The 72,089-nt window shown below is 43.5% G+C and overlaps 1 long non-coding RNA gene across 1 annotated transcript; it reads right to left on the bottom strand.

Annotated features, from left to right (window-relative positions):
* Positions 1–29,160: 29,160 nt before the first annotated feature.
* On the bottom strand, positions 29,161–36,573 carry LOC148314971 (uncharacterized). The gene is made up of 5 exons (XR_015841368.1): positions 36,550–36,573; positions 36,007–36,176; positions 35,069–35,206; positions 34,863–34,953; positions 29,161–29,263 (listed from the first exon to the last, which is right to left on the bottom strand). It is a non-coding gene; the product is annotated as an uncharacterized LOC148314971 (long non-coding RNA).
* Between the last annotated feature and the right edge of the window lie 35,516 nt (positions 36,574–72,089).

Below are 72,089 nucleotides of genomic sequence, written 5' to 3'. Positions count from 1 at the left end.
AATTATTCAATGCTTAACTGGAGCTCGTCAATTATGTCGATGTAGGAGCACATGTTTGCTAGGCCAGTGTTGTAGGCCCACATCCATGGTGCTACTTTGTATAGTGTTTTCCACACAACTATCTCTAACTATGAACAAATGCACTCGACGCATGTTTTGAAAAAAACCCAACGAAAAACACTTACCTCTCCGTTTCAACAGCAGTTCGAACTTCGAAGTGGTGATATTCTCCAGCGTTAAGCACCTGCTCGAACTGCGAATAGGTCAAATTCAACAGCGTCTTTTTTCTGTCTTAATAAGGACGCGATGAGAGGAGGAGCGCTTGCCTTTTCGTCAGCACGCCCCGCGCGGGTGGTGCTGATTTATCACTCTCTATCTGTGCCCGCCCGCCGGCACGTCGATAGAAAAATAATATTCCTTCAAACATTACTTTCATCTTCTTAACGTTTTGTAGTGAATTTAACAGGTTCACCACTTTTTTCAAATACACCAATGGAAAACAGGTCTTAATTGAGGAAACATACAAAGAGCGTCTCACAAACACCTTATGATGAGCAATGTAATTTGATCACGTTTTTTGTCACTGCCTGGACGTTGGGTTCACTGGCCTGGTGGCAGTGGCTTGTAGACACTGTCACTGAGTGGGAACGGATCTCAAGGTGGGTCAAACTAACCCAAGCAGTGGATCGGTCCGTTTTTTAAATTTATTAATTTTTTTATTTTATGTATTTATTTATTATTTAATACAAGGGCTTCGGCTCACTACCAGTGGGCGGGACCAAAGAATTTGGGTTTCCTTTGAGCTAGGAGGCAGTCAAAGGCAGTCCAATCCCCGGCAACATAAAGCGCCTAGCTCTGGGGACATGGAATGTCATTTCTCTGGTAGGGAATGAACCCGAGCTGGTGTGTGACTAGACCAGTGGTTCTCAATTATTTCCTGTCATGCCCCCCCTACCAAGAAGAAAACAATTCGCACCCCCCCACCACAATTTTCTTTTACATTTCGTACTAATGTACATGTTCTTTGCATATTAATGTTAGATTGTCAATAAAATATCTTACCTTAACAAAGCTAAATTGATAAAAATAAAATATCATTTTGAGAACGACTATTGTGAGGATCTCGAAACTCAGTACTCTGTGGTGCTAATATTGATGAGATGATAAATATGTTGAAGCCACAGAACAAAAAGATTAGATATTGTTTGGAAATTAATGACGTACATAAAGGAATATCAGCCTTGATTGGAGTACATTACTGCATTTAAATTTTTAATAAAAATGAAACAATTATTGATGTTATGACCACTATGAAGAATTTAAAAAACAATATATAGGGATAATTATAGTTTTCATTTTGTTATGTGTAGTCTGTTCATGTTGCATTATTTTTATGACAAAGACGATGGTTAATCGTAGGTTTGTTGCCCAAATGTACCATTACAACCTGATTAATGTTGAGAATGACGAACTCAAACTGGACACTGAAACGTAAAAACACATGGACTTCTTGCCCCTGTCCTCACACGTGCACACACACACACACCATACACGAAGATCCGGGAGGTAAGGACGGCTGTCCTACAGGATGCGGATGGAAGAACAACTGCAGCGGAACAATGCCAGGGATGTCTGGAGGGGCCTGAAGACCATCTCAGGCCACGGACAAGCAGGTAAGACCCAGAAGGGGGGGGGGGGGCTTCAGTGGGCAAATGAGTTGAACCTATTTTTCAATAGGTTTGATCAAATGTCTGACCCCGCTCAGGCTTCCCTGATGCAGCCCCCACCCACCCCTCCTGCCACTGCGAACAAGACCCTCTCTCCCCCTCTCTCGCCCCTCTCTCTCTCCACAGGCTCCAGTTCCCAGCCTCATCAGACAACCACCACTTCCTCCTGCTCAGCCTTGTTCCTCACAACATCTCAGGTGAAGAACCAGCTGAGGAAGATGAAGGCGAGGAAGGCGGCAGGCCCAGATGGGACCAGCTCCCAGCTCCTCAAATCCTGCGCAGACCAGCTGTGTGGAATCGTCCAGCACATGTTCAACCTGAGCTTGAAGCTGGGCAGAGTCCCCCAGCTGTGGAAAACATCCTGCCTGGTTCCGGTTCCAAAGACACCCCATCCGAAGGAGCTCAACAACTTCAGACCAGTGGCGCTGACGTCTCATCTGATGAAGACCCTGGAGAGACTGGTCCTCGTCCATCTGCGCCCCCTGGTCAGCTCCTCAATGGACCCACTCCAATTTGCATACCAGCCTGGCATCAATGTGGATGATGCCATCATCTACCTGCTCCACACTTCACTCTTCCACCTGGAGAAGGCGGGGGGCACGGTGAGGATCATGTTCTTTGATTTCTCAAGTGCTTTCAACACCATCCAGCCCGCCTTATTGGGAGACAAGCTGGAGCAGGCGGGAGTGGCCCACCACCTCATCACATGGATTCACAACTACCTCACAAACCGGCCACAGTACGTGAGAACACAGGACTGTGTGTCTGACGTGCTCCTCTGCAGCACGGGAGCGCCGCAGGGAACTGTGCTGGCTCCCTTCCTGTTCACCCTCTACACCTCGGACTACAAATACAATTCCACAACCTGTCACCTGCAGAAGTTCTCTGATGACTCTGCGATTGTCGGCCTCATCACTGACGATGACGATCGGGAGTACAGAGGGGTTACGCAGGGGTTCGTGGACTGGTGTCAGCAGAACCGCCTCCAAATCAACGCTGGGAAATCCAAAGAGCTGGTGGTGGATTTCCGCAAGCGTCGGCACTCTCCACCTGCACCAGTGAATATCCAGGGAACAGACGTTGAGAGGGTCTCAACTTACAAGTACCTGGGTGTTCATCTGAACAATAAACTGGACTGGAGCGACAACACAGACGCTCTCTATAGGAAGGGTCAGAGCAGACTCTTCCTACTCAGGCGGCTGAGGTCCTTTGGCGTTCGGGGAACACTCCTCAGGAACTTCTATGACTCGGTGGTTTCATCAGTCATCTTCTATGGAGTGGTCTCCTGGGCAGGAGGCATCTCGGGCCGAGACAAAAAGAGACTGGACAAACTGGTGAGGAGGGCCAGCTCTGTCCTGGGCTGCTCCCTGGACTCTGTGGACTCAGTGGGGGGCAGAAGGATGACGGCAAAACTGTCATCAATGCTGGACAAACCAGCCCACCCATTCAATGACACTCTGAGAACACTTTACAGCTCCTTCAGTGACAGACTTTTACACCCTCGCTGTACCAAAGAGAGATTTCGCCGCTCCTTCCTGCCAACTGCTGTCAGACTTTTTAACAAGAACATTGGGTCAGGCCTACAAACGGGAGGGCATTAGTGCAATTGTGCAGTCCTAGGATGCAATATTAACTACTACTGTACTTTCAGCCAAGGGTGTACTTAAATATTGACCAATGATGTATTTTGTTTACCATTACAGTATTCTTATTACAATACTTCTATCACTGTAGTATTTCTACCACTGCAGGATGTTCACTATTACAGTACTTTTATCATTGCAGTACTTTTATCATTGCAGTATTTTTCTATCATTGCGGTACTTTTACTATTACAGTACTTTTACCATTGCAGTACTTTTACCATTGCAGTACTTTCATCATTGCAGTATTTTTCTATCGTTGCAGTACTTTTACTATTACAGTACTTTTACCATTGCAGTATTTTCTATCATGCAGTACTTTTCTATCATTTCAGTACTCTTACCATTACAGTACTTTTATCATTGGAATATTTTTATGATTGCAGTATTTTCAATCATTCAGTAGTTTTTATCATTACAGCGTTTCCCCCTCCGTATAATGGACAAACATTAGGAGTGTTTCCTTACACTTAGATACGTTTATACTGTGTATATTTGCATGCTTTTTCTGAATGTCTGCTGCTAATGTTATACATTAACGGCTACATTACGCCGCCGACTCTGTGTGATCTATATCTTTGCTGCTGTAACACCTCAAATTTCCCCATTGTGGGACTAATAAAGGACATCTTATCTTATCTTATCTTATCTTATCTCTCCTACAACGAGGCAAGGGCCTCCACCAAGTCACCCCAGGGACAAGTTTTATTCCCTGATGGTCATCAAATTATGAGGATCTCATTCTACGCCGGAAGGGAGGAGGGGAATTTTTCCCTAATGTGAGGTTTTCGCTCCTCCACTGATGATCACACTGTTGTATGATTTCATTATGATGATCTGTCTTAAAGCCGTAAGGACATGATTTTTAAATCCACAACAGGGGGGAAATGTAAGATGGGCTGAGGATAGGTAATCAGTTTGTGTATTCATAATCATGTTTTTATACACTCATTAATGTTGAACACACACAGAGACACTTACTTGTTATTTTAACACACACACACACAGACACCGTATCCTGAAGATGTGTTTAGTTAAACTGACCTTGGGTTATGATTTTCTGCCTGCTGGAGTCCCTGGTGATTAGTTATTGATGCTTTAGTTAAACTGACCTTTATACCGTGAGTTATTGATGTTTTCTGTCTCTTGGTGATTAGTTGTTGATGCTTTTCTGTCTTCTGGTGATTAGTTATTGATGAGTTAGTTTCAATAAAAAGGCAGAACGGAGGGTGAGAGTCAGAGGGTGTGCGGGATTGAACTGGCAAGACGGCTGTTTCACCTCCTGGCTCCCTCTCCCATTCTGAATGGCACAAAACGAAAACTTTAGTAAGTTATTTCAGTCTAAAAAAGGCGTCAGGGCATTTTTAAACCGGACAGTAAGTCGCCACTGTCTTGGTTCCTTTTTGTGCCTTGACCCATACCGGAATTATTGAAAGGATGCAGTCCTATTTACAGGCCCCAGTGACACCCCAGGTTTCTGTTGTTTGTACGAGGGCGCTTAATAGGTACTGCTATTCACAATCGTCTTAGGCTGTTTCTTTGCAGAAGTTTATGGACAATGTGTAGTGCTGTAGGATGCAGTCTAGAGCATTCTTGACATTGAAGCTTTTGTTTCCAGCAACTGCTAATGCGACCGTGCATCAAACATGCAAAACACAGACCCTTGCTCCTCAAGAAGTCAATCTTATCCTTGTGATGCTTTCTCCTAAATTCCTTACCAATTGTGAGACTGTGTTGCTCTCCATTACAATTAGCACATGGTTTGGCAATAGCATCCACTGAAACAGGTTCTGCCTTTGGCGTGGTGGTTTTGTTGTTTTCCATCTTGGCGGGCACAATGACTGTTGTGAAGACTTTCTTTGATTTTGTTGTTTCTGTGTGTTGTGATTTTGTTTTCTGTTTTATAGAAATCTTTCGTGCTTGTCAACAAAATCCTTAAACTTCACTCTTCTATTTGTTCTTTCTTGGAGATTGCAGGCAAATTTTCTCCAAGATTCTATAAGTCTGTATGGAAGTTTGTTTGCCAATGCCTTTATATTAGCCATGTTGTCCAAGTCCTCCATGTAATTAACATCTGCCATTATGTTCGAACAGCCCATAAGGAATAATGTGAAAGACTGAAGTGCAACACCATCTTCAGACTTGATTGTTGGCCAATCCATGGCTTCCTTTAAATATGCTTCTGCTATCATGAAGTCATCACCATAAAACTCCTTCAAGATTTGTTTTGCTTTGGTATATCCTGTCAGAGGTTCCATATGGATGCAGCTCTTCACCAACTCATGTGGTTGTTCACTAGTATACTGCAGCTAAAATTGAAGATGATCACGGTTATCACTTGTACGGCCTTCAATCCCATGTTCAATGGCACCTATACAGGTTTTATAATGCAGAGGGTCGCCTGTAAAACGTAGGAATGGAAAGTTCGGGAAGAAGCGATGCTTTTTGACTCTTTGCTAAGTATTCTGCGACACTGGCTTGCTGTGAGATTGCGTGGCAAAGGCCATCAAGCACATGTCCCTGTTGTTCTCTACTTTCTGTCTGATGTGGAAATCTAGCCATTGGAATAGTCGAAGTGGGAGCATTTCAGGTCAACACTGCTTGTTGCTCTGATAGGCTGTGATGGTAATTGAATGTTTTTCCTTGTTTAAATTGTAACACACTCATCAGGAATGTGGATACCATCCTCCTGGGTATTTTCATATCTTCTCAAGACATCCAATTTAGCATCAGACTCAGGGAGTGCCGTTTGCATTGCATGCATTTCCTTCTTTGCTTTAATTGCAGCTTCTTCTTGCTCAAGTGCCAACCTTTGTTGTAAATCAGCAGCCTTTGCCTTTAAACATGCTCGTTCCATTTGAGCCTTTAATTTAATTGAAGACGTTGACAGAAGTGAGCTTCTGTCTGTTAGATTCTTTACTTCTACTTCTATGGGTGTAGTTAGTTGATGCAGATCTACTATCAGCAGGTGATATTTGTTTATTGCATCCTTCCTCTGCACGTTTCAAAACGTCCTTCTTCCATTGCTCACATTTCCATTAATTACATTTTTTGGATCAAACCAGTTATTTTGGTCATCGGCAAAATCCTCTTCAGTCTTTAAATTTTGCAGACCGGAATTGAGGTCCACAAATTCTTGCTCCATGCCGCTAAAGCAAACACGAACCTCAGTTTTTTACAGCGTCAACATTTGCATCATCCTCCATCAATTGTTCAATTTGACGTTGCATGGAGGTCAATTGAGCAAATTTGCAGCTGCGTGCCTGCATCCGTTTAGGCTTGTGATCTTCTACAGCTTTTCTCCGTCATTTTTAATGTCCGCTTTCCACTGTCTTGTTCCTCCATGTCAATCCACAATGAAGCAAACAAAAACGTCAAACTGACTGTAGCGTCTCAATTTGTAGGTCAGCCGAATGACGATCAAAGTTTTAAGCAGTTTACTCACGCACCTGTTACGTGCGCGTCCTTGTTAACTCGCGATGCTTGTCAAGTATGGACGCATGCTAACAGCTAGCAGCTCATTGTCCCGACTGGAAAGTTGCTCCTTAGCTGTGATGTGCCTAGGGTTACACTATCTATCATTAACAAACACAGCCAGCCCTCCTCTTTCCTCTTACCGCTTTCCAGTGTCCTGTCCGCAAGTAGTATTTGGAAGCCGTCAAATTCCACAACGGTGTCCGGCGTTAGCTCTGTTAGCCATGAATCCGTGAACATCAGCAAGCTAGCTCATTGGAAGTTCCTCTCGTGCCGCGTTAGCGCTGTTAGCTCGTCCATTTTCTTGGGAAGGTATCTAACATTTCCCATAAAAACGGACGGGAGGACGGGGTGGTCACGCCTCCTCTTTGCCTGGCGTTTCGCCCCCGCGCGACATCCCCCGTCTCTTCCTCCTCAACTCGTGGGGGATATCGGGTCTCGCTCCGGGAGTCGGCACGGGGTTAGCACGAAGTGCTAACAGCTGATCTCTTGTGTAAACGATTGATCCGTAGCTCCCAGTGACATCTCCGGACACGATCACGCAAAAAACAGCCCTCAGCAGCAATAAAACCACCGCAATTTGGATGTCCATTGCTGCGATGAGGTAAAATAAATAAAACTGGGTAAAGGGAAAAACACGCGAAAAAGGCTCAAATAGTGAGCCGTGCTGCTCTAGCAGGTAGCCACTCGCGTGGCGACGGAACCGGAAAAACAAATGTGGTCCCATCAAAATCTGATTGGATATTTAAAAATAAAAGCGTGAAAATTTGCTTATTTGTCTGTCGTCACCAATGATTAAAAAAATTAAAATCATTACAAAATCCTCAAGCTATCGTGATACCAGACGAGTTCTGCGGGACACCAGACCACCCCAGTTGTCCACAAAAAGTGGTCACTTCAAAATTTGATGTGGCATTTCAAAATAAAAAAATCACCTGAAATATGCACTGTGATCAACACTGATTTAAAAGAAAAATCTTTAAAAAATATCCTCAAACTATCGTGATACCAAACCAGGACTGGGGATACTAGACCACACCAGCTGTCCACCAAAAGTGGTCACATCAAAATGTGATGTGGCACTTCAAAATAAAAGTAGCCTGAAATTCGCTTATTTCACGGTCATCACCACTGAGTTAAAAAAAAACATAGCTCGAGCTTTCGTGATACCAGACCAGTTTTGTGGGACACGAGACTACCCCAGCTGTCCATAAAAAGTGGTCCCATTGAAATCTAATTTGTAATTTCAAACTAAAAGTTGCCTGAAATCTGCACATTTCACTGTCATCATGCCTGACTTTAAAATTTCATTAAAAAATATCCTCTAGCTATGGTAATACCAAACCAGGTTTGGAGGACACTAGACAACACAGCTTTCCACCAAAAGTAGTCCCATCAAAATGTAAGGAGGCATTTTAAAATAAAAGAGCTGGAGCTGTCGTAATACCAGACTAGTTTTGTTGGACACTCGACGACCCCAGCTGTTCATCAAAAGTGGTCCCATCAAAATCTGGTGTAATTTCACAATAAAAAAAAAAACACCTGAAATATGCACATTTCATTGTCATCAACACTGATTTTAAAATAATCATTTCAAAATACCCTCGAGCTATCGTGATATCAGACCCATTTTGGGGGACACTAGACAACCCCAGTTGTCCATCAATTGCGGTCCCACCAAAATGTGATACGGCATTTCAAAATAAAAGTAGCCTGAAATCAGCATACATCACTGTTATCAGGCCTGACTAAAATATCATGACAAAATATCCTCCAGCTATCATGATACCAGACCAGACATATTTCACTGTCATCACCATTGATTTTAAAAAATTAATTAAAAACTAGAGCTGCGAGCAGCTATAAAGGGCCCTCGCCACCCGGACAACGTTGGGGTACTGGCACGTTGGAAATGTGAAATATTTCCGAGAAATAACGTGAGGAATCTTCAAGAGGAATTTGCTTGTAGTTAAAGTTAGAGCAGCTTTTGTTTTCAAAGCCTCGTCAATGTTTGAAGTAAATTTGTTGGCAGGCACTACAGGTGCATCAAATCAAAGACTAATAGACTGAAAAACATTTTCTTTCCGAGCGCCATCACCATTCTGAACTCTCACACACATGCACACACACACGACCACCCTTACCTTGCTGAACAGCGACGTATTGTGTTGTATTTCTCCAATTTCATACTATTTTCCATCACAATATTTATTCTCTTATTTATCTAATTTATATATTTGATTAAATTATTGTTGTATTGCACTGGAGAGGGGAGCTCCCTAATCTTGTTGCACACTGTACAATGACAATAAAAGGATTTCGGATTCTGATAAATTTAGAATGGCCGACTTCCTGTTCAATTTAGCATACGGCTCCATGAGACTTTTTATTAGGTCTTGGCTTTGTACACACTTCATCAAATTTTCAGTTTGGTGAAACAGAGATATGGGGCTGTTTTTTTTTGTTGTTTTTTTTTTCTAGGGGGCGATAGCGAGCCATTTTTAAACAACTGTACGACAAAATAATAAAATATTGTGAATATTGAATCAACTCCCGGTTGGGTGGACGCTGGCACGTTTGGCTGCCACTGCTCACCGGTAACTCTCAGAAATTTTTTGGATCCGCTTGTTGTACCTGCTTTAGCAGTTTACAATCCCTCCAGTTACAGTGATTTTATTTATTATCTGTATGTTGAGCGATCCCGATTCTCATGAATGCCACCCACCGATTGCATAGTCGCTGACGCGTCTACTGTGGCTAAAGTTTAGCTTACCTATCAAAGTTAGCACCTTATGTACAGGGTAAGTTTGGGATTTTTTTAGAGCATGAGCAGGGGAGTTTTTAAGCATTTAGTCCATTGTGGTGAACCGCCCCCATTTAAGTAAATTCAAAATGGCCGACTTCCTGTAAAACCTAGCGCATGGCTCCAAGAGACTTTTTTGTAGGTCTTGGCCTTATACATACTCCATCGAATTTACAAAAAGTAGGTGAATCACTCAACCAGGGCTGAAGTTTTTGAATATTTCTAGAGGGCCATGGCAAGCCATTTTAAAAAAGCTGCACATTCCATTCCGCAGGATTGCTATGGACATTGTGGGTCCTTTGACAAAAAGCAGTGGTGTAGTGTGTGACAACGCCACACGTTTCCCAGAGGCATTTCCATTGCGCACAATCACTGCTCCGGCAGTACTTTGTGCCTTGGTGCAACTCCTTTCCAGAGTTGGCATACCAGATGAGATTCTAACAGACCAGGGAACCAATTTCACTTCAAGGTTAATGCAACTGTTCAACAAACAACTGGGCATCTCCGCCATCAAAACCACTCCATACCACCCATAGACTGATGGACTAGTGGAAAGGTTCAATCAGACCTTAAAGAAGATGCTCCAGAAATTTGTGGATGATACTGGAAAAGACTGGGACCGGTGGCTGCCCTTTTTGCTGTTTGCCTATCGCGAAGTTCCTCAGGCGTCAACAGGTTTCTCTCCCTTTGAACTCTTGCATGCTTGGGAGGTTCAGGGGCCATTGGACTTGCTCCGAAAGGCCTAGGAGGCACCTTCCACCACGTGAAGTGATCGGGGGGTGGTGAAATTTGTGCTGGAAATGAGGGAGAGACTGGCCAGGTACCAGTAGGAGGCAGAGGTCAACCTGCGGGAGGCCCAGAAAAGCCAGAAGACCTGGTATGACCAGCAAGCTCGCCACCGGGAGTTTAAACCCGGCCAAAAAGTATTGCGGCTTCTCCCCACATGCAACAACAAGCTTTTAGTAAAGTGGCAGGGGCCATATGAGGTCACCCGGAAGATGGGTCCAGTGACCTATGAGATTTTCCATCCGGAGAAGAAAAAAAATAAACAAACTTATCATGTGAACCTCCTCAAAGAGTGGAAGGAGCGTTCAAACCAGGCTCCAAAGGAGGTCATACTCGCGCGGAAGGTGGAGGAGGACGACGACGACGACAAGGACGAGGACGACGACAATGATGATGATGATGATGATGATGACGAGGCAGAGCTGGAGTCCTCGACGACGACAGATGCGCCTGCACTGGCACGTCGGAAACCCAAGCAAGTCACAGAGATGTGCTTAATTTTCAAGACGGTGCCTTCTCTTTTTTCCGCCAGCCCAGGGAAGACGACGGTGGTAGAACACGTCATTCGTCTCAAAGAAGGATTACCAATTCGTCAGCGCCCCTACCGAGTTCCGCAACACTTGGTGGAGAGACTAACCAAGGAGCTCCAGGAAATGCTGAAGCTTGGAGTCATTGAGCCTTCCAAGTCGGAGTGGTGCAGTCCGGTGGTTATCATCTCCAAGAAAGATGTGTGCTGATTTAGAAAGAGAGTGAAAGACGTTTAAGAGAAGAAGCAGAAAGTACTTAATATGGAGATAAAGAAAGACGAAGAAACAGGAGCGAGAAAAAAAGGAGGAAATGCACCAGCCGAGGATCAAAGAGACAGTGACAGTGAAAAAGGAAGTCAGGGTGAGAGAGCTGAGGAGGAGGGCCAGCGAGAAAAGGAGCCGGGATTGCCTCAACAAGTGGACAACAGCGCCCTGGGAAGCCTGCCACAAGAGATGAATGCAAAGCGGCCTGCCAAACAATCACACCAATCCAAGATAATATGCGTAAATGGGCTGCGGGCCTCACGACCACCCCGTCAGCACCGATCTTCTACCAAGGACGTGGAAGAGGAAGAGGACACCTGCCAACAAAAGACGACGTCTGCTACAACTGTAGGAAACATGGCCACTTTGCTCGAAACTGCCGTCAACCACCCAGGAAAACCGATTACAATTTACACAGACAGAATCAAGTTTGATAAGAAATTTGTGATTTGTCAGGACCAGTCGTGAAAGCAACGGAGGATCACGTGACGTAAAAAACAAACAAAAAAAGCAAGTGGAGAAGCAGTTCTACATGAACGTGCGTTTTACTTATTAGGCCGTGATACACTGACACAATTGGACCTTAATATCAGAGTCAATAAGCAAGGGCGAATTCAAACAAACGTCAAAACTTTAAAAGGGCACATTATTATCGGTTGCTACATTTGGAAGAACAAAATAGGACGTCAATAAATTATTAGAAGTAGCTCACAATAGAGTCTGTTTGGGCGATGACGTGCAACACATGGTTAGTCTGCAAGGGACTATCAGATACAATGTATCAAAAGTAAGTGAAAACGCAACTATGGTTTCGTGCACCACCACATGCAACACTTGCACCATTCTCATGGAAAGACTCTCCCTGCTGGAGGGACGTGTCCGCCAGCTAGAGCAGAGTAATGTGGTAAGCGTAAATGTGGCGGACAGCACCGGTTAGCATTGGCCGTAAACGGCTTGCTAATCGCGTTGAGCCTGTTAAGACACAGAGCAGTTCCATTCCACCTCGGTCTCCTGGCTCCCGCACTTTAGTGAAAGGTGACTCCATTACTCGATACATTAAGCTTGAAAATCCAACCACAGAATGTGTATTGCTGGGGCCAGAGCACCCGACATTGAAGCTAATCTTATGGAGCTAGCACGCAAGAGACCTAGACACCAGCGCAGTGCAAACAACGCTAGCTATTCAGATATAGTAATACACGTCGGCTCCAATGACACTAGTGTTACTGCCGTTTCAATGATACGCTGGCTAAAGAAAGTTTTAACGCGCACTCACTCACCATGGGTTGAAGTTGCGATGACGTTCGCTCGGCTTCACTGGTCTTGATGTTGATGTGTAGTTATGTATGTCACGTCAAACAGTCAAGGGTTAGTCTTAATCGTAGTCATTTCAGTCCAGATGTCATGCCGTGAAGTCAAGTAAATCAAATAAATAAATCAATGGCTACGGTCTTCCAAACTTCAAATCAAAAACATCCGCGCATATGCGGTAATCAATACAATATACTATCTTCTATCTTCCAGTTTGTACATAAATAATGCGTCTTGAGTAAGTGCGGTTGAAAAACGGTATCCGACCAGCGTTCCCCCACCTGTCCTGCATTTGTTATTTATGGATGAACGCAACCAGTGCTGACGTCATCAATTGCCCTAGTGGTGGTGTTGCCATACTGCATTACTCAAAAGAAAACTGCTCCAACAACTAGGATGAAGCAATCAGAGATCACAAAGAAAAAACATAGCAAGGACTTGTGATCTCGCCAGAAAGATGAGTCTGAGTCGAGTAATTGTCTCTGGCCCCTTGCCTGCGAGAGGCAATGATGAGAAAGATGGGGGTGTAGCCCTCATTTCCGAATTTAATCTAAAACTTAGTCCTCGTCCTAGCAATTCCTTCAAAACATTTGAAGTTCTCATTATGCGATCCACGGCCGCACTGCCGTTTTATCTTGCCGTTTTTTACCGTCCCCCTGGCTCTTACTCAGGCTTTTTAGATGAATTTTCTGAATTTGTGGCTGATTTGGTAACTCATGCGGATAATATATCATGGGCGACTTCAACATTCATATGAATCTCCCGTCGGAACCACTTACCGTGGCGTTTCGGACAATAATTGATATGTTTGGTTTCATGCAAATAATAGATGAAGCAACGCATATAAATGGTAACACGTTAGATTTGGTATTAACCCGGGGCTTAGCATCCTCAAAAATAATTGTATTACCATATACTAGTGCTATAGCTGACCATTACTTAATCAAATTTGAAGTCTTGGCGCATTGCCATCGTTCTGACCATGATCAAAGCTATAGCAGCCGCAACATTAGCTCCTTAACCACCGCTGCGCTCTCTGAGCTACTCCCTTTAGTAACCGATTCGTTTCCTAATTATATTGGTACGATTGATGATCTTACAAACAACTTTAATGTCGCTCTGTTAAATGCGCCTGACTCCGTCGCACCTTTAAAAACTAAAACTTGTCCAAAGAGGCTGACTCCGTGGTTTTATGAGGAAACACGCATACTGAAACGATTCTTGTAGGAAGCTTGAGCGCAAATGGCGTGCGACCAAACTGGAGGTCTTCCGTCAGGCATGGTGCGCTAGTTTATACAAGGAAGCGCTCAATCTAGCCAAAACTAATTATTACTCTAGATTAATTGTTTTACATAAAAACAACCCTAAATATTTATTTGCTACTGTAGCAATGCTAACGCAACAGCAACCAACCTCGGATAGCTCTTCCTATTCAGCTCACGATTTCATGCAATTCTTTACTCAGAAGATTGAGTGTATTCGTGATGAGATTAAAGACACTGTTCTTACAATTCCGTTGAATTCCGTCATAAATGGTGTTAATAGGGACATTAGGGCTGATAACTGTCCGATAACCTTATCTCAATTTAAAAAAGTATCTCTTGAAAGCCAAACAAAATTGGTTAGTGGGGCAAAACCGACAACTTGTGTGCTCGATCCGCTTCCTGGCAAACTAATTAAAGAACTGTTTATGACCCTAGGACCGTCTGTCTTAAATATTATTAATCTATCACTTACCACGGGTATAGTACCAGCAGCTTTAGGACCGCCATTATGCGACCGCTACTTAAGCAACCAAACCTCGACCCAGAGAGTCTCAACAACTATAGACCGGTTTCAAATCTTCCGTTTATTGCAAAAATCTTGAAAAACTTAATGAATATATGACTAGTAATAATCAATTTGAACCTTTCCAATCAGGTTTTACCGAATGGAAGCTACGGAGGAGGAGGGCATGCTCGCGTCACAGTTAAGCCGAAGAGGAGCACCTTCCCCGGGCACGGGCGGTGTCAAGCGGCCCCTAAGTTTAACCGAATGGAAGCTCCGGAGGAGGAGGGCATGCTCGCGTCACAGTTAAGCCGAAGAGGAGCACCTCTTCCCCCCGGGCACGAGCGGAGCGCGAGGCTGTCAGTTATGAATGAATAAATGAATAAATAAATAAATGAAGAATGCCACCTTTCATTTCACTGGCATGATCCGTGCCTGTCATGCCGCGTGTGTTTTTGTTTTTTCAGCTGTGTGGGCGTTCCTCCAGCGATCGTCTCGCGCCATGCGGTCAGCTGCTGCGAGACGCGCCCACCAGCCCCGCACCGGATTCCCATTCACTCACTGATTACACTCACTACCACCTACACTGACTACCTGGCGTCGGATTGTTATCCTACTTGTGTCTGCGTTTGGAGAGTCCTGCTCAATCCTCCAGCTCTGCTGGAGGATCATAACATTCACAGGGCACACCGGACGGCGTACCAGAAGTTAAAAGTCGAAGTAATTAAATAAATACAAAAATAAGTAATTGAATAAATACAAAAATAATGGCTGGGGAATAAAAAAATAAGAAGTTTTAATAATAATTTTTTTTTGTTATAACATGAATTTCACTCTCTCTCTCTCTACCCGTATATATATATATATATATATATATATATATATAATTTAAGCATTTTTGAAGGTGCGCCGCTACTTCGCGGATTTTCAGTTTTCGCGGGTGGTCTCGGTCCCCATTAACCGCGATAACCGAGGGTTCACTGTATTACTCTTACTCGATCTTGGCGCCGCTTTTGACACTTGATCATAACATATTATTAAAACGCCTTGAAACTTGTGTTGGCATTTCAGGTTCAGCGCTTTCTTGGTTTAATTCGTATCTGTCGGAGAGGAGGCACCGTGTAATTCATGGCAATGCGACTTCTGATCTTTGTAAGATCACACGCGGAGTTCCGCAGGGATTGGTACTAGATGCTACCGCTTGGTGATATTATACGGAAATATAACATTAGTTTTCATTGTTATGCTGATGATACGCAATTATACATGCCGTTGGATATAACGAATCCGTGTGATTGCTATAAATTAGAGGCATGCCTTGCCGAAATTAAACTATGAATGTCTTTCAATTTTTTGCGTCTTAACTCAGATAAAACCGAGATGCTGATCATTGGACCAGCGCGTCATCGGTACCTTTTTCAAAGACACCACTATGAGTATCGATAAATTGCCCAAAAGGATTCAACAAGATCAATGTCTAAAGTCATTTTTGGCCAATTTTCAATCAGATTCGTTAAAAGGGCACCGTGCAGTACGTCAAAATGTAAAAAATTATAATTTTTGTCACCACTGGGTGGTGCAAGGTGGTCGCTGCTCAGGCCCTAATAATAATAATAATAATAATAATAATAAAAGTAATAATATTTTCTACAAAAACAATAGGGACCTCGCAGCCGTCGCAGCTCGGGCCCTAATAACAATTTCTACAAAAACAATAGGGACCTCGCCGCGGTCGCTGCTCGGGCCCCAATAATAATTTCTACACAAAGTCCATTGTGGTGACCCGCCCCCTTTTAAGTAAATTCAAAATGGCCGACTTCCTGTAAAACCTAGCTCATTGCTCCAAGAGACTATTTTGTAGGTCTTGGTCTTATACATACAGTGAACCCTCGCTACTTCGCGGTTCACCTTTCGCGGGTTCAGTGCTTCGCGGGTCTAAAAAATATTCGGGGGCATTGTAGTTTCGCCGAGCGACACAACGGGGCGCTGGAGCGGTTAGACGGCCGGCGTGCGCCGAAGAAGAGCGTGGGCGAAGAGGAGAGTGGACGAAGAAGAGCACGTTCCCCCGGACACGATCGGTGGCGACGTTTCGCGCGGTTCGGACCGTACCAGAGCTCCGGCCAGCGTGCATGGCAGTTAAGCCGTAGAGGAGCACCTTCCCCGGGCACGGGCGGTTCCAAGCGGCCCCTAAGTTTAACCGAATGGAAGCTCCGGAGGAGGAGGGCATGCTCGCGTCACAGTAAGCCGAAGAGGAGCACCTTCCCCGGGCACGGGCGGTGCCAAGCGGCCCCTAAGTTTAACCGAATGGAAGCTCCGGGGGAGGAGGGCGGGCGTGTGTCACAGTTAAGCCAAATTGGAGCACCTCTTCTGCCCGGGCACGAGCGGAGCGCGAGGCTGTCAGTTATGAATGAATAAATGAATAAATAAATAAAGAATGCCACCTTTCATTTCACAGGGCACACCGGACGGCGTACCAGCAGGTAAAAGTCGGAGTAATTAAATAAATACAAAAAGAATGGCTGGGGAATAAAAAAATAATACGTTTTAATAATAATTTGGTTTTTTTGTTATAACATGAATTTCACTCTCTCTCTCCCCGTATATATATATATATATATATATATATATATATATATATATATATATATATATATATATATATATATATATATATATATATTTATTATATATATTGTATATTTTTTTTAAGCATTTTTGAAGGTGCGCCGCTACTTCGCGGATTTTCAGTTTTCGCGGGTGGTCTCGGTCCCCATTAACCGCGATAACCGAGGGTTCACTGTACTCCATAAAATTTACAAAAAGCGAGGTGAAACACTCAACCAGAGCTGCTTTTTTTAACATTTCTCGAGGGCCATGGCGAGCCATTTCAAAAAAGCTGCACAACTAACGTATAAAATATTGATAAATTTGCTCGGCCTGATGTGTGTGTAAAGTTTTACGAGTTGTCGTTCATATTTAGAACCTCATAATCAGCTTTGTTTTATTGCCGAACAGTGCAATGCCACTCCCACAACTTTTCACGAAAAAGGACGAATTTCGTATTGTGACATCCTCATGGCCGAAACAGTCATCCGAGCATATATGAGGGCGACCTTGTTGAGTTGCACGGAGAAAAACATCCAAGAAAATAACTTGTATTAGCTTTTACCAGTTGGTGGCGCTACTACTACGATGTAAAATAAGTTGGTAGATGTCTTCAGGGCTGAAGTATCCTCAAATGTGTACAACTTCGAGAAGATAGGATCATCTGAGTCATGTTGCCGGAGCTTTTGTTGCCACAGAGTACAATCGGACTTTTCAGCACCTTAATAGCCACGCCTTTTGCCAAAACGTCACAAAATTCGGCAGAGAGTAAGATCATTGTCTTGAGTCTTTTCTGACTAATTTTCAGTCGGATTCGTCAAAAGGGCACCGTGCAGTACGTGAAAATTAAAATAAAAACAAATTTTTGATTCCACTTGGCGGCACTGTGTGTATAACAAAATAATAACATTACGATGTCTTCAGGTCGGGACGTTTTATTTACAGGTGAAGGTTTGGATTTTTAGGAGCATGTGCAGGGGAGTTATTAAGCATTCATTTATTTGTATTAGGTTCATTTTGTCTTCTTATTATTGATATTTGACTGATTCATTAAAAGCAGACAATTATGTTTTAGGTTAATTTTTTACCTGACATCTTTCGGCGAGTCTTTCGCCTTCTTCAGAGTGTCGCATGATGGTGTCTTGAGCTGATGTTCCATGAGGGTGTGACTTACCTGTCAAAAAAATGAAAAAAATCAGAGCAGTAAAATAACAAGCACAACATGAACATTACAAATCAGCAATCACTGACCACTGCAAAAGGGAAAACTACATCATGGACCGGGAGAAGGGCAGGGTCATCCGCACAGAAGAGAACAAACAACAGCGCTGGATCAGAGAGGCCATTGAGATCTGCAAGCGAGGCATAAAAACCATGAACAGAGACAAGGGAGCCTTCATCCTCTCTACCACCTGGACCAGCATCTTGGCGGAGTGAACGGACAGCGGGGGCGTGACTTGCCTTCATTCTTGTGACAGGTAAGTCACGCCCTCATGGAACATCAGCTGATAAAGACGGGTCACAAGACAGCATCATGTGACACTCTGAAGAAGGCGAAAGACTTTCGTATTGTGACATGCTCAAGGCCTAAACACTCATCCGAGCAAATATAAGGTAGATTTTGTTCACCTGCCCGGAGAAAAACATCAACGAAAATAATTTGTATTTGTTTTAACCAGTTGGTGGCGCTACCACTGCGATCAAAAATAAGTTGGCAGCCGTCTTCAGGGCCTGAATATCCTCAAATGTGAAAAATTTCGAGAAGATGGATCATCTGAATCATTTTGCAGGAACTTTTGTTGCCACGGAGAATAATCAGACTCTGCGGCACCGTAATAGCCACGCCCTTCGAAGGAAAGTCACAAAAATAGGGATAGAGTAAGATCAATGTCTTGAGTCTTTTCTAGCCAATTTTCAATCAGATTCGTTAAAAGGGCACCGTGCAGTAAGTCAAAATGTAAAAAATGATATTGATTGGCGCAAGGTGTATAACTGAATATAAACATATAGATGTCTTCAGGTACAGACTTTTTATGTACATGTGAAGTTTTGGATTTTTAGCAGCATGTGCAGGAGAGTTATTAAGCATTTTGTCCATTGCGGCGAAGGAAATCTTAAGTGAAAACTTTGAAGCCCCGCCCCCGTCATATAGTATTTCGGAAACAAAAAATTTTAGCCCCAGTGTTTGTCCCAGGTCTTCAGATGCTACAGACAGAATTTTAAGGCAATCAGATGAAGCCTTTAGGATCAGGGTGCAAAAGAATGACCCCTGTAAACATGCAAAAAAGGGCAAAAGTCGGACTTTCAAAAATTCATAACTCACTTCCTGTTCATATTAGACGTTAAAATAACAAATTTTTCGCCATGCCCGATGAGACTGCCAAGTTTGGTGAGTTTTTGTGCATGTTTCGGGGGTCAAAAATGCGATCGAACAATCGGAAAAATAATAATAATAATAATTTCTACAAAAACAATAGGGACTTCGCAGCGGTCGCTGCTCAGGCCCTAATAATAATAATAATAAAAGTAATAATATTTTCTACAAAAACAATAGGGACCTCGCCGCGGTCGCTGCTCGGGCCCCAATAATAATTTCTACACAAAGTCCATTGTGGTGACCCGCCCCCTTTTAAGTAAATTCAAAATGGCCGACTTCCTGTAAAACCTAGCTCATTGCTCCAAGAGACTTTTTTGTAGGTCTTGGTCTTATACATACAGTGAACCCTCGCTACTTCGCGGTTCACCTTTCGCGGGTTCAGTGCTTCGCGGGTCTAAAAAATATTCGGGGGCATTGTAGTTTCGCCGAGCGGCACGACGGGGCGCTGGAGCGGTTAGACGGCCGGCGTGCGCCGAAGAAGAGCGTGGGCGAAGAGGAGAGTGGACGAAGAAGAGCACGTTCCCCCGGACACGATCGGTGGCGACGTTTCGCGCGGTTCGGACCGTACCAGAGCTCCGGCCGGCGTGCGTGGCAGTTAAGCCGTAGAGGAGCACCTTCCCCGGGCACGGGCGGTGCCAAGCGGCCCCTAAGTTTAACCGAATGGAAGCTCCGGAGGAGGAGGGCATGCTCGCGTCACAGTAAGCCGAAGAGGAGCACCTTCCCCGGGCACGGGCGGTTCCAAGCGGCCCCTAAGTTTAACCGAATGGAAGCTCCGCAGGAGGAGGGCATGCTCGCGTCACAGTAAGCCGAAGAGGAGCACCTTCCCCGGGCACGGGCGGTGCCAAGCGGCCCCTAAGTTTAACCGAATGGAAGCTCCGGGGGAGGAGGGCGGGCGTGTGTCACAGTTAAGCCAAATTGGAGCACCTCTTCTGCCCGGGCACGAGCGGAGCGCGAGGCTGTCAGTTATGAATGAATAAATGAATAAATAAATAAAGAATGCCACCTTTCATTTCACAGGGCACACCGGACGGCGTACCAGCAGGTAAAAGTCGGAGTAATTAAATAAATACAAAAAGAATGGCTGGGGAATAAAAAAATAATACGTTTTAATAATAATTTGGTTTTTTTGTTATAACATGAATTTCACTCTCTCTCTCCCCGTATATATATATATATATATATATTTATTATATATATTGTATATTTTTTTAAGCATTTTTGAAGGTGCGCCGCTACTTCGCGGATTTTCAGTTTTCGCGGGTGGTCTCGGTCCCCGTTAACCGCGATAACCGAGGGTTCACTGTACTCCATAAAATTTACAAAAAGCGAGGTGAAACACTCAACCAGAGCTGCTTTTTTTAACATTTCTCGAGGGCCATGGCGAGCCATTTCAAAAAAGCTGCACAACTAACGTATAAAATATTGATAAATTTGCTCGGCCTGATGTGTGTGTAAAGTTTTACGAGTTGTCGTTCATATTTAGAACCTCATAATCAGCTTTGTTTTATTGACGAACAGTGCAATGCCACTCCCACAACTTTTCATGAAAAAGGACGAATTTCGTATTGTGACATCCTCATGGCCGAAACAGTCATCCGAGCATATATGAGGGCGACCTTGTTGAGTTGCACGGAGAAAAACATCCAAGAAAATAACTTGTATTAGCTTTTACCAGTTGGTGGCGCTACTACTACGATGTAAAATAAGTTGGTAGATGTCTTCAGGGCTGAAGTATCCTCAAATGTGTACAACTTCGAGAAGATAGGATCATCTGAGTCATGTTGCCGGAGCTTTTGTTGCCACAGAGTACAATCGGACTTTTCAGCACCTTAATAGCCACGCCTTTTGCCAAAACGTCACAAAATTCGGCAGAGAGTAAGATCATTGTCTTGAGTCTTTTCTGACTCATTTTCAGTCGGATTCGTCAAAAGGGCACCGTGCAGTACGTGAAAATTAAAATAAAAACAAATTTTTGATTCCACTTGGCGGCACTGTGTGTATAACAAAATAATAACATTAAGATGTCTTCAGGTCGGGACGTTTTATTTACAGGTGAAGGTTTGGATTTTTAGGAGCATGTGCAGGGGAGTTATTAAGCATTCATTTATTTGTATTAGGTTCATTTTGTCTTCTTATTATTGATATTTGACTGATTCATTAAAAGCAGACAATTATGTTTTAGGTTAATTTTTTACCTGACATGTTTCGGCGAGTCTTTCGCCTTCTTCAGAGTGTCGCATGATGGTGTCTTGAGCTGATGTTCCATGAGGGTGTGACTTACCTGTCAAAAAAATGAAAAAAATCAGAGCAGTAAAAGAACAAGCACAACATGAACATTACAAATCAGCAATCACTGACCACTGCAAAAGGGAAAACCACATCATGGACCTGGAGAAGGGCAGGGTCATCCGCACAGAAGAGAACAAACAACAGCGCTGGATCAGAGAGGCCATTGAGATCTGCAAGCGAGGCATAAAAACCATGAACAGAGACAAGGGAGCCTTCATCCTCTCTACCACCTGGACCAGCATCTTGGCGGAGTGAACGGACAGCGGGGGGCGTGACTTGCCTTCATTCTTGTGACAGGTAAGTCACGCCCTCATGGAACATCAGCTGATAAAGACGGGTCACAAGACAGCATCATGTGACACTCTGAAGAAGGCGAAAGACTTTCGTATTGTGACATGCTCAAGGCCTAAACACTCATCCGAGCAAATATAAGGTAGATTTTGTTCACTTGCCCGGAGAAAAACATCAACAAAAATAATTTGTATTTGTTTTAACCAGTTGGTGGCACTACCACTGCGATCAAAAATAAGTTGGCAGCCGTCTTCAGGGCCTGAATATCCTCAAATGTGAAAGATTTCCAGAAGATGGATCATCTGAATCATTTTGCAGGAACTTTTGTTGCCACGGAGAATAATCAGAATCTGCGGCACCGTAATAGCCACGCCCTTTGAGGGAAAGTCATAAAAATAGGGATAGAGTAAGATCAATGTCTTGAGTCTTTTCTAGCCAATTTTCAATCGGATTCGTTAAAAGGGCACCGTGCAGTACGTCAAAATGTAAAAATTGATATTGATTGGCGCAAGGTGTATAACTGAATATAAACATATAGATGTCTTCAGGTACCGACTCTTTATGTACATGTGAAGTTTTGGATTTTTAGCAGCATGTGCAGGAGAGTTATTAAGCATTTTGTCCATTGCGGCGAAGGAAATCTTAAGTGAAAACTTTGAAGCCCCGCCCCCGTCATATAGTATTTCGGAAACAAAAAATTTTAGCCCCAGTGTTTGTCCCAGGTCTTAAGATGCTCCAGACAGAACTTTAAGGCAATCAGATGAAGCCTTTAGGATCAGGGTGCAAAAGAATGACCCCTGTAAACATGCAAAAAAGGGCAAAAGTCGGACTTTCAAAAATTCATAACTCACTTCCTGTTCATATTAGACGTTAAAAAATATAAAATTTTTCGCCATGCCCGATGAGACTGCCAAGTTTGGTGAGTTTTTGTGCATGTTTCGGGGGTCAAAAATGCGATCGAACAATCGGAAAAATAATAATAATACTAATTTCTACAAAAACAATAGGGACTTCGCAGCGGTCGCTGCTCAGGCCCTAATAATAATAATAATAATAATAATAATAATAAAAGTAATAATATTTTCTACAAAAACAATAGGGACCTCGCCGCGGTCGCTGCTCGGGCCCCAATAATAATTTCTACACAAAGTCCATTGTGGTGACCCGCCCCCTTTTAAGTAAATTCAAAATGGCCGACTTCCTGTAAAACCTAGCTCATTGCTCCAAGAGACTTTTTTGTAGGTCTTGGTCTTATACATACAGTGAACCCTCGCTACTTCGCGGTTCACCTTTCGCGGGTTCAGTGCTTCGCGGGTCTAAAAAATATTCGGGGGCATTGTAGTTTCGCCAAGCGGCACGACGGGGCGCTGGAGCGGTTAGACGGCCGGCGTGCGCCGAAGAAGAACGTGGGCGAAGAGGAGAGTGGACGAAGAAGAGCACGTTCCCCCGGACACGATCGGTGGCGACGTTTCGCGCGGTTCGGACCGTACCAGAGCTCCGGCCGGCGTGTGTGGCAGTTAAGCCGTAGAGGAGCACCTTCCCCGGGCACGGGCGGTGCCAAGCGGCCCCGAAGTTTAACCGAATGGAAGCTCCGGAGGAGGAGGGCATGTTCGCGTCACAGTAAGCCGAAGAGGAGCACCTTCCTCGGGCACGGGCGGTTCCAAGCGGCCCCTAAGTTTAACCGAATGGAAGCTCCGGAGGAGGAGGGCATGCTCGCGTCACAGTAAGCCGAAGAGGAGCACCTTCCCCGGGCACGGGCGGTTCCAAGCGGCCCCTAAGTTTAACCGAATGGAAGCTCCGGAGGAGGAGGGCATGCTCGCGTCACAGTAAGCCGAAGAGGAGCACCTTCCCCGGGCACGGCGGTGCCAAGCGGCCCCTAAGTTTAACCGAATGGAAGCTCCGGGGGAGGAGGGCGGGCGTGTGTCACAGTTAAGCCGAATTGGAGCACCTCTTCTGCCCGGGCACGAGCGGAGCGCGAGGCTGTCAGTTATGAATGAATAAATGAATAAATAAATAAAGAATGCTACCTTTCATTTCACAGGGCACACCGGACGGCGTACCAGCAGGTAAAAGTCGGAGTAATTAAATAAATACAAAAAGAATGGCTGGGGAATAAAAAAATAATACGTTTTAATAATAATTTGTTTTTTTTGTTATAACATGAATTTCACTCTCTCTCTCCCCGTATATATATATATATATATATATATATATATATATATATATATATATATATATATATATATATATATATATATATATATATATATATATATATATATATTTATTATATATATTGTATATTTTTTTTAAGCATTTTTGAAGGTGCGCCGCTACTTCGCGGATTTTCAGTTTTCGCGGGTGGTCTCGGTCCCCATTAACCGCGATAACCGAGGGTTCACTGTACTCCATAAAATTTACAAAAAGCGAGGTGAAACACTCAACCAGAGCTGCTTTTTTTTAACATTTCTCGAGGGCCATGGCGAGCCATTTAAAAAAAGCTGCACAACTAACGTATAAAATATTGATAAATTTGCTCGGCCTGATGTGTGTGTAAAGTTTTACGAGTTGTCGTTCATATTTAGAACCTCATAATCAGCTTTGTTTTATTGCCGAACAGTGCAATGCCACTCCCACAACTTTTCACGAAAAAGGACGAATTTCGTATTGTGACATCCTCATGGCCGAAACAGTCATCCGAGCATATATGAGGGCGACCTTGTTGAGTTGCACGGAGAAAAACATCCAAGAAAATAACTTGTATTAGCTTTTACCAGTTGGTGGCGCTACTACTACGATGTAAAATAAGTTGGTAGATGTCTTCAGGGCTGAAGTATCCTCAAATGTGTACAACTTCGAGAAGATAGGATCATCTGAGTCATGTTGCCGGAGCTTTTGTTGCCACAGAGTACAATCGGACTTTTCAGCACCTTAATAGCCACGCCTTTTGCCAAAACGTCACAAAATTCGGCAGAGAGTAAGATCATTGTCTTGAGTCTTTTCTGACTAATTTTCAGTCGGATTCGTCAAAAGGGCACCGTGCAGTACGTGAAAATTAAAATAAAAACACATTTTTGATTCCACTTGGCGGCACTGTGTGTATAACAAAATAATAACATTAAGATGTCTTCAGGTCGGGACGTTTTATTTACAGGTGAAGGTTTGGATTTTTAGGAGCATGTGCAGGGGAGTTATTAAGCATTCATTTATTTGTATTAGGTTCATTTTGTCTTCTTATTATTGATATTTGACTGATTCATTAAAAGCAGACAATTATGTTTTAGGTTAATTTTTTACCTGACATGTTTCGGCGAGTCTTTCGCCTTCTTCAGAGTGTCGCATGATGGTGTCTTGAGCTGATGTTCCATGAGGGTGTGACTTACCTGTCAAAAAAATGAAAAAATCAGAGCAGTAAAAGAACAAGCACAACATGAACATTACAAATCAGCAATCACTGACCACTGCAAAAGGGAAAACCACATCATGGACCGGGAGAAGGGCAGGGTCATCCGCACAGAAGAGAACAAACAACAGCGCTGGATCAGAGAGGCCATTGAGATCTGCAAGCGAGGCATAAAAACCATGAACAGAGACAAGGGAGCCTTCATCCTCTCTACCACCTGGACCAGCATCTTGGCGGAGTGAACGGACAGCGGGGGGCGTGACTTGCCTTCATTCTTGTGACAGGTAAGTCACGCCCTCATGGAACATCAACTGATAAAGACGGGTCACAAGACACCATCATGTGACACTCTGAAGAAGGCGAAAGACTTTCGTATTGTGACATGCTCAAGGCCTAAACACTCATCCGAGCAAATATAAGGTAGATTTTGTTAACCTGCCCGGAGAAAAACATCAACGAAAATAATTTGTATTTGTTTTAACCAGTTGGTGGCGCTACCACTGCGATCAAAAATAAGTTGGCAGCCGTCTTCAGGGCCTGAATATCCTCAAATGTGAAAGATTTCCAGAAGATGGATCATCTGAATCATTTTGCAGGAACTTTTGTTGCCACGGAGAATAATCAGACTCTGCGGCACCGTAATAGCCACGCCCTTTGAAGGAAAGTCATAAAAATAGGGATAGAGTAAGATCAATGTCTTGAGTCTTTTCTAGCCAATTTTCAATCGGATTCGTTAAAAGGGCACCGTGCAGTACGTCAAAATGTAAAAATTTATATTGATTGGCGCAAGGTGTATAACTGAATATAAACATATAGATGTCTTCAGGTACCGACTCTTTATGTACATGTGAAGTTTTGGATTTTTAGCAGCACGTGCAGGAGAGTTATTAAGCATTTTGTCCATTGCGGCGAAGGAAATCTTAAGTGAAAACTTTGAAGCCCCGCCCCCGTCATATAGTATTTCGGAAACAAAAAATTTTAGCCCCAGTGTTTGTCCCAGGTCTTAAGATGCTCCAGACAGAACTTTAAGGCAATCAGATGAAGCCTTTAGGATCAGGGTGCAAAAGAATGACCCCTGTAAACATGCAAAAAAGGGCAAAAGTCGGACTTTCAAAAATTCATAACTCACTTCCTGTTCATATTAGACGTTAAAATATCAAATTTTTCGCCATGCCCGATGAGACTGCCAAGTTTGGTGAGTTTTTGTGCATGTTTCGGGGGTCAAAAATGCGATCGAACAATCGGAAAAATAATAATAATAATAATTTCTACAAAAACAATAGGGACTTCGCAGCGGTCGCTGCTCAGGCCCTAATAATAATAATAATAATATTATTAATAATAAAAGTAATAATATTTTCTACAAAAACAATAGGGACCTCGCAGCCGTCGCAGCTCGGGCCCTAATAACAATTTCTAGAAAAACAATAGGGACCTCGCAGCGGTCACTGCTCGGGCCCTAATAATAATAATAAAAATAATAATAATTTCCACAAAAACAATGGGGACCTCGTAGCGGTCGCTGCTCGGGCCCTAATAATAATTTCTACAAAAACAATAGGGACCTCGCCGCCGTCGCTGCTCGGGCCCCAATAATAATTTCTACACAAAGTCCATTGTGGTGACCCGCCCCCTTTTAAGGAAATTAAAAATGGCCGACTTCCTGTAAAACCTAGCTCATTGCTCCAAGAGACTTTTTTGTAGGTCTTGGTCTTATACATACAGTGAACCCTCGCTACTTCGCGGTTCACCTTTCGCGGGTTCAGTGCTTCGCGGGTCTAAAAAATATTCGGGGGCATTGTAGTTTCGCCGAGCGGCACGACGGGGCGCTGGAGCGGTTAGACGGCCGGCGTGCGCCGAAGAAGAGCGTGGGCGAAGAGGAGAGTGGACGAAGAAGAGCACGTTCCCCCGGACACGATCGGTGGCGACGTTTCGCGCGGTTTGGACCGTACCAGAGCTCCGGCCGGCGTGCGTGGCAGTTAAGCCGTAGAGGAACACCTTCCCCGGGCACGGGCGGTGCCAAGCGGCCCCTAAGTTTAACCGAATGGAAGCTCCGGAGGAGGAGGGCATGCTCGCGTCACAGTAAGCCGAAGAGGAGCACCTTCCACGGGCACGGGCGGTTCCAAGCGGCCCCTAAGTTTAACCGAATGGAAGCTCCGGAGGAGGAGGGGATGCTCGCGTCACAGTAAGCCGAAGAGGAGCACCTTCCCCGGGCACGGGCGGTTTCAAGCGGCCCCTAAGTTTAACTGAATGGAAGCTCCGGAGGAGGAGGGCATGCTCGCGTCACAGTAAGCCGAAGAGGAGCACCTTCCCCGGGCACGGGCGGTGCCAAGCGGCCCCTAAGTTTAACCGAATGGAAGTTCCGGGGGAGGAGGGCGGGCGTGTGTCACAGTTAAGCCGAATTGGAGCACCTCTTCCGCCCGGGCACGAGCGGAGCGCGAGGCTGTCAGTTATGAATGAATAAATGAATAAATAAATAAAGAATGCCACCTTTCATTTCACAGGGTACACCGGACGGCGTACCAGCAGGTAAAAGTCGGAGTAATTAAATAAATACAAAAAGAATGGCTGGGGAATTAAAAAATAATATGTTTTAATAATAATTTGTTTTTTTTGTTATAACATGAATTTCACTCTCTCTCTCCCCGTATATATATATATATATATATATATATATATATATATATATATATATATATATATATATATATATTATATATATTGTATTTTTTTTAAGCATTTTTGAAGGTGTGCCGCTACTTCGCGGATTTTCAGTTTTCGCGGGTGGTCTCGGTCCCCATTAACCGCGATAACCGAGGGTTCACTGTACTCCATAAAATTTACAAAAGGCGAGGTGAAACACTCAACCAGGGTTGCTTTTTTGAACATTTCTCGAGGGCCATGGCGAGCCATTTCAAAAAAGCTGCACAACTAACGTATAAAATATTGATAAATTTGCTCGGCCTGATGTGTGTGTAAAGTTTCACGAGTTGTCGTTCATATTTACAACCTCATAATCAGCGTTGTTTTATTGCCGAACAGTGCAATGCCACTCCCACAACCTTTCACGAAAAAGGACGAATTTCGTATTGTGACATCCTCATGGCCGAAACAGTAATCCGAGCATATATGAGGGCGACCTTGTTGAGTTGCACGGAGAAAAACATCCAAGAAAATAACTTGTATTAGCTTTTACCAGTTGGTGGCGCTACTACTACGATGAAAAATAAGTTGGTAGAAGTCTTCAGAGCTGAAGTATCCTCAAATGTGTACAACTTCGAGAAGATAGGATCATCTGAGTCATGTTGCCGGAGCTTTTGTTGTCACAAAGTACAATCGGACTTTTCAGCACCGTAATAGCCACGCCTTTTGCCAAAACGTCACAAAATTCGGCAGAGAGTAAGATCATTGTCTTGAGTCTTTTCTGACTAATTTTCAGTCGGATTCGTCAGAAGGGCACCGTGCAGTACGTGAAAATTTAAATAAAAACAAATTTTTGATTCCACTTGGCGGCGCTGTGTGTAAAACAAAATAATAACATTAAGATGTCTTCAGGTCGGGACGTTTTATTTACAGGTGAAGGTTTGGATTTTTAGGAGCATGTGCAGGGGAGTTATTAAGCATTCATTTATTTGTATTAGGTTCATTTTGTCTTCTTATTATTGATATTTGACTGATTCATTAAAAGCAGACATTTATGTTTTAGGTTAATTTTTTACCTGACATGTTTCAGCGAGTCTTTCGCCTTCTTCAGAGTGTCGCATGATGGTGTCTTGAGACCAGTCTTTATCAGCTGATGTTCCATGAGGGTGTGACTTACCTGTCAAAAAAATTAAAAAATCAGAGCAGTAAAAGAACAAGCACAACATGAACATTACAAATCAGCAATCACTGACCACTGCAAAAGGGAAAACCACATCATGGACCGGGAGAAGGGCAGGGTCATCCGCACAGAAGAGAACAAACTACAGCGCTGGATCAGAGAGGCCATTGAGATCTGCAAGCGAGGCATAAAAACCATGAACAGAGACAAGGGAGCCTTCATCCTCTCTACCACCTGGAGCAGCGTCTTGGCGGAGTGAATGGACAGCGGGGGGCGTGACTTGCCTTCATTCTTGTGACAGGTAAGGCACGCCTTCATGGAACATCAGCTGATAAAGACAGGTCACAAGACACCATCACAGGGTTCGAAGTTAACTTTAAAAACTGCTTGCCCATAGGGCAAGTGCCACTAAAATTTGCCTTGCCCGAGTGGCCAAATTACTTGCCCAACTTGGGCAAGTGACAATTTTTTTTCTCTTGCCCTGAGTGACTTTTTGTATGACAAAGTGTCTAATTACAAATTGCATGAATTTTTTGTTCGGACAGTTCCCGCCTAGAAAGAATTAAAAATACGTTACAATCATAAGGGTTGCTTATAGAAAAATGTATCATGTATTAACACATTAATTAGGTGTCTGCTGACCCAGGATTATGTTATTGTTATGTTATGTTATATATGAAAGAGAATGTGGAATGACACTGAACGATGGAAGGTGGAAGGATGTGGAAAGATTGTGAATGACATTGAATGATTTGGAATGACACTGAAAGATTTTGAATAATACTGAATGACACTGAATGAAGTAAAACTTTCTGGGAACGGGCCAATTCAAGATAGCTGCCGCACTGTGGGGGAGGCTTTGGTACCAAATTTGGAAAGAGACCCAAACGGTTGGGTCCATTTTATATCAGTGTGGGGGTGAAACGTTGGTCTCGGCGGAGCTGTCTGAATATTGGAGAAGTTAGAAGTCAAAGTAAAACAGAACAATTAAAATCACTCTTCAAATACATATTGTTTGGTGGGCAGAGCATGATTTACAGCTCACCATTTTATTGCATGCACCAAGCATGTTATACATTTTTCTGTCCATGGGATGGCGTAGTCAAGAAAAATGAAGCATCTCGAAGCCCATTCGTGTGTGAAGTATTTCCCTGCAGGGCTTGGCTGCTTTATGGGGCTTCATTTTGCCATCACTAGTTTTAGATAGTTTTAATTTTTGAAAGAGCATTTTTGTTTTAGTATTAAGGTAGGCCAGAAATGGAATGAAATGCAGAGATAGAAATGACACAGGAAAAATTTGGCTAGAAGGGCTATAATTTTCATTAAAGCAGAGAAGAAAATAGAAACTACAAAAAACATTGATGTGTACTTGTCCACTTTAAGGTAGAACTGGTTGAAGTGAAATGAGTCACAAGATTGGAAAAATAGGAAATAAAATAGAATTAACATGTTCATTTTTGTGATAAGAAATTTGTGATTAGGTGAAAAGGGGAAAAAAAAGAGAATTACAGGCTTTTCAAATAAAACAACCTAATTTAAATTGGCCAACTTGTAAAATGGAAAAGAAAATTCTAAATTATGCACAGAAAGCATGAACGTGTTGGGCAGAAGGAAGGAAAAAGAAAAGAAAGAAAGGAGGAAGCAGTAAGTCTTGTTACAAAACATTAACTTTTCAGGACGAGATGTGGTAGCAATGGAGGATCACGTGACGTAAAAAGTCAAACATAAAAGTGTGTGTAGAAGGAGTTCTACATCAACATGCGTTTTACTCATTAGGCCGTGATACACTGGCAAAATTGGACTTCAATAGAATTAATAAGCACGGGCGAATTCAAACAAACGTCAAAACTTTAAAGGGGCGCATTGTCAGTGATAAGAAAGAGAAAAGATATTGCCAGACCACTTTTCTGTAAAAACTTTCCTTGGGACGCCTCGGTGACCCCCATTAAATCCCTGACCCTTCATAGATAAAGTTGAGGCCCAGTGCCTCTCAGGGCTGTAATTTATGTGGCAGAGAAAGGTCCAACAAGCCTTGGTAATCTTTAAAACAGTATCGTCATGGCCATGGAATGGGTTGTGTATGTTGGAACTTGTGAAGATACACTACAAGATTGTATCGACAAAGCATCTTAACGCACTACCAAATTATTATAAGCCATTTGAGCAAAACAGTGACTGCAAAAAATGACTTCATTAGCCTGGGTTACTGCAGGAACCAGGGCAAAATGAATTCATTTGCATATTTAGTCACAACAATTTGGATTTCGTGGCAGAGAACCACTTAGAGTGTGATTAAGAGCTTTCACTGCTGCTTTAAGGAATCAAAAAATTACATTCTTTTCCCACCACATTCACATTGCACGCCGGCCTAATTGTCACAGGGACACATTATACTGATAAGTTGCGGTGCATTTCAGCCCAGCGTCATTTTTTCCCCGCATCATCTAGGAGGCGCCACACGACTGTGGAGCCGTCCAAATTATCACCAAACCGCGACTTGACCTTCCTCCCGACTGGAGGAACTCAGACTTGTAACACAGACCAGGTGCGCATTCCAGACTGATAAGAAGTAAAAGTGTTTGAGAACCAAGGTCGCAGCCTGAAATCAAACTGACTTTTATGCGATGGGAGTACTAACATTGTGATACCAACGGATAAGAGATTGTTAGGATAAGCAGGAAGAGCGTAGGCGGGTGTGAGCTAATTAAAATTTGGGGTTTCCCATCTTGTATGAGTTGTATGGTTACAATGTGGACTGACAGTCAAGATAAATGTTCATGCGTTCTGTCGACATTGGGCTTTAAAAACCACAACAGGAAAAGAAAAGTTGTGCATAAAGCACGTCTAAAATAGTTATTTGTGAACGCAAAATTCACTTAACAGAAAATGACACAATTACAATTGGAAACTGCCTCGCCTTTATATCGACACAGCGCAGCTAAAAGGGAAAATGAACACACCCCCACACGCACACACACGCAGAAAATCAACTTGACAATTTGATCCCACGCCAGGGAAAAAGGTACCAGTAATTGAACGCACACATTGGGAGAACAAAGGTGCAAACATTGCTGAGGACAGGATCAGCAAATTGGCAGATGGCAAATCCTGGCTGCCTAATTCATTGATTGGAAAAGTAATAAGAGTGACACAAGAGCATAACTATGTGTCAAGAGAGGGGTAGTATGATATGAAATTGTTCCCACATACAGACTTTTCAACAAAAAACTTTTTTTTAGACAGTGTTATTTGTTTGAGATGCAATATTGTTTGGTTGTAATTCATATGTTTTCAAAATGGATTAAGTTGTTTCCGACAACATATGTTGATGCTAAAACAGTTGGAAAAAGTGTTGTGTAATCAAATTGTCAGGTTCAATCACCTAAGCATTCACTGAACATAGGCTAAATGAATGGAAGGAAGACAAGAGTTGATCTTTTACTCGCGAGGAGAACGAACGGAGGTGTGCTCAGTTACATCTCCAAATTCGTTCTGGAGCACACTCCGCCGAGCCCTCTATTTTATTAGGGAAGTCCCTAACAATACAATGTATTTGCACTAAGGGATGAAGGGGGGAGCACCAGCAGGAACATGTAAACATCTCAGACACAAGAGGAAAGACAGACATCAATGGCAGTCATCCACTGATTGAAAAGGCAGATATGCCCTTTTAGTGCTCTGGTACTAAAGTCTCAGTCCTTTTGTTTCAGAGGTGTGTCTCAGCACACCTCCTTTGATGTTGCAGACGTTGATCCAGTCTTCAGGCATCCGCTTCTCTGTGAAGTCTTCTCATCCATATGGTCAAACATGGGTCACGCTGTGGAACAATTCTTTTGCAATACTAATAGAGTAAAATATGGGATAAAATACATCTTCAACCTAACACAAATTATCCTGACATTTGGAATTTCAAGAAGTGATTTGAAGTGAAAATTATGCATTTTGTGAATGATGTTGTAACAAGTGGGACAGTTGTTGCAAAATTGACTCAAAGCGTCATTGTGCATACAGTCTGCAGGACTTGTGGAACGCACTAATGGGACTGTTAAGGGCAGACTTATCAAGACAATGAGGGAAAAAAAGGAGACAATGACCAGACTGTGTTTCAATCACAACAATGAGGATAGTGCCAGCCGAAGTTAGGACACTATCCCCTATCGACTCTCAGGTTCATCAGAACCACCAGCGACTGGCACATCAGTCCCAGTCCACATGGGAAACATGTTTTGACCAAAAAGAAAAAAAAAAAAAAGACGCAATTACTGGTCAGTGTGTTCTGATCCACAGAGAAATCACGTCCGTGTGGGAGACCAACTCTTCTTCAAGGTGCTGAAACGACTTCGTTGGGACAAGTGAATGCTGAGATGGCCCTCGCCAGATGATTGCAGTGACCCCGACGGCAGCAAAGGTCGCGGGGCGTGGCAGCTGGATCCACCAGTTGCAGTACAAGCTTCTCCGGTTTCCAGCTAAAGGCCGAGCAACGCGAATCCCTCGAACAGGAGCCCACCTGAGTCACAATATCGGACCACACGCACATCGGAACCGCACAACCAGCCACAGATACGAATGTTGAAGCCACAGAACAAAAAGATTAGATATTGTTTGGAAATTAATGACGGACATAAAGAATTTTAGCCTTGATTGGAGAACATTACTGCATTTACATTTTTAATAAAATGAAACAATTATTGATGTTATGACCACTACGAAGAATTTGAAAGACAATATATCGGGATAATTATGGTTTTCATTTTTGTTATGTGTAGTCTGTTCATGTTGCATTATTCTTATGACAAAGATGATTATTAACTGCATGTTTGTTGCCCAAATGTACCATTACAACCTGATTGATGTTGAGAATGACGAATTCGAACTGGACAATGACAAACTCGAACTGGACACTGAAACCTAAATAACACATGGACCCTTTTGCCCCTGCCCCCACACATGCACACACATACACCACACACGAAGATCCGGGAGGTAAAGACGGCTGTCCCCTCCTACAACGAGGCAAGGGCCTCCATCAAGTCGCCGCAGAGACAAGCTCTGCGTGGAGACAAACTCTGCGTGGAGACAGTTTTGTTATTTTTCACTAGGTATATTGAAGTTTTTTTATGTTTTATTCCCAAGTGACCAACATACCATGAGAATCTCGTTCCACGCCGGAAGGGAGGAGGGGAATTTTGTCCCTACTGAGGGTTTTCGCCCCTCCACGGATGACCACACTGTTGTATGATTTCATTATGATGATCTGTCTTAAAGCCGTAAGGACATGATTTAAACCCACAAACGGGTGAATGTGAGATGGGATGAGGATATGTAAATAGTTTGTGTATTTCTAATCATGTTTTTATACACTATTTGTATCAGTTATAATTGCGCACACACACAGACACTCACATTATTGCTTTAGCACACACGCGCACAACTGGAACACACGCACACACTTTAGTTTCGAATTCCTGACTGACTACTGTGGTTGATTGCTTCCTGCCTGCCTGCTAGAATTTCAGACAGACCTCCATTGTCTGCTTAGGTTGCTGATAAAAGACCGAACGGGTGGTAGAGAGTGAGAGAGAGTGCGCGAGATTGAACTGGCAAGACGCCTGCTTCACCTCCTGACTTCCTCTCCCATTCGCGAATGGTCAAAAACAAAACTCTAACTGGTTTGGTCTGGATTTATGCCACCTTCAGTCTAAAAATGGCGTCAGGACGTTTTAAACCTGACAGTTGCCTTGAGATCTCCGAGCTCGAACTGCCCTATTCCCACCTTGATCACAAGCTCCCATGAACCACTTGGACAGGGTTGCCTGTGTCCTTCTCGTTGATGTCCTTTGTGGCTCCATTCCTTTTCAGTGCTCCTAAAACAAAAAAGACAAGAAGCCAACTTAGTAAAGCTATTTAATGATTGTGAAACCTTATGGGACATGCTGAAATGTCTTCACACCACAATCCCTTAAAAAAAAAATATATTACCGTATAGAACATCAGAAAAAGGCAGGTCTCGGCGCTTGTTCTTGCTACGATGTCCAAAGAGATTGTACTTCAGAGACAGAGGATTTGTCATGATGAACGCCATCATTGTTCTGACACTATCGTCCAATCCACCAATACCTGCAACCATTATAACATGGGTGTCACTCGATCCAGATAATCATCACACACTTAAAAATATTTTGGCAGTTAAACTGGTTATGATAAACGTCACAGGAAAGGAATTGTCGATTAAGTGAACAGCTTCGGTAACGCCATATACACTCAAAGGGCAAGAGCCCAACATTCTACCAAAATGATTATGATTAGGGAGGTAACGATTCACTCAAGCCCCGATTCGATTTTTGATTTTCAGTTCCCGATTTCGATTCGATATTTTAATTGTTTTAAGTTGCTGCCACGTTTGTCTCTGTGCGCTCGTGTGATGCTGCAGCGATCCACAAACAAAATATGTCTATACGTCTTGTGCATTTTGAATGGAACCAAAAAACAATACACGATGCCAAATTGTACTATTATTATGAAACTGCCTATGAGTAGTAAAAGAAATACTTGTAAAAATATTTCACATTTTTAGAGCCCCAATACATTCTTTTAAATATAGAAGGGACTGAAATCATGTGAAAATTGAGTCTTTTTCTCAGTTTCCGACTTGGGGTGAACACATTCGGCTTATCATAGTTGCAGTTGACCATCTTGAACTCTGAAGTCTTTCAACTCGGCCTTCCGAATCAGGGTTTTAGAGGTGGGGCTATTTAGTGATACAGTAGGATGGTTTGATCTCTGTAGCTCCAGAATCAGGAATGTACTGGGACTGGGGTTCCTACTTGGGTTTAGGGTACCTAATTTTATATTTCAAGAAATTAAATAATTATTTATAATTTTGAAGATAATACATTAAAATTTCATCATTTTCATACCTGCATTAGATCCTGCAGTAGACTCACAGACTCAACATGTTGGACGTACTCAAGGACCTTCTGCAGCGCCTCTCTTGGTTAGGAAGCTTTTTCTCTGTGACAATCCATGGGGAGGTGTAGATGGTACTTCGTCATCACAGGCTTCAGACTCGTCACTTGAGAAAACATCCCTGCAATGGATGCATAGACACTTGGGCATGAATGTCATTTAACAACAAAAGCTAGAACAAAGAGCTTTGCATTTAAAAGAATACATCTGTGATGGGGAAGCCAGGTTAAAGTGTTAATTTTATAATTATGTAATTAGCTGCAGGTTAGTCTAGTGAAGGTGTAATCACTTCTATTTTGGAGCATAGCTTTTGCTCTGTCCAATCATTGCCTCACCTGCTGAAACCCACATTCGGGTATTTTACAAACCAAAAACTTAAATACCTGTACAGCTCTCATTTTTAACTTATTTTCTCTAACCTTTACCCACAAAATTTGAATATTCAAAATAAAAGTACACAAAGAAGTCACAATTTTTCCACATTAGTTACTTACGTAGTTCCTCTCAAATGCAGCTCAACACTGCATTGAATTAGAGCTTGATAAGCCTACACACAAAACATACAAAGCACATTGTGGCATGATTCTGAATGAGCCAATCTAGCATTTCAACATCTGTTCAACTGTTGGAATTTTAACTATTATCTGACTCTATTAACCAACATTCATCCAACAATTATGCGCGCTCGTTTTGGACACTGCATTGAATTAGAGCTTGATAAACCCACACACAAAACATACAAAGCACATTGTGGCATGATTCTGAATGAGCCAATCTAGCATTTCAATATCTGTTCAACTTTCATCTTGAATTTCTATTATTTAAATAACAGGCAACATTCAACAGTTAATATGTTTTGCTTTACTTACCCAAATCAAACACATCACAAAAAAGCCTTAAATGAGCTAGTGGAGTAGATTGTATTAATTTGAGTGAAAGCTTAAGTCTTTTGGAGAATTTTGGAGAGAGATCGAGGGACACTGTGTTTAGCGTCGTAGGCCCAATGCTAACAATATGTAGCTCGTTGTAAAGGTCCTCATAAAAATAAATAAAACACACAACGCTTATCAGTATTATTAAAAGGGTGATTATAATGTACTTAAGTTTTCCCCAAAATAATTCGAGTACGTATGTTGTTGATATACCCTCTGTGTTCTCGTCACTTATCATTTTAGCATACTGTGTTTTAGCTAACGCACCAAGCAGTTTTCCAACACAGGCAACCTTGAAAAATTACAAAACACATTGTAAAGTAAGTCTAAAAAATGAGAGCCAGACATTTACCCAAGATTAATTAATTAATTCAATTATCGTTCGGGACTCACCGTGCTTTCAGCTCTTCTGCCGCACCTCAAAGACCGCGTAGCTTGCATTCGCTCCTTTTCTCACAGTTTGAATATGCTGCCTTCAAAAGAATCTGTAATTTTGACAACTCCAACTTGAATCTACAAAAATCAAGCAATAAGGTAGAAATAACTTCAAATATACTTTGAATAAAGATCTTTCACAGCATACAGAATTAATAAAATAACATTAATTAATAATGTTGATTTTGTTTATTTAAAAAAAAGTAACTGTGTTGACTGTTGGATGTGGCTGACAATGCTGGACCTGCCTTGTCAAATAGTTCATAGATGACAATCTTAGCTGTCTGGTATATTATAAAATGTTATCTTGTCCCTTAAGGGTTATTAAGTCACAGTTGGGGGTACATGTAAATTCACAAAATATAACGTCCAGCCTTGTTAAATTTAGCATAGATAAATACATGAATTTAATTTTAATTTTAATAAATCAATCAATCCTCTGTACTGCTTCTTGTCCTCACAAGGGTCCCCGGGAGTGCTGGAGCCTATCCCAGCTGTCTTCGGGCAGTCGACAGGGTACACCCTGAACTGGTTGCCAGTCAATCGCAGGGCACACAGAGACAAGCAACCATCCGCTCTCACACTCAGACCTTGGACCAGTGACCAATCAACCTATCATGGATGTTTTTGGAAAGTGGGAGGAAACCGGCGAAAACCCTAGCAGGCACAGGGAGAACCTTGCACTTCTGTACTGTGATGCGGACTTGCTAACCAGTCCGCCACCGTGCCGCTTGTTCTAAAGAGTCCCAGAAAATAAAAACACCCGTCCCTTAGTCAAAAGCGGAAAAAGTCCAACAACAACCCGACCATAATTTGCATTGTTCCATAAGTTAAATCAATGTCAAACCTAATAAAAGCTGACTTCTGGTCCTCAAAAATCCTACACTTATTTTAGTCCTTTCACAATCTCGCAGCATAGGCTCCATGGCCATGTCTCTATCGTTTTGGCATCCATTGAATAGTTCTACTGAGAATAGTCTTCAGGGTGGTTACTATTAGCATAGCATGCATTAAATATCAAAAAGGCTCCAGAACAAATTTTCAAACCCATGCCCGCTTAGCTCATCTATAACCCATACAGGACCCAGACATGGTTGACCAGCTCTAACCTATGCCCACTTATCCCACACATAACCCAAACAGGACCGATAAATGGTGACCACTTCTAACCCATGCCCACTTAGCCCACACATAACCCAAATAGGACCCAGACATGGTTGACCAGCTCTAACCCATGCCCACTTGGCCCATATACAGCCCATATGAGACCCTCACATGGTTGACCAGTTCTAACCCATGCCCACTTAGCCCACACATAACCCAAATAGGACCTATAAATGGTTTCAGTAGTAGATTCAGTAGTTTTTATCATTACAGCATTTTCCCCTCTGTATAATGGACAGACATTAGGAGTGTTTCCTTACACTTAGATACGTTTATACTGTGTATATTTGCATGCTTTTTATGAATGTCTGCTGCTAATGTTATACATTAACGGCTACATTACGCCGCCGACTCTGTGTGAGCTATATCTTTGCTGCTGTAACACCTCAAATTTCCCCATTGTGGGACTAATAAAGGACATCTTTATCTTTATCTTTACCAGTTCTAACCCATGCCCACTTAGCCCATACACAACCCGTATTGCACCCACAACATTTGCCCAGTTTAAGCCCATGCCCACCAATCCCAGATGGCGCCCACATGGAACCCTGTACCATTGCCCACTTCTAGCCCATTCCCACTTGGTACCCAGGAATCCCGCATTTACCCCATTTGGGGCCCAGTTGGACATGTTGGCTGGGTACAGTACTTTTATTCTTGCAGTATTTTTATCATTGCAGTATTTTCAATCATTCAGTATTTTTTTTTATCATTGCAGCATTTTTATTTATTTCCCCTCTGAACCATAGACAGGCATTAGGAGTGTTTCCTTACACTTGTATATGTTGTGGGCTGTAAGTGTGTATATACATGGGGATCTGTGTATATACGTATATACTGTGTATATTTGCATGCTTTTTATGAATGCCTGCTGCCAATGTTATACATTAACGGCTACATTACGTCGGTGCCACTGTGTGATGTATATCTTTGCTGCTGTAACACTGCAAATGTCCCCGTTATTGGACAATTAAAAGACATCTTTATCTTTAGAAATTGAAGATTCACTTGCGAGGCCATTTTCAACACGGACCTTTCAAGAGAAGCTATATCGTCCAACACTCGGTCAGTGCTGTCTAAGTGCTTTTCTGTATATTGTTTGTCCACCCGTGGTGTCATAAATTATGGTATTATGAGGGGGATTTATTCAAGTAGGACTAAGTAGGACTTCATTGAAGGCCCAGGTGTGAAATGCATGGCCCTCCACTGGTTCAAATAATATCTAAAACTAAATTACCAGTTACATGTGCAATTTCAATATTCAACAATTATCTCAACAAAAAAGGACAATCTGAATTTTTTTTAAATGCACAATAAAACAGAAAAGCCATTTCCGGGTATTTTACAATTCAGTCTTCATTGGGGAAAAAACATTCAACAATTTGCTTTTCTTATTTAATACATAGTTCAGCACAGCAGGTGGCGGACAAGCACCTTAAAACGTCATTCGCCTACACAAGGAAGAAGAACATGCCCGAGGCGCTCCCGTGTCCTCGTCTTTCGGTCAACCTGAGAATAATGTTCTTGAGGATTAAAGTTTATAAATGTAAGTATGATGTGATTTTTTATTTTATTTTATGTTGTTGAACAGTGTTTTTGTTTATTTTATAATTTCGTCATTAAAAGGCTGTGGCGGTTGGAGAGTCAGCTTCGTGTTAGGGCGTGTTAAAGATCCCGATACCCACACTACACCCTCATTGAAGTATATACGAGTAAAATTATTCGAGCGCGCAGCCAAAGTATATTGTCCACAATTATTTGCGGACTTAACCAAAATCCCATTGAACTGGCGATGTTCGGTGGAATTCTTGTGCCCATGCTGAAAAAAATTCTCTTCAAATGTACATATCAAATTATGACATTATGATAAACAGTTGCATGTGTGCAATTTCGGTCACTCTTTTAAAGTCACCTACGTGTTTTGTCCGAGTGCAGCTAGCGTACTTAGCGACCTTGTGTGCATGCGCCGCAGATTGTGAGAGCGCCTCAAATAGTACAAATGAAGCTATAGCTTGTTCCGGTGGGTCCCAAGCCAGGGTTTTTTCTTAACTACCACATTACTTAAGTTTTAATATCACTCTCAACGTCAAAATTGTTACAAATAAATACATAATGATAACGTGCCGCCAAGCTCGATGACATAGGAGGCGGAAGTTGGTGTCGTCACACGCATTGTCCCAATTTTGCAATATCGGTACGCTTGGAACCTGTGCTCTGCAACACCCCATGTACACGTCAACGAGGAACGTATGGTGTAGAGTGTTTATTGCGATTGGGCCATTCTTTGTCACGGTCTTCTCTCTGACAAATTGGCATATTTAGCAGCCAAAATATAATGAGCCGTTGCTGTGATAGTAGTTGCAGCCCAAGGTTATTTTAGTAAACGAAAATGAACTCAAAACTTGAATAGAAAAAAATAAAATTCGATAATGAAAAAAATACAGTGAACCCTCGGTTATCGCGGTTAATGGGGACCGAGACCACCCGCGAAAACTGAAAATCCGCGAAGTAGCGGCGCACCTTCAAAAATGCTTAAAAAAAAAAAGTGCGAAGTAGTGGTGCACCTTCAAAAATGCTTAAAAAAAAAATAATAATAAATATGTATATATATATATATATATGTATATATATATATATATACACGGGTAGAGAGAGAGAGAGTGAAATTCATGCTATAACAAAAAAAAAAAAATTATTATTAAAACTTATTATTTTTTTATTCCCCAGCCATTATTTTTGTATTTATTCAATTACTTCTTTTTGTATGAAAGGTGGCATTCTTCATTTATTTTTTTTATTCATTTATTCATTCATAACTGACAGCCTCGCGCTCCGCTCGTGCTCGGGCGGAAGAGGTGCTCCTCTTCGGCTTAATTGTCATGTCAAAGCGTGTCTCCGTTCGGTTGAACTCGGTTTCATTTCGCCCCGCCCGTGCCCGGGGAAGGTGCTTCTCTTCGGCTTAACTGTGACGCGAGCATGCCCTCCTCCTCCGGAGCTTCCATTCGGTTAAACTTAGGGGCCGCTTGACACCGCCCGTGCCCGGGGAAGGTGCTCCTCTTCGGCTTAACTGCCACGCACGCCGGCCGGCCTCCTCCGGAGCTCTCGTACGCTCCCGAACAGAGCGAAATGTCGCCCCGCTAGTGCCCGGGCGGAAGTTGTTCCTCTTCGGCTTAACTGCCACGCACGCTGGCCGGAGCTCTGGTACGGTCCGAACCGCGCGAAACGTCGCCCCAAATCGTGCCCGGGGGAACGTGCTCTTCTTCGTCCACTCTCCTCTTCGCCCACGCTCTTCTTCGGCGCATGCCGGCCGTCTTACAGCTCCAGCGCCCCGTCGTGCCGCTCGGCGAAACTACAATGCCCCCGAATATTTTTTAGACCCGCGAAGCACTGAACCCGCGAAAGGTGAACCGCGAAGTAGCGAGGGTTCACTGTAAAATGAAAATGCTCTTTCAAAAATTAAAACTATCTAAAACTAGTGATGGCAAAATGAAGCCCCATAAAGCAGCCAAGCCCTGCAGGGAAATACTTCACACACGAATGGGCTTCGAGATGCTTCATTTTTCTTGACTACGCCATCCCGTGGACAGAAAAATGTATAACATGCTTGGTGCATGCAATAAAATGGTGAGCTGTAAATCATGCTCTGCTTACCAAACAATATGTATTTGAAGAGTGATTTTAATTGTTCTGTTTTACTTTGTCTTCTCACTTCTCCAATATTCAGACAGCTCCGCAGAGACCAACGTTTCACCCCCACACTGATATAAAATGGACCCAACCGTTTGGGTCTCTTTCCAAATTTGGTACCAAAGCCTCCCCCACAGTGCGGCAGCTATCTTGAATTGGCCCGTTCCCAGAGAGTTTTACTTCATTCAGTGTCATTCAGTATTATTCAAAATCTTTCAGTGTCATTCCAAATCATTCAATGTCATTCACGATCTTTCCACATCCTTCCACCTTCCATCGTTCAGTGTCATTCCACATTCTCTTTGATATATAACATAACATAACAATAACATAATCCTGGGTCAGCAGACACCTAATTAATGTGTTAATACATGATACATTTTTATATAAGCAACACTTATGATTGTAACGTATTTTTAATTCTTTCTAGGCGGGAACTGTCCGAACAAAAAATTCATGCAATTTGTAATTATACACTTTGTCATACAAAAAGTCACTCAGGGCAAGAGAAAAAGAATTGTCACTTGCCCAAGTTGGGCAAGTAATTTGGCCACTCGGGCAAGGCAAATTTTAGTGGCACTTGCCCTATGGGGAAGCAGTTTTTAAAGTTAACTTCGAACCCTGTGATGGTGTCTTGTGACCAGTCTTAATCAGCTGATGTTCCATGAAGGCGTGCCTTACCTGTCACAAGAATGAAGGCAAGTCACGCCCCCCGCTGTCCGTTCACTCCGCCAAGATGCTGCTCCAGGTGGTAGAGAGGATGAAGGCTCCCTTGTCTCTGTTCATGGTTTTTATGCCTCGCTTGCAGATCTCAATTGCTTCTTTGATCCAGCGCTGTAGTTTGTTCTCTCCGGTGCGGATGACCCTGCCCTTCTCCCAGTCCATGATGTGGTTTTCCCTTTTGCAGTGGTCAGTGATTGCTGATTTGTAATGTTCATGTTGTGCTTGTTCTTTTACTGCTCTGATTTTTTAATTTTTTTGACAGGTAAGTCACACCCTCATGGAACATCAGCTGATAAAGACGGGTCTCAAGACACCATCATGCGACACTCTGAAGAAGGCGAAAGACTCGCCGAAACATGTCAGGTAAAAAATTAACCTAAAACATAATTGTCTGCTTTTAATGAATCAGTCAAATATCAATAATAAGAAGACAAAATGAACCTAATACAAATAAATGAATGCTTAATAACTCCCCTGGACATGCTCCTAAAAATCCAAACCTTCACCTGTAAATAAAACGTCCCGACCTGAAGACATCTTAATGTTATTATTTTGTTATACACACAGCGCCGCCAAGTGGAATCAAAAATTTGTTTTTATTTTAATTTTCACGTACTGCACGGTGCCCTTTTGACGAATCCGACTGAAAATTAGTCAGAAAAGACTCACTTACTCTCTGCCGAATTTTGTGACGTTTTGGCAAAAGGCGTGGCTATTACGGTGCTGAAAAGTCCGATTGTACTCTGTGGCAACAAAAGCTCCGGCAACATTACTCAGATGATACTATCTTCTCGAAGTTGTACACATTTGAGGATACTTCAGCCCTGAAGACATCCACCAACTTATTTTTCATCGTAGTAGTAGCGCCACCAACTGGTAAAAGCTAATACAAGTTATTTTTTTGGATGTTTTTCTCCGTGCAACTCAACAAGGTCGCCCTCATATATGCTCGGATGACTGTTTCGGCCATGAGGATGTCACAATACGAAATTCATCCTTTTTCGTGAAAAGTTGTGGGAGTGGCATTGCACTGTTCGGCAATAAAACAACGCTGATTATGAGGTTCTAAATATGAACGACAACTCGTGAAACTTTACACACACATCAGGCAGAGCAAATTTATCAATATTTTATACGTTAGTTGTGCAGCTATTTTGAAATGGCTCGCCATGGCCCTCGAGAAATGTTAAAAAAAGCAGCCCTGGTTGAGTGTTTCACCTCGCTTTTTGTAAATTTTATGGAGTACAGTGAACCCTCGGTTATCGCGGTTAATGGGGACCGAGACCACCCGCGAAAACTGAAAATCCGCGAAGTAGCGGCGCACCTTCAAAAATGCTTAAAAAAAAATACAATATATATAATAAATATATAAATATATATATACGGGGAGAGAGAGAGAGAGTGAAATTGATGTTATAACAAAAAAACCAAATTATTATTAAAACGTATTATTTTTTTATTCCCCAGCCATTCTTTTTGTATTTATTTAATTACTCAGACTTTTACCTGCTGGTACGCCGTCTGGTGTGCCCTGTGAAATGAAAGGTGCCATTCTTTCTTTCTTTATTTATTTATTCATTCATAACTGACAGCTTCGCGCTCCGCTCGTTCCCGGGCGGAAGAGGTGCTCCAATTCGGCTTAACTGTGACACACGCCCACCCTCCTCCCCCGGAGCTTCCATTCGGTTAAACTTAGGGGCCGCTTGGCACCGCCCGTGCCCGGGGAAGGTGCTCCTCTTCGGCTTACTGTGACGCGAGCATGCCCTCCTCCTCCGGAGCTTCCATTCGGTTAAACTTAGGGGCCGCTTGGAACCGCCCGTGGCCGGGGAAGGTGCTCCTCTTCGGCTTACTGTGACGCGAGCATGCCCTCCTCCTCCGGAGCTTCCATTCGGTTAAACTTAGGGGACGCTTGGAACCGCCCGTGCCCGGGGAAGGTGCTCCTTTTCGGCTTACTGTGACGCGAGCATGCCCTCCTCCTCCGGAGCTTCCATTCGGTTAAACTTAGGGGCCGCTTGGCACCGCCCGTGCCCGGGGAAGGTGCTCCTCTACGGCTTAACTGCCACGCACGCCGGCCGGAGCTCTGGTACTGTCCGAACCGCGCGAAACGTCGCCACCGATCGTGTCCGGGGGAACGTGCTCTTCTTCGTCCACTCTCCTCTTCGCCCACGCTCTTCTTTGGCGCACGCCGGCCGTCTAACCGCTCCAGCGCCCCGTCGTGCCGCTCGGCGAAACTACAATGCCCCCGAATATTTTTTAGACCCGCGAAGCACTGAACCCGCGAAAGGTGAACCGCCAAGTAGCGAGGGTTCACTGTATGTATAAGACCAAGACCTACAAAAAAGACTCTTGGAGCAATGAGCTAGGTTTTACAGGAAGTCGGCCATTTTGAATTTACTTAAAAGGGGGCGGGTCACCACAATGGACTTTGTGTAGAAATTATTATTGGGGCCCGAGCAGCGACCGCGGCGAGGTCCCTATTGTTTTTGTAGAAATTATTATTAGGGCCCGAGCAGCGACCGCTACGAGGTCCCCATTGTTTTTGTGGAAATTATTATTATTATTATTATTAGGGCCCGAGCAGTGACCTGTTTATTTTTTTTAAGCATTTTTGAAGGTGCGCCGCTACTTCGCGGATTTTCAGTTTTCGCGGGTGGTCTCGGTCCCCGTTAACCGCGATAACCGAGGGTTCACTGTACTCCATAAAATTTACAAAAAGCGAGGTGAAACACTCAACCAGAGCTGCTTTTTTTAACATTTCTCGAGGGCCATGGCGAGCCATTTAAAAAAAGCTGCACAACTAACGTATAAAATATTGATAAATTTGCTCGGCCTGATGTGTGTGTAAAGTTTTACAAGTTGTCGTTCATATTTAGAACCTCATAATCAGCTTTGTTTTATTGCCGAACAGTGCAATGCCACTCCCACAACTTTTCATGAAAAAGGACGAATTTCGTATTGTGACATCCTCATGGCCGAAACAGTCATCCGAGCATATATGAGGGCGACCTTGTTGAGTTGCACGGAGAAAAACATCCAAGAAAATAACTTGTATTAGCTTTTACCAGTTGGTGGCGCTACTACTACGATGTAAAATAAGTTGGTAGATGTCTTCAGGGCTGAAGTATCCTCAAATGTGTACAACTTCGAGAAGATAGGATCATCTGAGTCATGTTGCCGGAGCTTTTGTTGCCACAGAGTACAATCGGACTTTTCAGCACCTTAATAGCCACGCCTTTTGCCAAAACGTCACAAAATTCGGCAGAGAGTAAGATCATTGTCTTGAATCTTTTCTGACTCATTTTCAGTCGGATTCGTCAAAAGGGCACCGTGCAGTACGTGAAAATTAAAATAAAAACAAATTTTTGATTCCACTTGGCGGCACTGTGTGTATAACAAAATAATAACATTAAGATGTCTTCAGGTCGGGACGTTTTATTTACAGGTGAAGGTTTGGATTTTTAGGAGCATGTGCAGGGGAGTTATTAAGCATTCATTTATTTGTATTAGGTTCATTTTGTCTTCTTATTATTGATATTTGACTGATTCATTAAAAGCAGACAATTATGTTTTAGGTTAATTTTTTACCTGACATGTTTCGGCGAGTCTTTCGCCTTCTTCAGAGTGTCGCATGATGGTGTCTTGAGCTGATGTTCCATGAGGGTGTGACTTACCTGTCAAAAAAATGAAAAAATCAGAGCAGTAAAAGAACAAGCACAACATGAACATTACAAATCAGCAATCACTGACCACTGCAAAAGGGAAAACCACATCATGGACCGGGCGAAGGGCAGGGTCATCCGCACAGAAGAGAACAAACAACAGCGCTGGATCAGAGAGGCCATTGAGATCTGCAAGCGAGGCATAAAAACCATGAACAGAGACAAGGGAGCCTTCATCCTCTCTACCACCTGGACCAGCATCTTGGCGGAGTGAACGGACAGCGGGGGGCGTGACTTGCCTTCATTCTTGTGACAGGTAAGTCACGCCCTCATGGAACATCAGCTGATAAAGACGGGTCACAAGACAGCATCATGTGACACTCTGAAGAAGGCGAAAGACTTTCGTATTGTGACATGCTCAAGGCCTAAACACTCATCCGAGCAAATATAAGGTAGATTTTGTTCACCTGCCCGGAGAAAAACATCAACGAAAATAATTTGTATTTGTTTTAACCAGTTGGTGGCACTACCACTGCGATCAAAAATAAGTTGGCAGCCGTCTTCAGGGCCTGAATATCCTCAAATGTGAAAGATTTCCAGAAGATGGATCATCTGAATCATTTTGCAGGAACTTTTGTTGCCACGGAGAATAATCAGACTCTGCGGCACCGTAATAGCCACGCCCTTTGAAGGAAAGTCGTAAAAATAGGGATAGAGTAAGATCAATGTCTTGAGTCTTTTCTAGCCAATTTTCAATCGGATTCGTTAAAAGGGCACCGTGCAGTACGTCAAAATGTAAAAATTGATATTGATTGGCGCAAGGTGTATAACTGAATATAAACATATAGATGTCTTCAGATACCGACTCTTTATGTACATGTGAAGTTTTGGATTTTTAGCAGCATGTGCAGGAGAGTTATTAAGCATTTTGTCCATTGCGGCGAAGGAAATCTTAAGTGAAAACTTTGAAGCCCCGCCCCCGTCATATAGTATTTCGGAAACAAAAAATTTTAGCCCCAGTGTTTGTCCCAGGTCTTAAGATGCTCCAGACAGAACTTTAAGGCAATCAGATGAAGCCTTTAGGATCAGGGTGCAAAAGAATGACCCCTGTAAACATGCAAAAAAGGGCAAAAGTCGGACTTTCAAAAATTCATAACTCACTTCCTGTTCATATTAGACGTTACAAAATATAAAATTTTTCGCCATGCCCGATGAGACTGCCAAGTTTGGTGAGTTTTTGTGCATGTTTCGGGGGTCAAAAATGCGATCGAACAATCGGAAAAATAATAATAATACTAATTTCTACAAAAACAATAGGGACTTCGCAGCGGTCGCTGCTCAGGCCCTAATAATAATAATAATAATAATAATAATAAAAGTAATAATATTTTCGACAAAAACAATAGGGACCTCGCCGCGGTCGCTGCTCGGGCCCCAATAATAATTTCTACACAAAGTCCATTGTGGTGACCCGCCCCCTTTTAAGTAAATTCAAAATGGCCGACTTCCTGTAAAACCTAGCTCATTGCTCCAAGAGACTTTTTTGTAGGTCTTGGTCTTATACATACAGTGAACCCTCGCTACTTCGCGGTTCACCTTTCGCGGGTTCAGTGCTTCGCGGGTCTAAAAAATATTCGGGGGCATTGTAGTTTCGCCGAGCGGCACGACGGGGCGCTGGAGCGGTTAGACGGCCGGCGTGCGCCGAAGAAGAGCGTGGGCGAAGAGGAGAGTGGACGAAGAAGAGCACGTTCCCCCGGACACGATCGGTGGCGACGTTTCGCGCGGTTCGGACCGTACCAGAGCTCCGGCCAGCGTGCGTGGCAGTTAAGCCGTAGAGGAGCACCTTCCCCGGGCACGGGCGGTGCCAAGCGGCCCCTAAGTTTAACCGAATGGAAGCTCCGGAGGAGGAGGGCATGCTCGCGTCACAGTAAGCCGAAGAGGAGCACTTCCCCGGGCACGGGCGGTTCCAAGCGGCCCCTAAGTTTAACCGAATGGAAGCTCCGGAGGAGGAGGGCATGCTCGCGTCACAGTAAGCCGAAGAGGAGCACCTTCCCCGGGCACGGGCGGTGCCAAGCGGCCCCTAAGTTTAACCGAATGGAAGCTCCGGGGGAGGAGGACGGGCGTGTGTCACAGTTAAGCCAAATTGGAGCACCTCTTCTGCCCGGGCACGAGCGGAGCGCGAGGCTGTCAGTTATGAATGAATAAATGAATAAATAAATAAAGAATGCCACCTTTCATTTCACAGGGCACACCGGACGGCGTACCAGCAGGTAAAAGTCGGAGTAATTAAATAAATACAAAAAGAATGGCTGGGGAATAAAAAAATAATACGTTTTAATAATAATTTGGTTTTTTTGTTATAACATGAATTTCACTCTCTCTCTCCCCGTATATATATATATATATATCTATATATATATATATATATATATATATATATATATATATATATATATATATTTCTATATTTATTATATATATTGTATATTTTTTTTAAGCATTTTTGAAGGTGCGCCGCTACTTCGCGGATTTTCAGTTTTCGCGGGTGGTCTCGGTCCCCATTAACCGCGATAACCGAGGGTTCACTGTACTCCATAAAATTTACAAAAAGCGAGGTGAAACACTCAACCAGAGCTGCTTTTTTTTAACATTTCTCGAGGGCCATGGCGAGCCATTTCAAAAAAGCTGCACAACTAACGTATAAAATATTGATAAATTTGCTCGGCCTGATGTGTGTGTAAAGTTTTACGAGTTGTCGTTCATATTTAGAACCTCATAATCAGCTTTGTTTTATTGCCGAACAGTGCAATGCCACTCCCACAACTTTTCACGAAAAATCACGAATTTCGTATTGTGACATCCTCATGGCCGAAACAGTCATCCGAGCATATATGAGGGCGACCTTGTTGAGTTGCACGGAGAAAAACATCCAAGAAAATAACTTGTATTAGCTTTTACCAGTTGGTGGCGCTACTACTACGATGAAAAATAAGTTGGTAGATGTCTTCAGGGCTTAAGTATCCTCAAATGTGTGCAACTTCGAGAAGATAGGATCACCTGAGTCATGTTGCTGGAGCTTTTGTTGCCACAGAGTACAATCGGACTTTTCAGCACCGTAATAGCCACGCCTTTTGCCAAAACGTCACAAAATTCGGCAGAGAGTAAGATCATTGTCTTGAGTCTTTTCTGACTAATTTTCAGTCGGATTCGTCGAAAGGGCACCGTGCAGTACGTGAAAATTAAAATAAAAACAAATTTTTGATTCCACTTGGCGGCACTGTGTGTATAACAAAATAATAACATTAAGATGTCTTCAGGTCGGGACGTTTTATTTACAGGTGAAGGTTTGGATTTTTAGGAGCATGTGCAGGGGAGTTATTAAGCATTCATTTATTTGTATTAGGTTCATTTTGTCTTCTTATTATTGATATTTGACTGATTCATTAAAAGCAGACAATTATGTTTTAGGTTAATTTTTTACCTGACATGTTTCGGCGAGTCTTTCGCCTTCTTCAGAGTGTCGCATGATGGTGTCTTGAGACCCGTCTTTATCAGCTGATGTTCCATGAGGGTGTGACTTACCTGTCAAAAAAATGAAAAATCAGAGCAGTAAAAGAACAAGCACAACATGAACATTACAAATCAGCAATCACTGACCACTGCAAAAGGGAAAACCACATCATGGACCGGGAGAAGGGCAGGGTCATCCGCACCGAAGAGAACAAACAACAGCGCTGGATCAGAGAGGCCATTGAGATCTGCAAGCGAGGCATAAAAACCATGAACAGAGACAAGGGAGCCTTCATCCTCTCTACCACCTGGAGCAGCATTTTGGCGGAGTGAACGGACAGCGGGGGGCGTGACTTGCCTTCGTTCTTGTGACAGGTAAGTCACGCCCTCATGGAACATCAGCTGATAAAGACGGGCCACAAGACACCATCATGTGACACTCTGAAGAAGGCGAAAGACTTTCGTATTGTGACATCCTCAAGGCCTAAACACTCATCCGAGCAAATGTAAGGTAGATTTTGTTAACCTGCCCGGAGAAAAAAATCAATGAAAATGATTTGTATTTGTTTTAACCAGTTGGTGGCGCTACCACTGCGATCAAAAATAAGTTGGCAGCCGTCTTCAGGGCCTGAATATCCTCAAATGTGAAAAATTTCGAGAAGATGGATCATCTGAATCATTTTGCAGGAACTTTTGTTGCCACGGAGAATAATCAGACTCTGCGGCACCGTAATAGCCACGCCCTTCGAAGGAAAGTCACAAAAATAGGGATAGAGTAAGATCAATGACTTGAGTCTTTTCTAGCCAATTTTCAATCAGATTCGTTAAAAGGGCACCGTGCAGTACGTCAAAATGTAAAAAATGATATTGATTGGCGCAAGGTGTATAACTGAATATAAACATATAGATGTCTTCAGGTACAGACTCTTTATGTACATGTGAAGTTTTGGATTTTTAGCAGCATGTGCAGGAGAGTTATTAAGCATTTTGTCCATTGCGGCGAAGGAAATCTTAAGTGAAAACTTTGATGCCCCGCCCCCGTCATATAGTATTTCGGAAACAAAAAATTTTAGCCCCAGTGTTTGTGCCAGGTCTTCAGATGCTACAGACAGAACTTTAAGGCAATCAGATGAAGCCTTTAGGATCAGGGTGCAAAAGAATGACCCCTGTAAACATGCAAAAAAGGGCAAAAGTCGGACTTTCAAAAATTCATAACTCACTTCCTGTTCATATTAGACGTTAAAAAATATAAAATTTTTCGCCATGCCCGATGAGACTGCCAAGTTTGGTGAGTTTTTGTGCATGTTTCGGGGGTCAAAAATGCGATCAAACAATCGGAAAAATAATAATAATAATAATTTCGACAAAAACAATAGGGACTTCGCAGCGGTCGCTGCTCAGGCCCTAATAATAATAATAATAATAATAATAAAAGTAATAATATTTTCTACAAAAACAATAGGGACCTCGCCGCGGTCGCTGCTCGGGCCCCAATAATAATTTCTACACAAAGTCCATTGTGGTGACCTGCCCCCTTTTAAGTAAATTCAAAATGGCCGACTTCCTGTAAAACCTAGCTCATTGCTCCAAGAGACTTTTTTGTAGGTCTTGGTCTTATACATACAGTGAACCCTCGCTACTTCGCGGTTCACCTTTCGCGGGTTCAGTGCTTCGCGGGTCTAAAAAATATTCGGGGGCATTGTAGTTTCGCCGAGCGGCACGACGGGGCGCTGGAGCGGTTAGACGGCCGGCGTGCGCCGAAGAAGAGCGTGGGCGAAGAGGAGAGTGGACGAAGAAGAGCACATTCCCCCGGACACGATCGGTGGCGACGTTTCGCGCGGTTCGGACCGTACCAGAGCTCCGGCCAGCGTGCGTGGCAGTTAAGCCGTAGAGGAGCACCTTCCCCGGGCACGGGCGGTGCCAAGCGGCCCCTAAGTTTAACCGAATGGAAGCTCCGGAGGAGGAGGGCATGCTCGCGTCACAGTAAGCCGAAGAGGAGCACCTTCCCCGGGCACGGGCGGTTCCAAGCGGCCCCTAAGTTTAACCGAATGGAAGCTCCGGAGGAGGAGGGCATGCTCGCGTCACAGTAAGCCGAAGAGGAGCACCTTCCCCGGGCACGGGCGGTGCCAAGCGGCCCCTAAGTTTAACCGAATGGAAGCTCCGGGGGAGGAGGACGGGCGTGTGTCACAGTTAAGCCAAATTGGAGCACCTCTTCTGCCCGGGCACGAGCGGAGCGCGAGGCTGTCAGTTATGAATGAATAAATGAATAAATAAATAAAGAATGCCACCTTTCATTTCACAGGGCACACCGGACGGCGTACCAGCAGGTAAAAGTCGGAGTAATTAAATAAATACAAAAAGAATGGCTGGGGAATAAAAAAATAATACGTTTTAATAATAATTTGTTTTTTTTGTTATAACATGAATTTCACTCTCTCTCTCCCCGTATATATATATATATATATATAAAAATTTATATATTTATTATATATATTGTATATTTTTTTTAAGCATTTTTGAAGGTGCGCCGCTACTTCGCGGATTTTCAGTTTTCGCGGATGGTCTCGGTCCCCATTAACCGCGATAACCGAGGGTTCACTGTACTCCATAAAATTTACAAAAAGCGAGGTGAAACACTCAACCAGAGCTGCTTTTTTTTAACATTTCTCGAGGGCCATGGCGAGCCATTTAAAAAAAGCTGCACAACTAACGTATAAAATATTGATAAATTTGCTCGGCCTGATGTGTGTGTAAAGTTTTACGAGTTGTCGTTCATATTTAGAACCTCATAATCAGCTTTGTTTTATTGCCGAACAGTGCAATGCCACTCCCACAACTTTTCACGAAAAATCACGAATTTCGTATTGTGACATCCTCATGGCCGAAACAGTCATCCGAGCATATATGAGGGCGACCTTGTTGAGTTGCACGGAGAAAAACATCCAAGAAAATAACTTGTATTAGCTTTTACCAGTTGGTGGCGCTACTACTACGATGTAAAATAAGTTGGTAGATGTCTTCAGGGCTGAAGTATCCTCAAATGTGTACAACTTCGAGAAGATAGGATCATCTGAGTCATGTTGCCGGAGCTTTTGTTGCCACAGAGTACAATCGGACTTTTCAGCACCTTAATAGCCACGCCTTTTGCCAAAACGTCACAAAATTCGGCAGAGAGTAAGATCATTGTCTTGAGTCTTTTCTGACTAATTTTCAGTCGGATTCGTCAAAAGGGCACCGTGCAGTACGTGAAAATTAAAATAAAAACAAATTTTTGATTCCACTTGGCGGCACTGTGTGTATAACAAAATAATAACATTACGATGTCTTCAGGTCGGGACGTTTTATTTACAGGTGAAGGTTTGGATTTTTAGGAGCATGTGCAGGGGAGTTATTAAGCATTCATTTATTTGTATTAGGTTCATTTTGTCTTCTTATTATTGATATTTGACTGATTCATTAAAAGCAGACAATTATGTTTTAGGTTAATTTTTTACCTGACATGTTTCGGCGAGTCTTTCGCCTTCTTCAGAGTGTCGCATGATGGTGTCTTGAGCTGATGTTCCATGAGGGTGTGACTTACCTGTCAAAAAAATGAAAAAAATCAGAGCAGTAAAAGAACAAGCACAACATGAACATTACAAATCAGCAATCACTGACCACTGCAAAAGGGAAAACCACATCATGGACCGGGAGAAGGGCAGGGTCATCCGCACAGAAGAGAACAAACAACAGCGCTGGATCAGAGAGGCCATTGAGATCTGCAAGCGAGGCATAAAAACCATGAACAGAGACAAGGGAGCCTTCATCCTCTCTACCACCTGGACCAGCATCTTGGCGGAGTGAACGGACAGCGGGGGGCGTGACTTGCCTTCATTCTTGTGACAGGTAAGTCACGCCCTCATGGAACATCAGCTGATAAAGACGGGTCACAAGACAGCATCATGTGACACTCTGAAGAAGGCGAAAGACTTTCGTATTGTGACATGCTCAAGGCCTAAACACTCATCCGAACAAATATAAGGTAGATTTTGTTCACCTGCCCGGAGAAAAACATCAACGAAAATAATTTGTATTTGTTTTAACCAGTTGGTGGCGCTACCACTGCGATCAAAAATAAGTTGGCAGCCGTCTTCAGGGCCTGAATATCCTCAAATGTGAAAAATTTCGAGAAGATGGATCATCTGAATCATTTTGCAGGAACTTTTGTTGCCACGGAGAATAATCAGACTCTGCGGCACCGTAATAGCCACGCCCTTCGAAGGAAAGTCACAAAAATAGGGATAGAGTAAGATCAATGTCTTGAGTCTTTTCTAGCCAATTTTCAATCAGATTCGTTAAAAGGGCACCGTGCAGTACGTCAAAATGTAAAAATAGATATTGATTGGCGCAAGGTGTATAACTGAATATAAACATATAGATGTCTTCAGGTACAGACTTTTTATGTACATGTGAAGTTTTGGATTTTTAGCAGCATGTGCAGGAGAGTTATTAAGCATTTTGTCCATTGCGGCGAAGGAAATCTTAAGTGAAAACTTTGAAGACCCGCCCCCGTCATATAGTATTTCGGAAACAAAAAATTTTAGCCCCAGTGTTTGTCCCAGGTCTTCAGATGCTCCAGACAGAATTTTAAGGCAATCAGATGAAGCCTTTAGGATCAGGGTGCAAAAGAATGACCCCTGTAAACATGCAAAAAAGGGCAAAAGTCGGACTTTCAAAAATTCATAACTCACTTCCTGTTCATATTAGACGTTAAAATATCAAATTTTTCGCCATGCCCGATGAGACTGCCAAGTTTGGTGAGTTTTTGTGCATGTTTCGGGGGTCAAAAATGCGATCGAACAATCGGAAAAATAATAATAATAATAATTTCTACAAAAACAATAGGGACTTCGCAGCGGTCGCTGCTCAGGCCCTAATAATAATAATAATAATATTAATAATAATAAAAGTAATAATATTTTCTACAAAAACAATAGGGACCTCGCAGCCGTCGCAGCTCGGGCCCTAATAACAATTTCTAGAAAAACAATAGGGACCTCGCAGCGGTCACTGCTCGGGCCCTAATAATAATAATAATAAAAATAATAATAATTTCCACAAAAACAATGGGGACCTCGTAGCGGTCGCTGCTCAGGCCCTATTAATAATTTCTACAAAAACAATAGGGACCTCGCCGCCGTCGCTGCTCGGGCCCCAATAATAATTTCTACACAAAGTCCATTGTGGTGACCCGCCCCCTTTTAGGTAAATTCAAAATGGCCGACTTCCTGTAAAACCTAGCTCATTGCTCCAAGAGACTTTTTTGTAGGTCTTGGTCTTATACATACAGTGAACCCTCGCTACTTCGCGGTTCACCTTTCGCGGGTTCAGTGCTTCGCGGGTCTAAAAAATATTCGGGGGCATTGTAGTTTCGCCGAGCGGCACGACGGGGCGCTGGAGCGGTTAGACGGCCGGCGTGCGCCGAAGAAGAGCGTGGGCGAAGAGGAGAGTGGACGAAGAAGAGCACGTTCTCCCGGACACGATCGGTGGCGACGTTTCGCGCGGTTCGGACCGTACCAGAGCTCCGGCCGGCGTGCGTGGCAGTTAAGCCGTAGAGGAGCACCTTCCCCGGGCACGGGCGGTGCCAAGCGGCCCCTAAGTTTAACCGAATGGAAGCTCCGGAGGAGGAGGGCATGCTCGCGTCACAGTAAGCCGAAGAGGAGCACCTTCCCCGGGCACGGGCGGTTCCAAGCGGCCCCTAAGTTTAACCGAATGGAAGCTCCGGAGGAGGAGGGCATGCTCGCGTCACAGTAAGCCGAAGAGGAGCACCTTCCCCGGGCACGGGCGGTTCCAAGCGGCCCCTAAGTTTAACTGAATGGAAGCTCCGGAGGAGGAGGGCATGCTCGCGTCACAGTAAGCCGAAGAGGAGCACCTTCCCCGGGCACGGGCGGTGCCAAGCGGCCCCTAAGTTTAACAGAATGGAAGTTCCGGGGGAGGAGGGCGGGCGTGTGTCACAGTTAAGCCGAATTGGAGCACCTCTTCCGCCCGGGCACGAGCGGAGCGCGAGGCTGTCAGTTATGAATGAATAAATGAATAAATAAATAAAGAATGCCACCTTTCATTTCACAGGGCACACCGGACGGCGTACCAGCAGGTAAAAGTCGGAGTAATTAAATAAATACAAAAAGAATGGCTGGGGAATAAAAAAATAATACGTTTTAATAATAATTTGGTTTTTTTGTTATAAAATGAATTTCACTCTCTCTCTCCCCGTATATATATATATATATATATATATATATATATATATATATATATATATATATTGTATATTTTTTTTAAGCATTTTTGAAGGTGCGCCGCTACTTCGCGGATTTTCAGTTTTCGCGGGTGGTCTCGGTCCCCATTAACCGCGATAACCGAGGGTTCACTGTACTCCATAAAATTTACAAAAAGCGAGGTGAAACACTCAATCAGGGCTGCTTTTTTGAACATTTCTCGAGGGCCATGGCGAGCCATTTCAAAAAAGCTGCACAACTAACGTATAAAATATTGATAAATTTGCTCGGCCTGATGTGTGTGTAAAGTTTCACGAGTTGTCGTTCATATTTAGAACCTCATAATCAGCGTTGTTTTATTGCCGAACAGTGCAATGCCACTCCCACAACTTTTCACGAAAAAGGACTAATTTCGTATTGTGACATCCTCATGGCCGAAACAGTCATCCGAGCATATATGAGGGCGACCTTGTTGAGTTGCACGGAGAAAAACATCCAAGAAAATAACTTGTATTAGCTTTTACCAGTTGGTGGCGCTACTACTACGATGTAAAATAAGTTGGTAGATGTCTTCTGGGCTGAAGTATCCTCAAATGTGTACAACTTCGAGAAGATAGGATCATCTGAGTCATGTTGCCGGAGCTTTTGTTGCCACAGAGTACAATCGGACTTTTCAGCACCGTAATAGCCACGCCTTTTGCCAAAACGTCACAAAATTCGGCAGAAAGTAAGATCATTGTCTTGAGTCTTTTCTGACTAATTTTCAGTCGGATTCGTCAAAAGGGCACCGTGCAGTACGTGAAAATTAAAATAAAAACAAATTTTTGATTCCACTTGGCGGCGCTGTGTGTATAACAAAATAATAACATTAAGATGTCTTCAGGTCGGGACGTTTTATTTACAGGTGAAGGTTTGGATTTTTAGGAGCATGTGCAGGGGAGTTATTAAGCATTCATTTATTTGTATTAGGTTCATTTTGTCTTCTTATTATTGATATTTGACTGATTCATTAAAAGCAGACAATTATGTTTTAGGTTAATTTTTTACCTGACATGTTTCGGCGAGTCTTTTGCCTTCTTCAGAGTGTCGCATGATGGTGTCTTGAGACCCGTCTTTATCAGCTGATGTTCCATGAGGGTGTGACTTACCTGTCAAAAAAATGAAAAAATCAGAGCAGTAAAAGAACAAGCACAACATGAACATTACAAATCAGCAATCACTGACCACTGCAAAAGGGAAAACCACATCATGGACCGGGAGAAGGGCAGGGTCATCCGCACCGAAGAGAACAAACAACAGCGCTGGATCAGAGAGGCCATTGAGATCTGCAAGCGAGGCATAAAAACCATGAACAGAGACAAGGGAGCCTTCATCCTCTCTACCACCTGGAGCAGCATTTTGGCGGAGTGAACGGACAGCGGGGGGCGTGACTTGCCTTCATTCTTGTGACAGGTAAGTCACGCCCTCATGGAACATCAGCTGATAAAGACGGGTCACAAGACAGCATCATGTGACACTCTGAAGAAGGCGAAAGACTTTCGTATTGTGACATGCTCAAGGCCTAAACACTCATCCGAGCAAATATAAGGTAGATTTTGTTCACCTGCCCGGAGAAAAACATCAACGAAAATAATTTGTATTTGTTTTAACCAGTTGGTGGCGCTACCACTGCGATCAAAAATAAGTTGGCAGCCGTCTTCAGGGCCTGAATATCCTCAAATGTGAAAAATTTCGAGAAGATGGATCATCTGAATCATTTTGCAGGAACTTTTGTTGCCACTGAGAATAATCAGACTCTGCGGCACCGTAATAGCCACGCCCTTCGAAGGAAAGTCACAAAAATAGGGATAGAGTAAGATCAATGTCTTGAGTCTTTTCTAGCCAATTTTCAATCAGATTCGTTAAAAGGGCACCGTGCAGTACGTCAAAATGTAAAAAATGATATTGATTGGCGCAAGGTGTATAACTGAATATAAACATATAGATGTCTTCAGGTACAGACTTTTTATGTACATGTGAAGTTTTGGATTTTTAGCAGCATGTGCAGGAGAGTTATTAAGCATTTTGTCCATTGCGGCGAAGGAAATCTTAAGTGAAAACTTTGAAGACCCGCCCCCGTCATATAGTATTTCGGAAACAAAAAATTTTAGCCCCAGTGTTTGTCCCAGGTCTTCAGATGCTCCAGACAGAATTTTAAGGCAATCAGATGAAGCCTTTAGGATCAGGGTGCAAAAGAATGACCCCTGTAAACATGCAAAAAAGGGCAAAAGTCGGACTTTCAAAAATTCATAACTCACTTCCTGTTCATATTAGACGTTAAAATATCAAATTTTTCGCCATGCCCGATGAGACTGCCAAGTTTGGTGAGTTTTTGTGCATGTTTCGGGGGTCAAAAATGCGATCGAACAATCGGAAAAATAATAATAATAATAATTTCTACAAAAACAATAGGGACTTCGCAGCGGTCGCTGCTCAGGCCCTAATAATAATAATAATAATATTAATAATAATAAAAGTAATAATATTTTCTACAAAAACAATAGGGACCTCGCAGCCGTCGCAGCTCGGGCCCTAATAACAATTTCTAGAAAAACAATAGTGACCTCGCAGCGGTCACTGCTCGGGCCCTAATAATAATAATAATAAAAATAATAATAATTTCCACAAAAACAATGGGGACCTCGTAGCGGTCGCTGCTCAGGCCCTAATAATAATTTCTACAAAAACAATAGGGACCTCGCCGCCGTCGCTGCTCGGGCCCCAATAATAATTTCTACACAAAGTCCATTGTGGTGACCCGCCCCCTTTTAAGTAAATTCAAAATGGCCGACTTCCTGTAAAACCTAGCTCATTGCTCCAAGAGACTTTTTTGTAGGTCTTGGTCTTATACATACAGTGAACCCTCGCTACTTCGCGGTTCACCTTTCGCGGGTTCAGTGCTTCGCGGGTCTAAAAAATATTCGGGGGCATTGTAGTTTCGCCGAGCGAAAATAATTTGTATTTGTTTTAACCAGTTGGTGGCGCTACCACTGCGATCAAAAATAAGTTGGCAGCCGTCTTCAGGGCCTGAATATCCTCAAATGGGGCGCTGGAGCGGTTAGACGGCCGGCGTGCGCCGAAGAAGAGCGTGGGTGAAGAGGAGAGTGGACGAAGAAGAGCACGTTCTCCCGGACACGATCGGTGGCGACGTTTCGCGCGGTTCGGACCGTACCAGAGCTCCGGCCGGCGTGCGTGGCAGTTAAGCCGTAGAGGAGCACCTTCCCCGGGCACGGGCGGTGCCAAGCGGCCCCTAAGTTTAACCGAATGGAAGCTCCGGAGGAGGAGGGCATGCTCGCGTCACAGTAAGCCGAAGAGGAGCACCTTCCCCGGGCACGGGCGGTTCCAAGCGGCCCCTAAGTTTAACCGAATGGAAGCTCCGGAGGAGGAGGGCATGCTCGCGTCACAGTAAGCCGAAGAGGAGCACCTTCCCCGGGCACGGGCGGTTCCAAGCGGCCCCTAAGTTTAACTGAATGGAAGCTCCGGAGGAGGAGGGCATGCTCGCGTCACAGTAAGCCGAAGAGGAGCACCTTCCCCGGGCACGGGCGGTGCCAAGCGGCCCCTAAGTTTAACAGAATGGAAGTTCCGGGGGAGGTGGGCGGGCGTGTGTCACAGTTAAGCCGAATTGGAGCACCTACCACCTGGAGCAGCATTTTGGCGGAGTGAACGGACAGCGGGGGGCGTGACTTGCCTTCATTCTTGTGACAGGTAAGTCACGCCCTCATGGAACATCAGCTGATAAAGACGGGCCACAAGACACCATCATGTGACACTCTGAAGAAGGCGAAAGACTTTCGTATTGTGACATCCTCAAGGCCTAAACACTCATCCGAGCAAATGTAAGGTAGATTTTGTTAACCTGCCCGGAGAAAAAAATCAACGAAAATAATTTGTATTTGTTTTAACCAGTTGGTGGCGCTACCACTGCGATCAAAAATAAGTTGGCAGCCGTCTTCAGGGCCTGAATATCCTCAAATGGGGCGCTGGAGCGGTTAGACGGCCGGCGTGCGCCGAAGAAGAGCGTGGGCGAAGAGGAGAGTGGACGAAGAAGAGCACGTTCTCCCGGACACGATCGGTGGCGACGTTTCGCGCGGTTCGGACCGTACCAGAGCTCCGGCCGGCGTGCGTGGCAGTTAAGCCGTAGAGGAGCACCTTCCCCGGGCACGGGCGGTGCCAAGCGGCCCCTAAGTTTAACCGAATGGAAGCTCCGGAGGAGGAGGGCATGCTCGCGTCACAGTAAGCCGAAGAGGAGCACCTTCCCCGGGCACGGGCGGTTCCAAGCGGCCCCTAAGTTTAACCGAATGGAAGCTCCGGAGGAGGAGGGCATGCTCGCGTCACAGTAAGCCGAAGAGGAGCACCTTCCCCGGGCACGGGCGGTTCCAAGCGGCCCCTAAGTTTAACTGAATGGAAGCTCCGGAGGAGGAGGGCATGCTCGCGTCACAGTAAGCCGAAGAGGAGCACCTTCCCCGGGCACGGGCGGTGCCAAGCGGCCCCTAAGTTTAACAGAATGGAAGTTCCGGGGGAGGAGGGCGGGCGTGTGTCACAGTTAAGCCGAATTGGAGCACCTCTTCCGCCCGGGCACGAGCGGAGCGCGAGGCTGTCAGTTATGAATGAATAAATGAGTAAATAAATAAAGAATGCCACCTTTCATTTCACAGGGCACACCGGACGGCGTACCAGCAGGTAAAAGTCGGAGTAATTAAATAAATACAAAAAGAATGGCTGGGGAATAAAAAAATAATACGTTTTAATAATAATTTGGTTTTTTTGTTATAAAATGAATTTCACTCTCTCTCTCCCCGTATATATATATATATATATATATATATATATATATATATATATATTGTATATTTTTTTTAAGCATTTTTGAAGGTGCGCCGCTACTTCGCGGATTTTCAGTTTTCGCGGGTGGTCTCGGTCCCCATTAACCACGATAACCGAGGGTTCACTGTACTCCATAAAATTTACAAAAAGCGAGGTGAAACACTCAATCAGGGCTGCTTTTTTGAACATTTCTCGAGGGCCATGGCGAGCCATTTAAAAAAAGCTGCACAACTAACGTATAAAATATTGATAAATTTGCTCGGCCTGATGTGTGTGTAAAGTTTCACGAGTTGTCGTTCATATTTAGAACCTCATAATCAGCGTTGTTTTATTGCCGAACAGTGCAATGCCACTCCCACAACTTTTCACGAAAAAGGACTAATTTCGTATTGTGACATCCTCATGGCCGAAACAGTCATCCGAGCATATATGAGGGCGACCTTGTTGAGTTGCACGGAGAAAAACATCCAAGAAAATAACTTGTATTAGCTTTTACCAGTTGGTGGCGCTACTACTACGATGTAAAATAAGTTGGTAGATGTCTTCTGGGCTGAAGTATCCTCAAATGTGTACAACTTCGAGAAGATAGGATCATCTGAGTCATGTTGCCGGAGCTTTTGTTGCCACAGAGTACAATCGGACTTTTCAGCACCGTAATAGCCACGCCTTTTGCCAAAACGTCACAAAATTCGGCAGAGAGTAAGATCATTGTCTTGAGTCTTTTCTGACTAATTTTCAGTCGGATTCGTCAAAAGGGCACCGTGCAGTACGTGAAAATTAAAATAAAAACAAATTTTTGATTCCACTTGGCGGCGCTGTGTGTATAACAAAATAATAACATTAAGATGTCTTCAGGTCGGGACGTTTTATTTACAGGTGAAGGTTTGGATTTTTAGGAGCATGTGCAGGGGAGTTATTAAGCATTCATTTATTTGTATTAGGTTCATTTTGTCTTCTTATTATTGATATTTGACTGATTCATTAAAAGCAGACAATTATGTTTTAGGTTAATTTTTTACCTGACATGTTTCGGCGAGTCTTTTGCCTTCTTCAGAGTGTCGCATGATGGTGTCTTGAGACCCGTCTTTATCAGCTGATGTTCCATGAGGGTGTGACTTACCTGTCAAAAAAATGAAAAAATCAGAGCAGTAAAAGAACAAGCACAACATGAACATTACAAATCAGCAATCACTGACCACTGCAAAAGGGAAAACCACATCATGGACCGGGAGAAGGGCAGGGTCATCCGCACCGAAGAGAACAAACAACAGCGCTGGATCAGAGAGGCCATTGAGATCTGCAAGCGAGGCATAAAAACCATGAACAGAGACAAGGGAGCCTTCATCCTCTCTACCACCTGGAGCAGCATTTTGGCGGAGTGAACGGACAGCGGGGGGCGTGACTTGCCTTCATTCTTGTGACAGGTAAGTCACATCAGCTGATAAAGACGGGCCACAAGACACCATCATGTGACACTCTGAAGAAGGCGAAAGACTTTCGTATTGTGACATCCTCAAGGCCTAAACACTCATCCGAGCAAATGTAAGGTAGATTTTGTTAACCTGCCCGGAGAAAAAAATCAACGAAAATAATTTGTATTTGTTTTAACCAGTTGGTGGCGCTACCACTGCGATCAAAAATAAGTTGGCAGCCGTCTTCAGGGCCTGAATATCCTCAAATGTGAAAAATTTCGAGAAGATGGATCATCTGAATCATTTTGCAGGAACTTTTGTTGCCACGGAGAATAATCAGACTCTGCGGCACCGTAATAGCCACGCCCTTCGAAGGAAAGTCACAAAAATAGGGATAGAGTAAGATCAATGTCTTGAGTCTTTTCTAGCCAATTTTCAATCAGATTCGTTAAAAGGGCACCGTGCAGTACGTCAAAATGTAAAAATTGATATTGATTGGCGCAAGGTGTATAACTGAATATAAACATATAGATGTCTTCAGGTACAGACTCTTTATGTACATGTGAAGTTTTGGATTTTTAGCAGCATGTGCAGGAATGTTATTAAGCATTTTGTCCATTGCGGCGAAGGAAATCTTAAGTGAAAACTTTGAAGCCCCGCCCCCGTCATATAGTATTTCGGAAACAAAAAATTTTAGCCCCAGTGTTTGTCCCAGGTCTTCAGATGCTACAGACAGAATTTTAAGGCAATCAGATGAAGCCTTTAGGATCAGGGTGCAAAAGAATGACCCCTGTAAACATGCAAAAAAGGGCAAAAGTCGGACTTTCAAAAATTCATAACTCACTTCCTGTTCATATTAGACGTTAAAATATCAAATTTTTCGCCATGCCCGATGAGACTGCCAAGTTTGGTGAGTTTTTGTGCATGTTTCGGGGGTCAAAAATGCGATCGAACAATCGGAAAAATAATAATAATAATAATTTCTACAAAAACAATAGGGACTTCGCAGCGGTCGCTGCTCAGGCCCTAATAATAATAATAATAATAATAATAAAAGTAATAATGTTTTCTACAAAAACAATAGGGACCTCGCCGCGGTCGCTGCTCGGGGCCCAATAATAATTTCTACACAAAGTCCATTGTGGTGACCCGCCCCCTTTTAAGTAAATTCAAAATGGCCGACTTCCTGTAAAACCTAGCTCATTGCTCCAAGAGACTTTTTTGTAGGTCTTGGTCTTATACATACAGTGAACCCTCGCTACTTCGCGGTTCACCTTTCGCGGGTTCAGTGCTTCGCGGGTCTAAAAAATATTCGGGGGCATTGTAGTTTCGCCGAGCGGCACGACGGGGCGCTGGAGCGGTTAGACGGCCGGCGTGCGCCGAAGAAGAGCGTGGGCGAAGAGGAGAGTGGACGAAGAAGAGCACGTTCCCCCGGACACGATCGGTGGCGACGTTTCGCGCGGTTCGGACCGTACCAGAGCTCCGGCCGGCGTGCGTGGCAGTTAAGCCGTAGAGGAGCACCTTCCCCGGGCACGGGCGGTTCCAAGCGGCCCCTAAGTTTAACCGAATGGAAGCTCCGGAGGAGGAGGGCATGCTCGCGTCACAGTAAGCCGAAGAGGAGCACCTTCCCCGGGCACGGGCGGTGCCAAGCGGCCCCTAAGTTTAACCGAATGGAAGCTCCGGGGGAGGAGGGCGGGCGTGTGTCACAGTTAAGCCAAATTGGAGCACCTCTTCTGCCCGGGCACGAGCGGAGCGCGAGGCTGTCAGTTATGAATGAATAAATGAATAAATAAATAAAGAATGCCACCTTTCATTTCACAGGGCACACCGGACGGCGTACCAGCAGGTAAAAGTCGGAGTAATTAAATAAATACTAAAAGAATGGCTGGGGAATAAAAAAATAATACGTTTTAATAATAATTTGGTTTTTTTGTTATAACATGAATTTCACTCTCTCTCTCCCCGTATATATATATATATATATATATATATATATATATATATATATATTTATTATATATATTGTTTATTTTTTTTAAGCATTTTTGAAGGTGCGCCGCTACTTCGCGGATTTTCAGTTTTCGCGGGTGGTCTCGGTCCCCGTTAACCGCGATAACCGAGGGTTCACTGTACTCCATAAAATTTACAAAAAGCGAGGTGAAACACTCAACCAGAGCTGCTTTTTTTAACATTTCTCGAGGGCCATGGCGAGCCATTTCAAAAAAGCTGCACAACTAACGTATAAAATATTGATAAATTTGCTCGGCCTGATGTGTGTGTAAAGTTTTACGAGTTGTCGTTCATATTTAGAACCTCATAATCAGCTTTGTTTTATTGCCGAACAGTGCAATGCCACTCCCACAACTTTTCATGAAAAAGGACGAATTTCGTATTGTGACATCCTCATGGCCGAAACAGTCATCCGAGCATATATGAGGGCGACCTTGTTGAGTTGCACGGAGAAAAACATCCAAGAAAATAACTTGTATTAGCTTTTACCAGTTGGTGGCGCTACTACTACGATGGAAAATAAGTTGGTAGATGTCTTCAGGGCTGAAGTATCCTCAAATGTGTACAACTTCGAGAAGATAGGATCATCTGAGTCATGTTGCCGGAGCTTTTGTTGCCACAGAGTACAATCGGACTTTTCAGCACCTTAATAGCCACGCCTTTTGCCAAAACGTCACAAAATTCGGCAGAGAGTAAGATCATTGTCTTGAGTCTTTTCTGACTCATTTTCAGTCGGATTCGTCAAAAGGGCACCGTGCAGTACGTGAAAATTAAAATAAAAACTAATTTTTGATTCCACTTGGCGGCACTGTGTGTATAACAAAATAATAACATTAAGATGTCTTCAGGTCGGGACGTTTTATTTACAGGTGAAGGTTTGGATTTTTAGGAGCATGTGCAGGGGAGTTATTAAGCATTCATTTATTTGTATTAGGTTCATTTTGTCTTCTTATTATTGATATTTGACTGATTCATTAAAAGCAGACAATTATGTTTTAGGTTAATTTTTTACCTGACATGTTTCGGCGAGTCTTTCGCCTTCTTCAGAGTGTCGCATGATGGTGTCTTGAGACCCGTCTTTATCAGCTGATGTTCCATGAGGGTGTGACTTACCTGTCAAAAAAATGAAAAAATCAGAGCAGTAAAAGAACAAGCACAACATGAACATTACAAATCAGCAATCACTGACCACTGCAAAAGGGAAAACCACATCATGGACCGGGAGAAGGGCAGGGTCATCCGCACAGAAGAGAACAAACAACAGCGCTGGATCAGAGAGGCCATTGAGATCTGCAAGCGAGGCATAAAAACCATGAACAGAGACAAGGGAGCCTTCATCCTCTCTACCACCTGGACCAGCATCTTGGCGGAGTGAACGGACAGCGGGGGGCGTGACTTGCCTTCATTCTTGTGACAGGTAAGTCACGCCCTCATGGAACATCAGCTGATAAAGACGGGTCACAAGACAGCATCATGTGACACTCTGAAGAAGGCGAAAGACTTTTGTATTGTGACATGCTCAAGGCCTAAACACTCATCCGAGCAAATATAAGGTAGATTTTGTTCACCTGCCCGGAGAAAAACATCAACGAAAATAATTTGTATTTGTTTTAACCAGTTGGTGGCGCTACCACTGCGATCAAAAATAAGTTGGCAGCCGTCTTCAGGGCCTGAATATCCTCAAATGTGAAAGATTTCCAGAAGATGGATCATCTGAATCATTTTGCAGGAACTTTTGTTGCCACGGAGAATAATCAGACTCTGCGGCACCGTAATAGCCACGCCCTTTGAAGGAAAGTCATAAAAATAGGGATAGAGTAAGATCAATGTCTTGAGTCTTTTCTAGCCAATTTTCAATCGGATTCGTTAAAAGGGCACCATGCAGTACGTCAAAATGTAAAAAATGATATTGATTGGCGCAAGGTGTATAACTGAATATAAACATATAGATGTCTTCAGGTACAGACTCTTTATGTACATGTGAAGTTTTGGATTTTTAGCAGCATGTGCAGGAGAGTTATTAAGCATTTTGTCCATTGCGGCGAAGGAAATCTTAAGTGAAAACTTTGAAGCCCCGCCCCCGTCATATAGTATTTCGGAAACAAAAAATTTTAGCCCCAGTGTTTGTCCCAGGTCTTCAGATGCTACAGACAGAATTTTAAGGCAATCAGATGAAGCCTTTAGGATCAGGGTGCAAAAGAATGACCCCTGTAAACATGCAAAAAAGGGCAAAAGTCGGACTTTCAAAAATTCATAACTCACTTCCTGTTCATATTAGACGTTAAAATATCAAATTTTTCGCCATGCCCGATGAGACTGCCAAGTTTGGTGAGTTTTTGTGCATGTTTCGGGGGTCAAAAATGCGATCGAACAATCGGAAAAATAATAATAATAATAATTTCTACAAAAACAATAGGGACTTCGCAGCGGTCGCTGCTCAGGCCCTAATAATAATAATAATAATAATAATAAAAGTAATAATATTTTCTACAAAAACAATAGGGACCTCGCCGCGGTCGCGGCTCGGGCCCCAATAATAATTTCTACACAAAGTCCATTGTGGTGACCCGCCACCTTTTAAGTAAATTCAAAATGGCCGACTTCCTGTAAAACCTAGCTCATTGCTCCAAGAGACTTTTTTGTAGGTCTTGGTCTTATACATACAGTGAACCCTCGCTACTTCGCGGTTCACCTTTCGCGGGTTCAGTGCTTCGCGGGTCTAAAAAATATTCGGGGGCATTGTAGTTTCGCCGAGCGGCACGACGGGGCGCTGGAGCGGTTAGACGGCCGGCGTGCGCCGAAGAAGAGCGTGGGCGAAGAGGAGAGTGGACGAAGAAGAGCACGTTCTCCCGGACACGATCGGTGGCGACGTTTCGCGCGGTTCGGACCGTACCAGAGCTCCGGCCAGCGTGCGTGGCAGTTAAGCCGTAGAGGAGCACCTTCCCCGGGCACGGGCGGTGCCAAGCGGCCCCTAAGTTTAACCGAATGGAAGCTCCGGAGGAGGAGGGCATGCTCGCGTCACAATAAGCCGAAGAGGAGCACCTTCCCCGGGCACGGGCGGTTCCAAGCGGCCCCTAAGTTTAACCGAATGGAAGCTCCGGGGGCGGAGGGCGGGCGTGTGTCACAGTTAAGCCAAATTGGAGCACCTCTTCTGCCCGGGCACGAGCGGAGCGCGAGGCTGTCAGTTATGAATGAATAAATGAATAAATAAATAAAGAATGCCACCTTTCATTTCACAGGGCACACCGGACGGCGTACCAGCAGGTAAAAGTCGGAGTAATTAAATAAATACTAAAAGAATGGCTGGGGAATAAAAAAATAATACGTTTTAATAATAATTTGGTTTTTTTGTTATAACATGAATTTCACTCTCTCTCTCCCCGTATATATATATATATATATATATATATATATATATAAATATATATATATTTATTATATATATTGTTTATTTTTTTTAAGCATTTTTGAAGGTGCGCCGCTACTTCGCGGATTTTCAGTTTTCGCGGGTGGTCTCGGTCCCCGTTAACCGCGATAACCGAGGGTTCACTGTACTCCATAAAATTTACAAAAAGCGAGGTGAAACACTCAACCAGAGCTGCTTTTTTTAACATTTCTCGAGGGCCATGGCGAGCCATTTCAAAAAAGCTGCACAACTAACGTATAAAATATTGATAAATTTGCTCGGCCTGATGTGTGTGTAAAGTTTTACGAGTTGTCGTTCATATTTAGAACCTCATAATCAGCTTTGTTTTATTGCCGAACAGTGCAATGCCACTCCCACAACTTTTCACGAAAAAGGACGAATTTCGTATTGTGACATCCTCATGGCCGAAACAGTCATCCGAGCAAATATAAGGTAGATTTTGTTCACCTGCCCGGAGAAAAACATCAACGAAAATAATTTGTATTTGTTTTAACCAGTTGGTGGCGCTACCACTGCGATCAAAAATAAGTTGGCAGCCGTCTTCAGGGCCTGAATATCCTCAAATGTGAAAAATTTCGAGAAGATGGATCATCTGAATCATTTTGCAGGAACTTTTGTTGCCACGGAGAATAATCAGACTCTGCGGCACCGTAATAGCCACGCCCTTCGAAGGAAAATCACAAAAATAGGGATAGAGTAAGATCAATGTCTTGAGTCTTTTCTAGCCAATTTTCAATCAGATTCGTTAAAAGGGCACCGTGCAGTACGTCAAAATGTAAAAAATGATATTGATTGGCGCAAGGTGTATAACTGAATATAAACATATAGATGTCTTCAGGTACAGACTTTTTATGTACATGTGAAGTTTTGGATTTTTAGCAGCATGTGCAGGAGAGTTATTAAGCATTTTGTCCATTGCGGCGAAGGAAATCTTAAGTGAAAACTTTGAAGCCCCGCCCCCGTCATATAGTATTTCGGAAACAAAAAATTTTAGCCCCAGTGTTTGTCCCAGGTCTTCAGATGCTACAGACAGAATTTTAAGGCAATCAGATGAAGCCTTTAGGATCAGGGTGCAAAAGAATGACCCCTGTAAACATGCAAAAAAGGGCAAAAGTCGGACTTTCAAAAATTCATAACTCACTTCCTGTTCATATTAGACGTTAAAATATCAAATTTTTCGCCATGCCCGATGAGACTGCCAAGTTTGGTGAGTTTTTGTGCATGTTTCGGGGGTCAAAAATGCGATCGAACAATCGGAAAAATAATAATAATAATAATTTCTACAAAAACAATAGGGACTTCGCAGCGGTCGCTGCTCAGGCCCTAATAATAATAATAATAATATTAATAATAATAAAAGTAATAATATTTTCTACAAAAACAATAGGGACCTCGCAGCCGTCGCAGCTCGGGCCCTAATAACAATTTCTAGAAAAACAATAGGGACCTCGCAGCGGTCACTGCTCGGGCCCTAATAATAATAATAATAAAAATAATAATAATTTCCACAAAAACAATGGGGACCTCGTAGCGGTCGCTGCTCAGGCCCTAATAATAATTTCTACAAAAACAATAGGGACCTCGCCGCCGTCGCTGCTCGGGCCCCAATAATAATTTCTACACAAAGTCCATTGTGGTGACTCGCCCCCTTTTAAGTAAATTCAAAATGGCCGACTTCCTGTAAAACCTAGCTCATTGCTCCAAGAGACTTTTTTGTAGGTCTTGGTCTTATACATACAGTGAACCCTCGCTACTTCGCGGTTCACCTTTCGCGGGTTCAGTGCTTCGCGGGTCTAAAAAATATTCGGGGGCATTGTAGTTTCGCCGAGCGGCACGACGGGGCGCTGGAGCGGTTAGACGGCCGGCGTGCGCCGAAAAAGAGCGTGGGCGAAGAGGAGAGTGGACGAAGAAGAGCACGTTCTCCCGGACACGATCGGTGGCGACGTTTCGCGCGGTTCGGACCGTACCAGAGCTCCGGCCGGCGTGCGTGGCAGTTAAGCCGTAGAGGAGCACCTTCCCCGGGCACGGGCGGTGCCAAGCGGCCCCTAAGTTTAACCGAATGGAAGCTCCGGAGGAGGAGGGCATGCTCGCGTCACAGTAAGCCGAAGAGGAGCACCTTCCCCGGGCACGGGCGGTTCCAAGCGGCCCCTAAGTTTAACCGAATGGAAGCTCCGGAGGAGGAGGGCATGCTCGCGTCACAGTAAGCCGAAGAGGAGCACCTTCCCCGGGCACGGGCGGTTCCAAGCGGCCCCTAAGTTTAACTGAATGGAAGCTCCGGAGGAGGAGGGCATGCTCGCGTCACAGTAAGCCGAAGAGGAGCACCTTCCCCGGGCACGGGCGGTGCCAAGCGGCCCCTAAGTTTAACCGAATGGAAGTTCCGGGGGAGGAGGGCGGGCGTGTGTCACAGTTAAGCCGAATTGGAGCACCTCTTCCGCCCGGGCACGAGCGGAGCGCGAGGCTGTCAGTTATGAATGAATAAATGAATAAATAAATAAAGAATGCCACCTTTCATTTCACAGGGCACACCGGACGGCGTACCAGCAGGTAAAAGTCGGAGTAATTAAATAAATACAAAAAGAATGGCTGGGGAATAAAAAAATAAAACGTTTTAATAATAATTTGGTTTTTTTGTTCTAAAATGAATTTCACTCTCTCTCTCCCCGTATATATATATATATACATATATATATATATATATATATATTTATTATATATATTGTATATTTTTTTTAAGCATTTTTGAAGGTGCGCCGCTACTTCGCGGATTTTCAGTTTTCGCGGGTGGTCTCGGTCCCCATTAACCGCGATAACCGAGGGTTCACTGTACTCCATAAAATTTACAAAAAGCGAGGTGAAACACTCAACCAGAGCTGCTTTTTTTTAACATTTCTCGAGGGCCATGGCGAGCCATTTCAAAAAAGCTGCACAACTAACTTATAAAATATTGATAAATTTGCTCGGCCTGATGTGTGTGTAAAGTTTTACGAGTTGTCGTTCATATTTAGAACCTCATAATCAGCTTTGTTTTATTGCCGAACAGTGCAATGCCACTCCCACAACTTATCACGAAAAATCATGAATTTCGTATTGTGACGTCCTCATGGCCGAAACAGTCATCCGAGCATATATGAGGGCGACCATGTTGAGTTGCACGGAGAAAAACATCCAAGAAAATAACTTGTATTAGCTTTTACCAGTTGGTGGCGCTACTACTACGATGGAAAATAAGTTGGTAGATGTCTTCAGGGCTGAAGTATCCTCAAATGTGTACAACTTCGAGAAGATAGGATCATCTGAGTCATGTTGCCGGAGCTTTTGTTGCCACAAAGTACAATCGGACTTTTCAGCACCTTAATAGCCACGCCTTTTGCCAAAACGTCACAAAATTCGGCAGAGAGTAAGATCATTGTCTTGAGTCTTTTCTGACTAATTTTCAGTCGGATTCGTCAAAAGGGCACCGTGCAGTACGTGAAAATTAAAATAAAAACAAATTTTTGATTCCACTTGGCGGCACTGTGTGTATAACAAAATAATAACATTAAGATGTCTTCAGGTCGGGACGTTTTATTTACAGGTGAAGGTTTGGATTTTTAGGAGCATGTGCAGGGGAGTTATTAAGCATTCATTTATTTGTATTAGGTTCATTTTGTCTTCTTATTATTGATATTTGACTGATTCATTAAAAGCAGACATTTATGTTTTAGGTTAATTTTTTACCTGACATGTTTCGGCGAGTCTTTCGCCTTCTTCAGAGTGTCGCATGATGGTGTCTTGAGACCAGTCTTTATCAGCTGATGTTCCATGAGGGTGTGACTTACCTGTCAAAAAAATTAAAAAATCAGAGCAGTAAAAGAACAAGCACAACATGAACATTACAAATCAGCAATCACTGACCACTGCAAAAGGGAAAACCACATCATGGACCGGGAGAAGGGCAGGGTCATCCGCACAGAAG

This window comes from Idiotropiscis lumnitzeri, unplaced genomic scaffold, assembly GCF_059441095.1.
Source record: "Idiotropiscis lumnitzeri isolate Australia: NSW breed Sydney's pygmy pipehorse unplaced genomic scaffold, RoL_Ilum_1.0 HiC_scaffold_163, whole genome shotgun sequence".
Taxonomy (NCBI): domain Eukaryota; kingdom Metazoa; phylum Chordata; class Actinopteri; order Syngnathiformes; family Syngnathidae; genus Idiotropiscis; species Idiotropiscis lumnitzeri.
This window is presented reverse-complemented; position numbering and strand designations above follow the sequence as displayed.